Source organism: Erythrolamprus reginae, chromosome 2 (genome assembly GCF_031021105.1).
Source record: "Erythrolamprus reginae isolate rEryReg1 chromosome 2, rEryReg1.hap1, whole genome shotgun sequence".
Classification (NCBI taxonomy): Eukaryota; Metazoa; Chordata; class Lepidosauria; order Squamata; family Dipsadidae; genus Erythrolamprus; species Erythrolamprus reginae.
This window is the reverse complement of record NC_091951.1, coordinates 13,124,517-13,189,978: the sequence shown is the minus strand read 5'-3', so window position 1 is coordinate 13,189,978 and position 65,462 is coordinate 13,124,517. Positions and strand designations below refer to the sequence as shown.

The window sequence follows — 65,462 nt, the reverse complement described above, 5'->3', positions numbered from 1 at the left end:
TAATAAATGCACTTTTATGCCCCTTCATTTTTTTTCTGCTTTTGAAATATTACGTTTAACAATAAAAACGAAAAACTTTAGTAATATAAATTCTCTGTTTTCCTCTGGCTGGGAAGGAGAAGAAAGGAGGGGAAAAGCCATTTCCAATTGCACTTTCAATTTCTAGAGGCTAAGGGAAGAGACCCTGGCTGGGATCTGAGACCTAGTGAGAGAAGGAGGAGAGAAAGGTAGTGGCCCATGTGCTGTTAGGCATGCGAATCATATAACTATGAACCAAAAATAGTGATAATACATTCAGGGGTAGTGCGCTCGAGGCTGAATCTATTTTATTTCAAAATGACTGGCTTGCTTCAATGTAATACTTGTTTTACAGCTGTGTTTTGAAGTACTATTTTCAAATTTGGATACTAGTCTACGTGGACAAATTAACAAATTACTAATCTACATGGATATATTACCTATCTAGAATCTCTAATCTGTGCTGTGCAAGCAGAAATCAGGTGCAAAATTTATTTATTTATTTTGTCCAATACACAATAATACACAATGAAGATTATAGTCTACAGAGAGGGGCGGCATACAAATCTAATACAGTGTTCCCTCGATTTTCGCGGGTTCGAACTTTGCGAAAGTCTATACCACGGTTTTTCAAAAATATTAATTAAAAAATACTTTGCGGTTTTTTCCCCTATACCACGGTTTTTCCCGCCCGATTGCATCATATGTCATCACCAAACTTTTGTCCACCTTTAATAAATATCTGTTTTAATAAACTTTAATAAAGAAACATGGTGAGTAATAATCTAAATAGTTGCTAAGAGAATGGGAAATTGCAATTTAGGGGTTTAAAGTGTTAAGGGATGGCATGTGATACTGTTCATAGCCAAAAATAGTGTATTTACTTCCGCATCTCTACTTCGCGGGAATTCAACTTTCGCAGGCGGTCTCGGAACGCATCCCCCGCAAAAATCGAGGAACACTGTAAATAATAATAATAGAATGGATAGAATAGAATTTTATTGGCCAAGTGTGATTGGACACACAAGGAATTTGTCTTGGTGCATATGCTCTCAGCGTACATAAAATAAAATATACATTTGTCAAGAATCATGTGGTACAACACTTACTGATTGTCATAGGGGTCAAATAAGCAATGATGAAGCAATATTAATAAAAATCTTAGGATATAAACAACAAGTTACAGTCATACAGTCAACATGGGAGGAAATGGGTGATACGAATGATGAGAAAAACTAGTAGAATAGAAGTGCAGATTTAGTAGAAAGTCTGACAGTGTTGAGGGAATTATTTGTTTAGTAGAGTGATGGCGTTCGGAAAAAAACTGTTCTTGTGTCTAATAATAATATAGAGGATATAGGAGAGAAGATATATGAGATATAGGAGAGACTGTAGGACAGGGGACGGAAGACACTCTAGTGCATTTATGTAAATTCAGCCATTCCATTCGAATGAGCCATATTACCAGCCCCCTCTATCACAAAGATCCTGCAGGAGAAGGGGAACATGGACAACTGTGGGATCTGGCAGGGTAAGAGCTGTGAAAAACAAATGCAATGCTTATGCTGTGTCCCAGTGTAACCGGGTGCCGTGGTTGACCTTCATAGGGACACTAAAGCGACAGGTCAAGGTACCTATGATAACGATAACTCAAATAAGCAGGGGATCATGGTCCAAGATGACTCATCAGGGAAAGTGAAAAGTATGAATCATCAGTCACACAAGAGCAACAACGCATCCAAAAAGAGAAGCCATCTTCTAGTTGGTGATTCAATTGTAAGGGATGTAAATTTAGGAAAGGACAAAGAGGTTTTGAAAGAGGTCATTTGTCAGCCAGGTGCTACTGCCAGCTGAGACAAGAGGCATATTTTTAAGATAATCAAAAATGCCAGTAAGGACTGCGATGTTGATGATATTATACATCTTGGCACAAACGATCTGTCCTAAAAAGATGTACTGTCTGTGCAGAATGACTTCCAGAGCTTGGGATATGAACTTAGCAGTGTAGGTTGTGTTCTGCCGGGCTCTCTGCACGAGCCACTAATTAAATGCAAAGGTAGCAAGAGCAGACACACACACGTGAAAAGTTAAGAATACTGTCTTTATCCAAAGAAAAATATAACCAAAACATCCTTTTGGTAGTCGAGGGGCTCACCTTCAAAGCAAACAGACTTAAATGCAGTGAAAAAACAAAACAAAACAAACTCAAAGCAATTAACAAGTAGTTGTGAAGTCGTCACAGCTACTCTCCTTCAATCGTTTTCCAACTCACACGTCTGATTATGATTTAAGTTCAGGGTCCTGATATCAAAGCCCAGAGTCCTTGGAGAATCCGGAGAGTCAAGCCACATCCACTATCACGAACAGATAATCTTCCACACTGAGAGGCCGGCACGCTGACCATTTAACAGCAGCCCTAGTTAGTTGAACCACACCCAACCACAGGTGAACTCTCTTATCTCTTGTAATACCTACGTAGCTGCTCTTTTCTATTCATGGCCCTTCGCCTGCGTATGTCAATAACTGCTTCTTCATCAGAGTCCAGCGAAGATAAGGAGGAGGATAGAAACATAGAAGTCTGACAGCAGAAAAAGATTATAGTCCAAAAGTAAAATCCATATAATGTCCAAATAAAGTTCTAATCAGGGTCAAGAAATTTCTTCAAAAACAATATAAACCACAATCTAAACTGAAAGTACCTTAAAATATTAGTCCTGGTACTTTAATAGAAACATAGAAACATAGAAGTCTGACGGCAGAAAAAGACCTCACGGTCCATCTAGTCTGCCCTTATACTATTTTCTGTATTTTATCTTAGGATGGATATATGTTTATCCCAGGCTTGTTTAAATTCAGTTACTGTGGATTTATCTACCATGTCTGCTGGAAGTTTGTTCCAAGGATCTACTACTCTTTCAGTGAAATAATATTTTCTCATGTTGCTTTTGATCTTTCCCCCAACTAACTTCAGATTGTGTCCTCTTGTTCTTGTGTTCACTTTCCTATTAAAAACACTTCCCTCCTGGACCTTATTTAACCCTTTTAACATATTTAAATGTTTCGATCATGTCCCCCCCTTTTCCTTCTGTCCTCCAGACTATACAGATTGAGTTCATTCAGTCTTTCCTGATACGTTTTATGCTTAAGACCTTCCACCATTCTTGTAGCCCGTCTACAGGATGAATTGCTTCCTAATTGGCTGTCTGCCATGACCCCCTCTGAGGGTCTCATTTCGCAGTCACTCCCTGCTTCCGACAAAGCAGTCAGCAGTAAAACAGGCCTTTGACACTGGGAGGATTCACCCACATCCACCCGCACAGTCCTTGGGACAGGAGCTGGCCCAGAGCCAACCACAACAAGGTTGTATACATCTCTGCCGGATGCTCACAGTGGTGTGGAAGAAGGCTTTAGGGTGCCATTCAAAGCTTTTGCCCCATTGCAAAGGATGCTTCTTCTTGTCCAGCAGCAGGTTCGTCATGCTACCTGATGCTAAACAAGGCTCATGACTACCGTGCACCTGCCGAGTACAAGAACTCAGGCAGCCGCTCCACCCTGCCTGGCTACCTTCTCTTCCAGTCTAGAAGCAATGTGCAACTGGGAAAACACTCCCCAGGGGTAGTGATTTCAGACAGTCTCAAAATGGGTGAGCAGTGCAGTCAGGCGGTAGGGAAAGCAAGTAGGATGCTTGGCTGCATAGCTAGAGGTATAACAAGCAGGAAGAGGGAGATTGTGATCCCCTTGTATAGAGTGCTGGTGAGGCCACATTTGGAGTACTGTGTTCAGTTCTGGAGACCTCACCTACAAAAAGATATTGACAAAATTGAACGGGTCCAAAGACGGGCTACAAGAATGGTGGAAGGTCTTAAGCATAAAACGTATCAGGAAAGACTTAATGAACTCAATCTGTATAGTCTGGAGGACAGAAGGAAAAGGGGGGACATGATCGAAGCATTTAAATATGTTAAAGGGTTAAATAAGGTCCAGGAGGGAAGAGTTTTTAATAGGAAAGTGAACACAAGAACAAGGGGACACAATTTGAAGTTAGTTGGGGAAAAGATCAAAAGCAACGTGAGAAAATATTATTTTACTGAAAGAGTAGTAGATCCTCGGAACAAACTTCCAGCAGACGTGGTAGATAAATCCACAGTAACTGAATTTAAACATGCCTGGGATAAACATAGATCCATCCTAAGATAAAATACAGGAAATAGTATAAGGGCAGACTAGATGGACCATGAGGTCTTTTTCTGCCGTCAGACTTCTATGTTTCTATGTTTCTATCCAGGGAAATCGATTGACAGGGACCACACATGTCCCCCCTGGCATCGCTCCGCCCCGCCCAGGGGGGTGCAACGCTCTATTTGAGAAGGACCTTGGAGAAGGCTGGCATATAAATCTAATAAACTGAATTGAATTGAATTGACTGTATTAAACAGATAAAATACACACAAGAAAAAAAGAAGAAAACCTCCCATCTTTATCCCCAGAAAGCATAATGAAAATTAACAACCTATAAAGATCTTTTAAGTAAAACCAACTCTTCATCCTATTCTTCACCCCATCCTCTATAAACCCATCTCTAAAACCTCACCTTTAACCTTCAATCTCTATTTACCAAGACTAAACAGCAAAATCCCATTAATGGGGTTACGCAATCTACGGTAACTATTTATTTAATTGGACTTGTGTGCTGCCCCTCTCCGTGGACTCGGAGCGGCTCACAACATATACCAAAATACATAACAATAGTTTGTCCAATTAATATGCTAAAACAAAAGGATTCTTAAAATTCTAATTTAAAATATTCATTCACACAATAACCACGCTGTCTTTGAAGCCAATTTGAAATCTTTTGATCCAACAATTAGTAACATTTATTTATTTATTTATTTATTTATTTATTTATTTATTTATTTATTTATTCATTCAATTTTTATGCCGCCCTTCTCCTTAGACTCAGGGCAGCTTACAACATGTTAACAATAGCACTTTTTTTTAACAGAGCTAGACTATTGCCCCCACAATCCGGGTCCTCATTTTACCCACCTCGGAAGGATGGAAGGCTGAGTCAACCTTGAGCCGGTGATGAGATTTGAACCTCTGACCTTCAGATCTACAAGTCAGCTTCAGTGGCATGTAATGTATTCATTTCTCCTCTGCTCCTCAATTATAATAAAAGATCCTCGGTGATGCAGTGGTTAAAAGTGCAAGCTACTTCTGCTGATCACCAGCTGCCATCAATTTGCAGATCGGATCTCAGTAGGCACAAGGTTGATTCAGCCTTCCATCCTTCCCAGATGGGTAAAATGAGGACCCAGATTGTTGGGGTCAATACACTTACTCTCTTTAAAATGGGTAGAGAGGGCTGTAAGGCACTGTGAAGCGGTATATAAGTCTAAATGCTATTGCTATAAAAAGAGATTACTGATTCAATGATGAAAGACCCAAAAAATCTTTCTTGGTCCCAGCATGCAGGAAGGGTCTCCTAAGAGTCCGGTCGAATTCAGGAAAAAGCAGATCCATCTTCATTCCTCACTCTTTATGCTGTTAGTGTCCACTACAAAGAGGAGGGAGAAAGTATCCAAGGGTTAGTTTATTTATTTTTATTTTATGTATTCATTTGTCCAATACACAAATACAGTGGTACCTCATCATACGAAATTAATTGGTTCCAGGAGGAGGTTCGTAAGGTGAAAAGTTCGTAAGATTAAACAATGTTTCCCATAGGAATCAATGTAAAAGCAAATAATGCGTGCAAATCCTTCAGGAAAATCCCAAACTTTAGAAGGGAGGCGAACAGAGGGCAGGGAGAGCAGCTAAAGGGGGCGAGTAGAAGAAGCAAGGCTAGGCTAAAGGGTGAGTGGGAAGGAAGAAAGGCAAGGGGGGCGCCCCTCCCTTTTCTTTCTTCAAAAGACACCAAGCACGTTGTTCTCGGCAAAAATTTTCCTCCCCCAAGCTGCCCCTCCCTCCTCCCTTTTCTTTCTTAAAAAGACACCCTTTCAGTTCCTTTGCAAGCACGTTGTTCTCTGCAAAATGTTTCCTACTCCAAGCAGCCCCTCCCTTTTCTTTCTTCAAAAAAGGGGAAAAAAAGAAACCCCTTCATCCCAGCAGCAGCTGCTTGGGTTCGTAAGGTGAAAATAGTTCGGAAGAAGAGGCAAAAAAATCTTAAACACCGGGTTCGTATCTTGAAAAGTTTGTTAGAAGAAGCATTCGTAAGATGAGGTACCACTGTACATAGGAAGAAAAATAGACATGTAGTAATATATATAAGGGTAAAGTGAACTTAGAGGAGAGGATATATGAAAGGAAGAGAATATATATGATAGATGAAAGAAAGGAAAGACAATTGGACAGGGGACGAAAGGCACACTAGTGCACTTATGCACGCCCCTTACTGACCTCTTAGGAACCTGGAGAGGTCAATCGTGGAGAGTCTAAGGGAGAAGTGTTGGGGGTTAGGGGTGGACACAATTGAGTCCGGCAATGAGTTCCACGCTTCGATAACTCGATTGTTGAAATCATATTTTTTACAGTCAAGTTTGGAGTTGGATCAAGACATTCACAGAGCCTGAGAACTGCCGGAGGATCAGAGTTTGGGGGACAGGAAGACCCCTCCCTGGAACCTTCTCCCCCAAATCCCTTCCCTCCCAGTATTTGAGATGAATAGGAGAGACAAGAGGGACTTCCAAAGTATCTTCACCCTTCACTTGGTCCTTGGACTCCAAAGCCCTCCCCTCCCTTCCTCCCCCTCCCCCCTCACGGCCCCCACGATTCCACTCACCTGCAAGGGGGGGGGCTGCTAAACGGCCTGGTTGCCCCTGGATTGGAGAGAAAGACACAGAATGAATCAATTACTTTTTCCTGTGAGGAGGACAAATCTCTCTCTTCATCACTAAACCTCTTCAGCTTCACAAACTTCGCAGAGGACATCAGGATTTTTATTAATTTATTAATAAATTTATTAATTAAGCTTCCACCCCAAATAGCCCATTAAGGGGACTCTAGGCAGCTCACAGTATAATTCAATAAACTGCCATGTTGAACATTTAAAACAATACTATATGGGAAAAAATTCTAAGGGTTGTTAGACAAGAAATTGAATTAGAAAAAGAGACTGAGTAAGGATTTTAAACAGGGGGGGAGGTTAGAAGTACTGTAATACTATTAACCCAGGTGACGAGAATAACAGGGAGGCAGCACTAATAAGGGATATACATCTAAGATAAATTTGAATGTAAGATTGAAAATAAGGATACAATAATAAAGGCTTTGGCAATAAGCAGGGGGGGGTACCATTCCCGGTCCTACCGGAACACAGCCCTACAGATTTCCATTTCCCCCCCGGAAATAGGCAAAAACAAGGTAAGTGGTCGCTCGCCACTGCCCACTGCCGTTCGCCCCACCCGCGCCTATCATTGCAGATAATAATAATAATAATAATAATAATAATAATAATAATAATAATAATATTGGCATAGTGAACTGGACTCAAGCAGAGCTGGAAAACCTGGACAGGAAAACTAGAAAATTAATGACGATCCATCATGCACTACACCCCGCAGTGACGTTGACAGGCTGCATTTATCAAGGAAAATAGGCGGCAGAGGACTTTTGCAAGTGAAGCAGACAGTGGAAGAAGAGAAGCATGCATTAGCTGACTATGTGAAGGAGAGCAAAGAGTCAGCGTTGATGGAGGTCAATAATAGGAAGCTTCTCAAGGTGAAGCAAACTAAGGACCAGTACAGAAAAACTGTAACTCGATGTCATATGGACAGTTGGCGGAACAAAGCATTGCATGGCCAGTTCTTGGAGAAGATTGAAGGCAAAGTGGATAAAGAAAAGACCTGGTCATGGCTTACAAGTGGAACACTCAAAAAGGAGACAGAAGCACTAATACTGGCGGCACAAGAACAGGCCATTAGAACAAATGCTGTCAAAGCCAGAATTGAAAAATCAACAGACAATCCAAAGTGCAGACTCTGTAAAGAAACAGATGAAACAATCGATCACACTCAGCTGCTGCAAAAAGATCACACAGACTGACTACAAGCATAGACATGATGCTGTGGCACAGATGATCTACTGGAACTTGTGCCAGAACTACCATTTACCAGTGGCAAAGAACTGGTGGGATCATAAGCCTGAAAAAGTGGTCGAAAATGAGCAAGCAAAACTACTGTGGGACTTCCAACTTCAGACTGACCGAATTCTGAAGCATAACACACCAGACATCCTGATTGTGGAGAAAAAGAAAGTATGGATCATCAACATCGCAATCCCAGGGGACAGCAGAATTGAGGAGATAAATTACTGAAATACGAAGATCTAAAAATCGAGCTGCAACGACTCTGGCATAAGCCAGTGAAAGTGGTCCCAGTGGTACTTGGCACGCAGGGCGCAGTGCCAAAGGATCTCAGCGGACATTTGAAAACCATCAGAATTGACAAAATCTCTATCTGTCAATTGGAAAAGGCCACTTTACTGGGATCGGCAAAATTCACATAATTCACCGCTACATCACGCAGTCCTAGGTGCTTGGGAAGTGCCCGACTGGTGATGAAATACGAAATCCAGCATAGTGAACTCGTTTGCTGTTGTATTGATATAATAATAATAATAATAATAATAATAATAATAATAATAATAATAATAATAATAATAATTTTTAGACTTGTATACCGCTCCTCTCCGAAGACTCCCCCACACACTGTCCATTCTGCCATGCCACCGCCCGCTCACCACCATTCAACCCCTGCCCGCTCCCCCCTTCCTGCTCTGCCACGCCGCTACCCGCTCACCGCCGTTTGCCCCCCCAGGCCTCTCACAGCAGCTTCCCCACCACCACCCACTGAGGCGCGCTGCAAGTGGCCTGCCTGACCTTACCTTGATCCGGTGACAGTGAAGGGCTACCAAAATTTTTACTACCACACTGCAGGTGTGGCTTATTTTGTGGATGTGGCTTGATAGGTCATGTGACTGGATAGGAGTGGCTTATAGTGTTGGGCAAACCGAACCTGCACAATTGAGGTCCATACCGAATTTTGTGGTGTTCGGCATGCCAAACCCGAATTTTTTTAAAAAATCATGCTTTGATTCGGCGTTCATGCCGAACACTGCGAAAGCCACCACCCGGCTGTCATCTGCTGAGAAGAGTAGGAGGAGCAGGGCGCCAGTGGCGGCAGAGGAAGGCAAATACTGGGGAACTGTCGGCCGGTCGGGAGGCACAAAAGGAGCTGGGGGATCCCACGAAGAGATTCCGGGAGCGGAGCTTTGACGTCACATATACCGGCAGGTTGCTAAGGACGCCAAGGTAATCACTTCCTGGATTCTATCCTCCCTCCATTATTCTAGTGCCACCCCCAGAATCCAGGAAGTGATCACCTTGGCATCCTTAGCAACCTGCCGGTACACGTGACGTCAAAGCTCCGCCCCCGGAATCTCTTTGTGGGATTCCCCAGCTCCTTCAAAGGGAGGTCTTTTCGTGTAAAAATAAAAATAACTAAAAATAAAAAATCTGTAAAAATAAAAAATCCGTAAAAATAAAAAACGATGGAATTCCAGGGGCGGAGCTTTGGCACCACGGACCGTTCGGGTTCAGATTCGGCCGAACTTTTTGTGACGTTCGTCCGAACTTGCCGAACCCGAACACCATTGGGTTCGTCCATCACTAGTGGCTTGCGTTAGGTTTCAAGCATTACTCATTTTATTTTGTAGAGCAGGGGTCCCCAAACTTGGAAACTTTAAGACTTGTGAATTTCAACTCCCAGAATTCTCCAACCAGCTATGAAGACCTCCATTCTAGAGAATACTATAGCCATTCAGAAAGGAGGGAAAGGCAGTAACCCAGATCACATAGTATTAGTTCCAGATCTTATCTCCTTATGCTTTTCCTAAACACTTTTCTTTGTAGCAGAATCAACGGCTTTGGGGTTTTTAAACACCCAAAGAGGACACCGTGCATTTTCTTTCAACATCTTTTGGTGCAAATGGGGTGCTCTGAGGTGGAACTCCATTTTTGCTACCCCACTGCATTCCACCCCCCACCCACCCCGTCCAGGCAGCAGCCCACCCCTGTTTCTCAGCATATGCAGAGTTCTTTGAGAGAGGGCTTTTTCCTCGGGTTTTATGCTCAGCATTGCAAATTCACATATCATAACATAAAATAACGTGCAACTTCTTTCTTAGTGACCTTTTGCCCTTGAAAGCAGGAATCCCTGTTAGTCTCTCCTGGGAAAAAACTCAGACTTGGGAGCCTCTTTTCTGACTCCTGATGTCCATCAGTCCAGCCACTCTCTGCATTTCCTGAAGTCAGCTGCAGTTCATCAATTTCAATCAGAATTTGCCTTCAGATTCCTCCTGATTCTTCTACTTTAGGAATTATAAACAAAAGCAAATCTATTTCTGGTGCTCAGTGTAACTGCTGCTTTTCTAATGGGAGAAAAAACAGGGGAGGCCTAAGAGAGGATCTAAGGGCATTTCATCAGGATCGGCCAAGTATTGTGATAGGATTCTGTAGTTTCCTTTCTAACCCATGAAGTCAGTTCTAGGGTCTGGTCCCTGCAGCTTCACCAACCTCAAACAACGGAAAAACCAATGGATTAAAGCTCAGGTATGTTCACATCTGGACACACCTGGGGTCAGATTTCTCTCCCACCCCCTCCAGGCTGCCCAAGTGCCCGGCCTTTCCCTCCCTGCAGCCTCTCACCCTTCAGCTCCAAGTCCAGAGGATCCTGCAGGCTGTCGTGCTCCACGTGGCACCGATAGCGGCCCCTCTCTTTGGGGTCGATCGGGATGCTGATCCAATAATAGTAGGTCCCATCCGCGTTAGGGGCAATAGAGCCACGGAAGGTGTCCTGCAGCCAGACCTCCCCGTCCCTCGTCCAGGTGACATCGATCTCCCTTGGGTAGAAGCCGTGGACCCGGCAGATGTGCGTCTCCATCCCATCCTCCACCTCCGTCCTGCTGCTCATCGTCACCACTGGAGGCTCTGCGGAAACACCGGAATTGACTCTGAGCCCCTCCAGAGACTGAAAGGTGGGTGAGAAAATCAGGGGCAGGAAACTCTCCCCCTATTTCCCCCTCCGCACCTGAAGCATCTCAAGGGGTTTTGGGAAATGCTCCCAATCTGGAAAACGCTCAACCACAAGAACTCCTGATTTTGAGTCCTTCCCAGGGACTCAGCCTGAAAAACCTCCGGCAGCAAATTGAGGGTCCAAGGAAATTCCTCTCTGTCTGCTTTGAACTCTGGCTGATCTTGGGCTGCTCCCTTCAGGGGAGGGAGAGTGGAGATGGTCTCTTAAGGTCCCTCTCAAAACAGCCACAACACAGAAGATTCTCTCTACTTTCTGCCTCCTCTTCTGCTCCCCTGAATCTGAGGCTGCTGCAGGCCTCTTTCCAAGGGACACAACCCCAATTTTAAGGGGAAGAGAGATCAAAGGGAATCTCACACTGGTCAATTTGGAAATGAGATTTTGTCTCTGAAAAGGGGGGGGGGCAGAGAGAATGATACCAATGGAAGAGAGAGAGGATTCTCCCCATGTGGGGAGGGATTTTTGGAAATCATCAGTAAGAGGGGGTACTGATAATGTCTTCTTAATGATAGAAGTGGAGCCCTCTAGTGGTGGGGGTGGGAGGTGCACCATCATGTGCAAGGCAGGGAGAGAGCCCCCTATGGGATGTGGGCAGAAGCAGAGTTAATGCGGGGAAATTAAAGGTGCTCACCATTCTTGATTACAGTTTGACTAATGGGGATTTCATTGAATAGCCCCAAATGGTTCCCTCATTGTGGGCAGTGAAGAGGACACCCTCAAGGGCTTTTCCTGCCTGACCCACCCAGACACCTGCCAGACAGAGGCTGCATTTCCTGGTCCATTGAATGGCTGCCTGGTAGGGAGAACCAATCAGGGCTTCCCATGTTCTGGAGAGAGGCTGGAGGCGGGGGGGGGGGGGAGAGGATTCCCACCAGGGAGAAAACAGGCTGTAGACCAGGGGCTGAATGAGTACAAGAGATCCGGCCATAAAGGAGGAAAGTCCAGTCTGCATTCAGATGCTCACGTGTCCTCAGTAGTATCTCATTCCCATAGGACAGGTACTTCTCCAGCCACTCAATGCATTCCTCCTCCAGGTAGAGCTTCCTTCTCCGATTATATCCTGGAATTGCGTCCCATTTCCTCTGGGTGATCTGGGCCTGGGGGTCGGAAGCCACCCAACTGAGGGTCTCCTTGTCGAAAGTGATGAAGGTCCTCCCATTGTAACCAAACTGCTCAAACCCTCCTGTGCTCCCGTCTCTCCGGAGCTCACAGCCATACATCCTCTGCCATGTGTGAAGACCTGAAAGACAAACAGGAGGATGGTTTCCATAGTCCTGAAGATACACAAAGCTGCACCTCTTCTTCTTCTTTTTTTCAAATGTTTTTATTATTTTTCAAAAGATAAATATTACAGACACAACATATAACATAAAAAGGAGCTACAGTCGCTCCACTCAATATAGCAGTCTTCATTATACAGCAGAACATATTATTGTTTAGATCAATGCAGATTATATAAGAATATCTGTTACAACTCGCTATGTAAAAACACATCTAATAATATATTAAAGTATCTAAAGAACTTAATTATGAGTTAAACCAAATCCAAATAGAAAAACAAATATTACATTGTAGTATAAAACATTACAATCTAACTTACTTTTTCTATTAAATTTAACTTTTTTGCTAATATTTCAACAACCTTGTGTACTTTTTATTTTATCCCACCAAATGTATACCATCTGCCAAATATTATAAAATTCCGATTCTTCTTGGTTATTTAACCGTCTCGTCATCATATCGAGCTCAGCACATTCTAAAATTTTCCTAAGTATTTCTTCTTCTTTCGGTGTCTCCGTATCTTTCCATCTTTGGGCAAAAACAATCCTAGTGGCTACTAATATATGGACTATTAAATAATATATATCTTTTTTATATTTATTATTTGAAATGCCTAATAAAAAAATTTCTGGAGTTTTCTTAATTTCTTGCTGTGTTATTTCTCTTAGCCATCTTTCTACCAAGTTCCAGTAATTTTTTGCTTTTGAGCCATTCCACCATATGTGATAATAAGTACCTATTTCTGTTTTACATTTCTAACAATTAGGTGATTTGCTTGGGAACATTTTTGATATTTTTATTTGTTCTTACTTTTATCAATAGAGTTTCTAATGTTAAGATAAATAGCAATGGTGAAATGGGGCAACCCTGTCTAACTCCTCTTTGTATTTCAAACTTTTCTGTTTGGTCATTATTCAAAATAATTTTAGCCATTTGATATGAATATATAGCACCGATTATATTAAAAAATTTAGTACCAAAGTTCATTTTGTTCAATTGCAATTTCATAAAAGATCAATCAACATTATCAAATGCTTTTTTTTGCCTCTAAGAATATTAATGCCATTTGTTTTTCTGGATGCTGTTCATAGTATTCTTATGTGTTTATAATTGTCCTCAAATTATTTTTAATCTGCCTGTCCAGTAAAAATCCGTTTTGGTCTTCATGTATTATTCCATTCATAATATTTTTTAATCTAAAGGCCTATACTGAAACAAAAAAATTATAGTCTACATTTAATAAAGAGATTGGTCTGTAATTTTGGATTTTTTCTTCTCAGTACCATGTTTGTGTATTAAGGTTATTAGAGCTTCTGACCAGGTTTTAGGGATTTTACCATCTGCAATTATATTATTAATGATCTCTAACATATTTGTTGTAAGTATATTATTATTTAACTTATAAAATTTTGCCGGTATAGCATCAGGACCTGTGGCTTTATTTATTTATTTTATTCTTGAGTACTTCTTGTAATTCAACCATTGTAAATGGTGCATTAAGTTTTTGTTGTTGTTCTTCTGTTATTATTGGTAAATCTATTGAACTTAAAAATTAAAAGCCTTATATTCACTTATGTCTTCTTTTTGGTATAATTTTTTATTAAATTCCAACACTATCTCCTTCTTCTCATCTATTCTATATCTAAGTATACCTCTACTGTCTTCTATTTTTTTTATTATTTCAGATTCTCTTTGGTTCATTAATTTATATGCTAACCAATGTCCCGGTTTATTTGCATGTTCAAAGTACAGTAATTCCTCGTCTTACGAACCTAATTGGTTCCCAGGGGAGGTTCGTAAGGCAAAAAGTTCATAAGGTGAAACATTGTTTCCCATAGGAAACAATGATAAATAAATTAATGTATGCAACGAAAAAAACCCACCAAAAAACGCCGGCGCCCGGCTGTTTCAATTGAAACAGCCGGGCGCTTCTCAGCATTCTCCCAATGCCGAACCCGGAAGTTCGGCAAAGGTTCGGGTTCAGGTGGCCGCCGAGAAGCCCCGCCGCCCAGCTGTCTCCTTTTGAAACAGCCAGGGGGCTTCTCTGTGGCCTCCCGAATGCCAAATCCGGAAGTTCGGATTTGGCGTTCGGGTTCAGGAGGATGCTGGGAAGCCCCCCGGCTGTTTCAAAAAGAGACAGCCGGGCGGCGGGGCTTCTCAGCGGCCACCCGAACGTGAACCTTTGCCGAACTTCCGGGTTCGGCGTTTGGGAGGCCACCGAGAAGCCCCCCGGCTGTTTCAAAAGGTGACAGCTGGGCGGCGGGGCTTCTCGGCGGCCACCCAAACCCGAACGTTTGCCAAACTTCCGGGTTCGGCATTCAGAAGGCCGCCGAGAAGCCCCACCGCCCGGCTGTCATCTTGTGAAACAGCCGGGGGGCTTCTCGGCGGCCTCCTGAACACCGAACCCAGAAGTTCGGGTTTGGCGTTGGAGTTCAGGAGGACGCTGGGAAGCCCCCTGGCTGTTTCAAAAAGTGACAGCCGGGCGGCGGGGCTTCTCAGCAGTCTCCTGAACCTGAACTTTTGCCGAACATCCGGGTTCGGCATTCGGGAGGCCGCCGAGAAGCCCCGCTGCCCAGCTGTCGTCTTTTGAAACAGCCGGGGGGCGTCTCGCCGGCCTCCCGAACGCCGAACCCGGAAGTTTGGGTTTGGCGTTTGGGTTCAGGAGGACACTGAGAAGCCCCTCGGCTGTTTCAAAACGTGACAGCCAGGCGGCGGGGGTGGGTTAGTAAGATGGAAAACGTTCATAAGAAGAGGCAAAAAATATCCAAACCCCGGGTTCGTATCTCGGGTTGTTCGTATGGCGAGGGGTTCATATCATGAGGTACCACTGTATTCCTGTTTGGCACATTTTATTTTTTCTGCTAACTGTTCTTGTTCTATTAAATTTATTTTATGTTTTACTAGATCCCTTTTCCTTTTAGCCGTATTATCATCTTGGTTACCTTGTGATACTGCTTCTAAGTCTCTTAATTCTGCCTCTAATTGTTGAAGCTGATTCTTTTTCTCTTTATTCCTTTTTGCCCTGTAGGATATTGTCAGGCCACGTATATACGATTCATTGTATCCCACAGATTTTGTGGTGAAGTACCTGTGTTTTTATTTAAGTTTAAAAAAAATTAAATTCTTTTTCTATCCATTCTATATATTGGGGGTCTCATAAAATATTTATTTGTCAATTACTCTGTTTTTTATTTCCTTTCTATAAAATTACAGTTATGGTCTGCCCAATTATTAATTTCTATTTCAACATTCGAAATATGTTCAGAAATGTAAGTAGAGGTCTATGCAATATCTATTCTAGTCCAAATTTTATGAGGATTTGAATAAAAGGTGTATTGTTTATTTGAAGGATGGCGTTCACGCCAGATGTCTTCCGATAATAATTCTGAACTCATTTTCCAAAATGTTGTTGGTAAAATTGTTTTCTTTTTCTTTTCTTTCTTTTTAACTGAATAGTCCATTTGGCTATTAGACATAGCATTAAAATCTCCAACTATAATCATATTTTCAATAGATAACTCAATTATTTTTTCATGTAATTTTTTGTAAAATAGTTTCTGATTTTTATTTGGCGCATAGATCGATATAATAACGAGAGGTCCTGTTTCCAATTTTACTTGCAAGATTAAATTTTTGCCTTGATCGCTATAGAGTTCTTTGGTCTCAATAATTTCATCAATGTAAACTGCAATACCTGTTTTTTTTTGGTCTGCTAAACTGGTAAAAATATTACCTAGTTTTGGGTTGCATAATAGTGTTCTGTTTGAGTTTTTTGTTCTCAATCATTTCAACAATGCAAACTGTGAAGAGGATCAGGGGCTTGCCAAGTAAGAGGGAGGAGAAAAAAACCTAACAATTCATTTGTGTTTTAAATAGAGTTAGTTAAAAAGATTTCTACCACATTGATTTTAAAAAAAAGAATACTTAAATCCAGTTTTCAATAGTATCCAAAGTAGTCCTGTCTTCTTCTTCTGGTAGATGAAATAAGGCAACTCAATCTTGTTGTTATTTGAAAATAAATCAATGTCCAAAGTCCATATAATGTCTAAAGTCCAATGTCAAAATAGTTAAACAATCCTTGTTGCCCAATTGCAAAACACCATTTAAACCAATTGATTGTAGTCCAAATAATCCAGATTATAGTCCAAAAGTAAAATCCATATAATGTCCAAATGAAATTCTAATCAGGGTCAAGAAATTTCTTCAAAAACAATATAAACCACAATCTAAACTGAAAGTACCTTAAAATATTTTAGTCCTTATACTTTAATAGAAACATAGAAGACTGACGGCAGAAAAAGACCTCATGGTCCATCTAGTCTGCCCTTATACTATTTTCTGTATTTTATCTTAGGATGGATATATGTTTATCCCAGGCATGTTTAAATTCAGTTACTGTGGATTTATCCACCACGTCTGCTGGAAGTTTGTTCCAAGGATCTACTACTCTTTCAGTAAAATAATATTTTCTCATGTTGCTTTTGATCTTTCCCCCAACTAGCTTCAAATTGTGTCCCCTTGTTCTTGTGTTCACTTTCCGAATAAAAACACTTCCCTCCTGGACCTTATTTAACCCTTTAACATATTTAAATGTTTCGATCATGTCCCCCCTTTTCCTTCTGTCCTCCAGACTATACAGATTGAGTTCATTAAGTCTTTCCTGATACGTTTTATGCTTAAGACCTTCCACCATTCTTGTAGCCCGTCTTTGGACCCGTTCAATTTTGTCAATATCTTTTTGTACGTGAGGTTTCCAGAACTGAACACAGTACTCCAAATGTGGTCTCATCATAAATCCAAAAAGAAAGAAAATGAAAAATCTTTAGCAAATCCAAATAAATCCTTAGAAAATCCAAGTGTACTGAAACGTGTCTAGTCCTTTGTCTTCATTAAATCCTTTGTCTTCATAGAATATTAAACCTCCATCTTGTGTAATATTTTCCTGCTGCTGCTGCTAATGCAGTCACCGTGTAGATTCCACACAAGAGGCAAGGGAACCAATAGCTTTAAGTTTGGTTAATTCTCTTTGTTTGCAGAAATAAAGTTCAGTTCAATACAATCCTTATCCCCTCGGTTCTGATATATTTAACAATACCTTCCAGGAATAAAGTCGTGGGATGAATTTGGAATAAATTCGATCTTACACTCTAAAATGGTCTCTGTAATTGTGTGAGCTGAAGCTGTTCTGGCTTATTTTAAAATCCACTCACACTGGCAAATTGCTATAACTTCTTTCTTTCTTCTTCGCCTTAATTAGATATATTTATTTCTGTATTAATTAAACTTGTAGGAATATTAATCGCTTTACTTTCTTTCCTCTCCATTGATCTAAGCACTCTGTAAGACTTCTTTGTTGTTGTTTTTCCTTCCTCTCTTGTGGAGGTGCCACTATGGCCGGGCGAAGGATATTGCCAGGGCCCGGATCTTTGCTCCTGGCACTGCGGGGCAATCCTTTACCTTCGGGGTAGTGGCGGATACCCCTGGCTCTGTTCCCTCTAAGCTGCGCATGTCTGCGTGCGCGCATCCCAAAACACCCACACACAAAACCTTTTCCAAGGGCGCTCAAGGAGCCGCGGCCGCCCCCCCACGCCTCCAGCACCCTCGCGCCCCTTGCTTCTCGCCGCTGCCCTCGACCACCTGCCCAATCTGCTTCTCTTTCACCTCCCTCCTCCGCTTCCCGCCTTGGGGCGCGGCTCCTCCCGGAGCGGGAACACACGCCCCTCTCGCAGTCCCTTCGCCGAGAGCACTTTCGTCCTGGGCTATCACCGAGGGGGCTGCAGGAGAGGTGGGGCAGGCGTTCTCACAGCGGAGGGCGGCAAAGGTGATTTTCAATGTTGGGTGTGCGGGTGCGCACACTCCCCATCCCCTTGCCAGCCCGCTCAGAACATTAAAAATAAGAAAAACCTTCACCGGCGAAGGTTTTTCTTATTTTGAATGTTCCGGGAGGGCTGGCCGGGAGATGGAGAGCATGCGCACCCACCCGCGTGCCTGACATTGAAAATCACCTTCGCCGGCCTCCGCTGTGAGAACGGAGAGAGAACGAGAGTGAGAGCAACAGATAGAGCAAGATAGAGAGAAAGTGAGAAAGAGAGAGAGAGAGAAAGAGGGGAAGAGAAAGAGATAGCAAGAGAGAGAGAGGAAGAGAGAGAAAGAGTGAGAGAAAGAAAACAAGAGAGAAAGAGTGAGAGAGAGAGAAAGCAAGAGAGAGAAAGAAAACAACAGAGAAAGTGAGAAAAAGAGAGAGAGAGAGCAAGAGGGGGAGAGAGAAAGAGAAAGAAAACAAGAGAGAGAGAGGAAGGAAGAGAGTGAGAGAGAGGAAGAAAGCAAGAGAGAGACAGAGAAAGCAAGAGAGAGAGAGAAGAGTGGAAGGAAGAGAGAGAGAGAGAGAGAAATGATAGAAAAAAAGGGGAGAAAAAAAGAGAAATGAGAAAATGATTGAGGCAGAGAATGATAGGAAAGAGAGAGAAACAGAGAGAGAAGTGACTCTTGATTTAAATCATATGGTAAAAGCACTTAAATAATAACAGAGAGAGAAAAACCCCAGCCCTCACCTGTTTTTATTATTAGTTATGTTTTTGGTTTTGCTGGTTGTTTTAGTTTTAATAGTAATGGGTTTTGGTTTTTTTTTAATTATTAATTTCTCTTAATAAAAAAGAAGGGATATTTATTTATTTATTCTATGCCACCCAGTCCCAAGGGGACTGCCACTCAGACACTATACTTTTCCGCCCACACCGAAAAAAAATTAGAGGGAACATTGCCCCCCTTATGTTCGGAGACCCCCTGTTCTAGATCAGACTCTCCGGATCTGATCCGATCGCTGGGGATGCGACCACCAGGGCAAAAACGGAGGTCTGGGGACGGAGCTCAGTCCCCAGCCTCCCAGCGCAGTTGCTACCACTGGAAGTGTTCAACTGCCCCTCTTCTTGCAGTGACTTTGACACAGGTACTGACACTTCCATTTCCTCCCTAGAGTTCAAGGGAAAGACATTGTTTAGTCGACGGGACCCGGAGAAGGCCAACTCTGTGGGACCTTATCAGTCGCTGGGATTCGTGCGGTAGCAGGCGGTTTAGGAGGTACTCTGGCCTAATGCCATGTAGGGCTTTAAAGGTCATAACCAACACTTTGAATTGTGACCGGAAACTGATCAGCAGCCAATTTAGGCCTGTCCAAATAGGGCCGCAACTGGTGCACCAGGCGAACCTGGGCAAATGCCCAGGTAGAAAATGTCAGCTATGGAGGCAAGGACAATCTTAGATGGATTTTACTAAAAGAATAAATATGTAAAAAAGACTTTTTAAAAGGTTTGGAAGCAGCCTTTCCCCTTGAAGGGACCCCCCCCTTTCTCCCCCCTCTGGTTCCTGGGGAGGGGAATATGGGGCTGGAGGAGCCACCCAACCCATCACTCACCTTCGCTCTGATTGTAGCGACTCCTCAGAGACTCCAGGCGATCTCTGGCCAACTCCTCATTGCCACGTAGTCTGTAGGTCTCTCTGTCCCAGTACTGGGGATCCTCCTTCCCCACTTTCTCCATCCAGGAGACTCGAGGCTCCAACCTCCGGCTGTTGCTGTCGTAGTGAACAAAGACCTGACCATCCACAAACCCCACAAGGACAAAGTGGGGCAGCCCCTGACTGGGCTCCGATATGGTGGTGTAGAAATATTTTAGGGAGTGGGAGGAGGCGCCTGGAAGGGAGCCAGAGGGGCAGAGTTAGGGGGCTTCAGTCAAGGACCCTGGTGCTCTATGGGGCATGGAAGACCAGGTCTGGGAAAAAGAAGAGAACTGGAGACGGAGAAGGAAGAAGAGAAAACGAAGGGGGAGATGATGGAAGAGGGAGAAAAAGCAAAGAGTGCAACCCTATAACTCGAGCCATAGAGGCCCAGTGGTTAGAATGCAGCATTGCAGGCTAATTCTGCCCACAGCCAGGAGTTCAATCCTGAACTGCTCAAAGTCAATTCCTTCCGAGGTCGGTAAAATGAGGAGCCAGATTGTTAGGCTGACATTTTCAACTGCTTCGGGTGCGCTTGAAAGCATTGTGAACTAGTATACAGGTATATTCTGCTACCCCGCTCGCCGTTCCCCACCCCCAGGCCTGTCACAGCAGCTTCCCCACCACCGCCCGCCGAGCCACGCTACAAGCGGCCCGCTTGGCTTTACCTTGCTTGGGTGACAGTGAAGGGCTACCAACATTTTTACTACCACAGTGTGGGTGTGGCTTATTTTGTGGATGTGGCTTGATAGGTCATGTGACTGGGTAGGAGTGGCTTGCATTAGGTTTCAAGCATTACTCATTTTATTTTCTAGAGCAGAGGTCCCCAAACTTGGAAACTTTAAGACTTGTGAATTTCAACTGCCAGAATTCTCCAGCCAGCTATGAAGACCTCCGTTCTAGAGAATACTATAGCCATTCAGAAAGGAGGGAAAGGCAGTAACCCAGATCACATAGTATTAATTCCAGATCTTATCTCCCTATGCTTTTCCTAAACACTTTTGTTTGTAGCAGAATCAACGGCTTTGGGGTTTTTAAACACCCAAACAGGACACCGTGCATTTTCTTTCAACATTTTTTGGTGCAAATGGGGTGCTCTGAGGTGGAACTCCATTTTTGATACCCCACTGCATTCCACACCCACCCACCCGTCCGGGCAGCAGCCCACCCCTGTTTCTCAGCATATGCAGAGTTCTTTGAGAGAGGGCTTTTTCCTCGGGTTTTATGCTCAGCATTGCAAATTCACAAATCATAGCATAAAATAACGTGCAACTTCTTTCTTAGTGACCTTTTGCCCTTGAAAGCAGGAATCCCTGTTAGTCTCTGATGGGGAAAAACTCAGACTTGGGAGCCTCTTTTCTGACTCCTGATGCCCCAGTCCAGCCACTCTCTGCATTTCCTGAAGTCAGATGCAATTCATCAATTTTAATCAGAATTTGCCTTCAGATTCCTCCTGATTCTTCTACTTTAGGAATTATAAACAAAAGCAAATCTATTTCTGGTGCTCAGTGTAACTGCTGCTTTTCTGCTGGGAGGAAGAACCAGGGGAGGCCTAAGAGAGGATCTAAGGGCATTTCATCAGGATCAGCCAAGTATTGTGATGGGATTCTATAGTTTCCTTTCTATCCCCTGAAGTCACTTCTAGGGTCTGGTCCCTGCAGCTTCACCAACCTCAAACACTGGAAAAACCAATGGATTAAAGCTCAGGTATGTTCACATCTGGACACACCTGGGGTCATATTTCTCTCCCACCCCCCTCCAGGCTGCCAAAGAGCCCAGCCTTTCCCTCCCTGCAGCCTCTCACCCTTCAGCTCCAAGTCCAGAGGATCCTGCAGGCCGTCATGCTCCACGTGGCACCGATAGCGGCCCCTCTCTTTGGGGTCGATCTGGATGCTGATCCAGTAGTGGTAGGTCCCATCTGCGTTGGGGGTCAGAAACCCATGGAAGGTGTCCTGCAGCCAGACCTCCCCGTCCCTGGTCCAGTAGGCATCGATCTCCCTGGGGTAGAAGCCGTGGACCCGGCAGACGTGCGTCTCCATCCCATCCTCCACCTCCGTCCTGCTGCTCATCGTCACCACTGGAGGCTCTGCGGAAACACCGGAATTGACTCTGAGCCCCTCCAGAGACTGAAAGGTGGGTGAGAAAATGAGGGGCAGGAAACTCTCCCCCTATTTCCCCCTCCACACCTGAAGCATCTCAAGGGGTTTTGGGAAATGCTCCAAATCTGGAAAACGCTCAACCACAAGAACTCCTGATTTTGGGTCCTTCCCAGGGACTCAGCCTGAAAAACCTCCGGCAGCAAATTGAGGGTCCAAGGAAATTCCTCTCTGTCTGCTTTGAACTCTGGCTGATCTTGGGCTGCTCCCTTCAGGGGAGGGAGAGTGGAGATGGTCTCTTAGGTTCCCTCTCAAAACAGCCACAACACAGAAGATTCTCTCTACTTTCTCCATCCTCTTCTGCTCCCCTGAATCTGAGGCTGCTCCAGGCCTCTTTCCAAGGGACACAACCCCAATTTTAAGGGGAAGAGAGATCAAAGGGAATCTCACACTGATCAATTTTGAAAAGAGATTTTGTCTCTGAAAAGGGTGGGAGGGCAGAGAGAGAATGATACCAATGGAAGAGAGAGAGGATGGGTTTTTGGAAATCATCAGAGGGGGGATTCTCCCATTGATCCTAATCTCATGCAGTTGATCCTGGAGGGATCAAGGACCCCAGGGGGGAAAGGGTAGGCTGAGGGGGGAGGGGTGGGAAAGGCTCACTGAGAATTGTGGGAACCTGTTTGAGGTTTAAGAGGAAGATCCACAGAAACTTTGGAAAGAAATGAACCCTTCATCCATGGCCCTTTTGGCCCATGATGGGGTACAGATAATGTCTTCTTAATGATAGAAGTGGAGCCCTCTAGTGGTGGGGGTCGGGGGGGCACCATCAAGTGCAAGGCAGGGAGAGAGCCCCCTATGGGATGTGGGCAGAAGCAGAGTTAATGCGGGGAAATTAAAGGTGCTCACCATTCTTGATTACAGTTTGGCTAATGGGGGTTTCACTGAATGGCCCCAAATGGTTCCCTCCTTATGGGCAGTGAAGAGGACACCCTCAAGGGCTTTTCCTGCCTGACCCACCCAGACACCTGCCAGGCAGAGGCTCATTTCCTGGTCCACTGAATGGCTGCCTGGTAGAGAGAACCAATCAGGGCTTCCCGTGTCCTGGAGAGAGGCTGGAAGGGGGGGGGGGGATTCCCACCAGGGAGAAAACAGGCTGTAGAACAGGGACTCAAAGGGGCTGAATGTGTCCAAGAGATCCAGCCATAAAGGAGGAAAGTCCAGTCTCCATTCAGATGCTCACCTGTCCTCAGCAGCGTCTCATTCCCATAGGACAGGTACTTCTCCAGCCACTCAATGCATTCCTCCTCCAGGTAGAGCTTCCTTCTCCGATTATATCCTGGAATTGCGTCCCATTTCCTCTGGGTGATCTGGGCCTGGGGGTCAGAAGCCACCCAACTGAGGATCTCCTTGTCGAAAGTGATGAAGGTCCTCCCATTGTAACCAAACTGCTCAAACCCTCCTTTGCTCCCGTCTCTCCGGAGCTCACAGCCATACATCCTCTGCCATGTGTGAAGACCTGAAAGACAAACAGGAGGATGGTTTCCGTAGTCCTGAAGATAGACAGAGCTGCCCCTCTTCTTGCAGGGACTTTGACAGAGGCACTGACCCCCCCATTTCCTCCACAGAGTTCAAGGGAAAGGAAGCCCCCACCACTAACCTCCCTTCCCCCCTCCCTCCCCTTCCCTCTCTGCATTCCCCTCCCCCCAGGACGGAGTCCCTGAACCTTCCCAGGAAAAGGGAATCTGGAAAAGGCAGCAGAGGATCCCAAGGGAGACGGAGAGAAGGAGGAGTGGAAAAAGAAACAGAGGGATGGAGATCCTTCCATCTTTCTCTCTGCTGTTCCTCTGGGGGGAAAGGAAGGGATCCCAGAGAGGGAACAGGAGCCTGGATCTGCGGCTGCAAAGAGGGACTGAGAATCTTGCGGTCTCCAAGATGTTCTGACTGATCCACATAAAAGCTTGCAGGGATCCCTATGACCATCAATCTTGCTCTATGTGACTTACTGCTATTTGTTAACATAGTCCACCAATATCAGACCCTCCAACTTTCAAAGGAGGGGGGAGATTTCAGTCTCTTTTTAACTCAGTTTATATCAATATCAACATTCAGAAAGGAAGATGGATTAAATGTAAACATGTTTTCATCCACTGCAATTGGTAGAAAATGTCAGCTATGGAGGCATACAGTGGTACCTCTATCTAAGAACGCCTCTACTTAAAAACTTTTCTAGATAAGAACCGGGTGTTCAAGATTTTTTTGCCTCTTCTCAAGAACCATTTTCTACTTAAAGAACCCGAGCCCAGAAAAATTACCCAGGAAATTTGAGAGCGGCACGAAGGCCCGGCCAGTTTCCTGCCATTCCCCGTGGGTTTTTCTCTGGCACAGTGTATGGGAGGCAGCCTCGTGCCGGGTGTATGGGAGGCGCATGCTCCTCCTCACCGCCTCAGAGTCCCTCTTTTTGTTTTTAAGCCTTAAAGTTTTGGATTTTTTTGGTTCCCCTCCCCTTCTTCCTTCGGCAGCGACTCTCCTCCTCTCCTTCCACCTCCTCCTCCTCCCACTCAAATTCCGAGCTTTTATTTCTTTCCTAATGGGTTTGCACGCATTATTTGCTTTTACATGGATTCCTATGGGAAAAATTGCTTCTACTTACAAATTTTTCTACTTGAGAACCTGGTCACGGATTGAATTAAGTTCTTAAAGAGAGGTACCACTGTATATAAAAAATACTTTTTAAAAGGTGTGGAAGCAGCCTTTCCCCTTGAAGGGAACCCCGCCCCCTTTTTCCCCCCTCTGGTTCCTGGGCAGGGGAATATGGGGCTGGAGGAGCCAACCAACCCATCACTCACCTTCGCTCTGATTGTAGAGATTCCTCAGAGACTCCAGGCGATCTCTTGACAACTGCTCATCGCCACGTAGTCTCTGGGTCTCTCTGTCCCAGTACTGGGGATCCTCCTTCCCCACCTTCTCCATCCAGGAGACTCGAGTTTCCATCCTCCGGCTGTTGCTGTCATAGTAAGCGAAGACCTGATCGTCCACACAACCCAAAGTGACAAAGCTGGGCAGCCCCTGACTGGGCTCCAAGAATGAGGTGTAGAAATACTTCAGAGAGTGGGAGGAGACGCCTGGAAGGGACCCAGAGGGGCAGAGTTAGGGGGCTTCAGTCAAGGACCCTGGTGCTCTATGGGGCATGGAGGACCAGGTCTGGAAAAAAGAAGAGAACTGGAGACGGAGAAGGAAGAAGAGAAAATGAAGGGGGAGATTGATTGATTTTTATTTATTTTGTCCAATACACAATGAGGGTTTAGTGGGCCACCACAGAGAAGGCTCTTCCCCTGGGCCCCGCCATACAACATTGTCTAGCCGACGGGACCCGGAGAAGGCCAACTCTGTGGGACCTAACCGGTTGCTGGGATTCATGTGGCAGAAGGCAGTCTCGTATTGAATAGAATACAATAGAATTCTTTATTGCCCAAGTGTGATTGGACACACAAGGAATTTGTCTCCGGTGCAGAAACTCTCACTGATCCTTTTTAATTTTGCAAACTGTACCATGTTGAGAGCTTCTGAAATGGAAGAAGGAACCTTTTGGGAAGCAAATTTCTGCCTGTCTCCTCATCTCCCCAAAAGCTTTGGGGATATTGGGTTTCATTTTAGGACCAAATGATGGTAAGGATAAGGAGAAAGTGACAATCAGGAAGGAGGAATCTTGAGGAAGGTTATTAAGAAGCCCTTCTCTCCAATATTCACAGGAGAACTTTAGTCTGATCGTTCCACTGCACCAGCATCTGCCAAGACATGGATCCGATTAGAAAAACCAGTCAGGTTCTCCCAGCACCAAAAGCCCCAAAGTCCTTCCCAAGACAGGAAAGAGGACCCGAAGGCAGGAAAGAGGATCCAGGTGAAGGGGTTGGGCAGCTAGGAAGTTTGTGAACTGACCTGTTCACCTGCAAACGCTGCTTTCCGACAACCTCCCATTTGGGGGAAGGAAATAACTGCCTTTGGGGCGCCCAGATAGACTTGACTGACCTCTGGAGGGGCCACCTTGTCCTGTCCTCAGAGGGGCTCTCCTGAGGGCGGGAGGGAGCAGAGGCAACGGAGTCCCCTCCTCCAGGCCTCAACTCTTTGGGACCGAATCTTAAAGTGGCCACAGGTGGGAGGGGGAGCGGATTAGAAAGAGGACCGAAGCAGGGTTCTATTTCTGGGAATCAACTTTTGGACGGAGGGGAGAGAAAGAGTCCCTGGAAGAAAAAGGGGCCGGAATCTCCACAAAAGGACTCACCATCGCAGCTGTCCCGGAGGGCGACCCCCAGCAGCACCAGAAGCAAGAAGGGCGCAGAGCACAAAGCCATGCTGCCCCGATCCTCAACCACCACTCCGCTCTCGGAAAAAGTCGCAGGCAAAAGAGGACTCGCCTCAAGTGACCAGCAACGCAACAATCCAAAGCAAGCCGGCGATTGGCCAAGCTCAACCAATAGGAAAACAGTATCCCCCTGTCGTCTATGTTGCTAGGCGGACGACCAGGAGCAAGCGGTCAGAGAAGAAAGCGAAAGTTCTATCTTGGGGGGGGAGGGCGAAACGGCGGGAAGGGCGAGCGGATTCTTTGGACCTGTGGGGGGTGCAGGCGAGGGGGAGGGGAGACCCCACACAGCCCCTCGCAGTGGGGGATGAGGTGGAGCTGCCAAAAAGCAACGCAGTCTTGGTGTCAACAAAGGAGCAACTTCAAGAGAACCCGAGAAAGGATAATCCTGGTTTATCCTGCACTAGTGAGCTTTCCCCCCCCCCCCCCGGGATGCTGGTCCTATTCTGGTTTCCACGATTCAAAAAAGATGCTGAGACCCTGGAAAGAGTGCAGACAGGAGCAACAAAGATGATTTATTTATTTTATTTATTTATTTTGTCCAATACACAATGAGGGTTTTAGTGGGTATATATCTATATACACATAGTAAAATACATGATGAAGGTTATAGAGGAGATATTCATAGTAAAATATATCTAAGAAAGAATAGAAGAGAAGATATAGGAATAGAACATATCAATGAAAGAATAGAAGAAGAGATATAGGAATAGAAGAAAGGTATAGGAGATATAGGAGAGTCTTCGGAGAGGGGCGGCATACAAATCTAATAAATAAATGAATGAATGAATGAATGAATGAATGAATGAATGAATGAATGAATGAATAAATAAATAAATAGCTAGATAGGACAGGGGACGGAAGGCACTCTAGTGCACTTGTACTCACCCCTTACTGACCTCTTAGGAATCTGGATAGGTCAACCATAGATAATCTAAGGGTAAAGTGTTGGGGGTTTGGGGATGACACTATTGAGTCCGGTAATGAGTTCCACGCTTCGACAACTCAGTTACTGAAGTCATATTTTTTACAGTCAAGTTTGGAGCGGTTAATATTAAATTTAAATCTGTTGTGTGCTCTTGTGTTGTTGTGGTTGAAGCTGAAGTAGTCGCCGACAGGCAGGACGTTGCAGCATATGATCTTGTGGGCAATACTTAGATCTTGTTTAAGGCATCTTAGTTCTAAGCTTTCTAGGCCCAGGATTGAAAGTCTAGTTTCGTAGGGTATTCTATTTCAAGTGGAGGAGTGAAGGGCTCTTCTGGTGAAGTATCTTTGGACATTTTCAAGAGTGTTAATGTCATAGATGCGATATGGGTTCCAAACAGATGAGCTGTATTCAAGGATGATGAAGGAAGATTGAATGGGATGGAGAACTATTGAGAGAACTAGGGAGGCCTAGCCTATCCAACGGAAGAATTGGGGGGTGTTGTACGTGTCATAATAACTGTCTCCCAGCACTGGACGGGCTTCCCCAGAGAAGAAGGGATCGACCTCTTCTCCAAAGCACAAGGCACCAGGACATGAAGCAACCGGTGGAAGCTTGTAAAAGGGAGATCCAACCTAGAAGGAACGACCAGGACGTTCTGGCCAGGCATTGAAGTCCTGTCTCCCGAAGGGCCTCTGGATGAGACTCAGAGACCAGGAGGGTTGGAGGGAAAATCTGCCTTTGTTGCTGCCACCAACCAAGCCAAGACTAAAAGTAGCCATTTTACAGAAGATCAGCTGGTAATGCTAGAGAAACATCACCACACAGGAACAAAATGGCTGCCTCCTCTCCAAAGGAGCACATAGGAGTTTTCCCCTCAGTTCTTGCCTTGGTTCCTCCTCTTCTTACCACTCAGAGTGAAATTGAAGTCTCTGAGCATCGGAGGGGAAAATCCTTGTTATTCCCAACTTCCAATAAGAGGCAGCAACTCAGGTGAGAAGAAATGAAAAAACCATTTATTTTCAGCAAACAAGTTTGGTGTTCTTACATTATGCGTGAAATGGTTAGTGGGGAAGCAGCCAGGCCGAACTGTGGCTCTCCTGCTCCATTTTTCTTAGAATTAACCTTTCTACTTTATTCCAAAGATTAAAATCCCAAATAAAAGGATTAAACAGAGACAGAACAAAACTAAACAAAAACATTGAAAAAAAACAATTTTAAAAAGAGAAAAGTACATACTGTATTGTGCCTTCCAGTTGAACCCTGAGTAATCTATTGCAACTATAATAGCTTTCCCCTTTGCAAAACAGGCCCAGAATTTATAATCTTGTACATCTATTTGCAACCTGACCTGCCATAGATTATACATGTCAAAGAAAAAATAGTTAATAGTTGAAAAACAGCAAAGTTAAAATTCAAAACACTCTGCTAATAGTCTGTTATTATAATTTATTCATAGAAAGTCTACACAATTTCTTATTGGCCACAAATCCCTTTGATCATTATGCCTGAATGCAGGTCAAATAATCTGTGCTTCATTTTAAATGGTAAAACCTTCCCTTAGATTTTAAATTCGGAACTTTATCAACAATTGTATCTCATTTCCAAAGTTCAGAAGTCTCTGTTCTAAATATCTTATTCATGTTGAATAATCTCAGAGTTCTTTTCAATCTTTTCTGAAAAACCAAATACAGTACTACTTGTCCACATCTGAGAGTGACAAATGGAATTCCAATTCCTCAAACTGGAAATCAGGTACAACGTATTTCCTGCTTTTGGATATCACATTGATTTTGCAGAACATTTCTTGACCTATCAATTTTTTTCTTTTTATTGTCACATAAAAATGTAAATTGGAGAGCATTCTTCTTTCTTTCTTTTTTAAAATATTTTTATTAATTTTTAAAAACTGTACAACACATAAAAGACATTAACAAATCATTCAAATAAGTATTCATTTACATTTCTGTAGCATCAGCATATCAGTTTCAATACATTATTATCCAACTATCTTAATAATCTTTTCCCATTAATATTTACCTTTTATATTAGTTATTTATTTTGTATTAGTATTTACAACTACTGATTAATTATTTAATTATTTAAATAATTAAATAATTCATTAATTCATTCTTAATTACTGGTTATTTATATATTTACTTATTATTATTCTTTTCAAGCCATATATACAATTTTTCCCACATGATATAGATTCTACAATAGGCTCTACAATTCTATAGTAAGCCTGCTCATTTCTGCACAATCCAACATTTTCTTTATTACCATTATCTCTGTAAGGGGGGAGGGTTTCATCCTTCCATATTTGTGCTAATCTGGCAGCCGTTAATATATCTATTATAAAATAATAATTCATTTTTCTATGTTTCCCTCTCATGATCCCCAGAAGGTAGGTTTCTGGCTTTAATTCTAATTCATATTCTGTCATTTCCTTTATCAAATTACTGATCATATTCCAAAATTTCCTAATTACTGGACACGTCCACCATAAGTAGTAAAATGTTCCGTGATCGGTTTTACACTTCCAGCATTTTGATCTACGTTCGGATAGATTTTGGCTAATCTTGCCGGGGCATAATGCCACTGGTAGAACATTTTACATATTTTTTCTTTAAACGCCGCTGAGAAGTCAATTTATAATGTTCCTTCCATATTTTTTCCCAATCTTCTAATTGGATCAGGTAGCCAAAATTTTTCACCCAGGCTAACATATTTTCTTTTACTGTTTCCTCAATGGTATCATAATATAAAAGATCATTATACATTTTTGTTATGAATTTAATATTTGGTCCAATCAATAGTTTATCTATTAAATTATATTTCTTAGCTATACCAAGGTAGGTATGATTTATATCTACTTTGTATTTGATAATATGTAAGCCATATCATACTTTACCCTTCATCTTCTAATTTTTGATTGATCTTCAAGTGTCCATTAGAGTCTAATAAATCATCATAAGTTATATTTTTTATTATATCTACTGTGTTGGGATGTCTCAATACCTCAATTGTTGAAAGACACCTAGGTATCTCTACATAATGATTACTCATTATTTTTTCCATATGTATAATATTGTTGTTCCTATAGCATGTGATAGAACTTGTGTGTGTTTTGTATCCTTTTTTCCTCATAAGTGGGCATTCTTCTTTCAATTATCTCCCAAAATAATTTATCCCCTTTCAAAGACATGCAGAGCATTTTTAGTTTTCTCTTCAAAGGCAAGAGAAGCAGATAAGCAACAGCTTCCACAGATAAATTGTCTTTTTACTCCTGGGGCAGAAAAAAATAAGGGGTGGGTGGGTGTTCCCATTTTATAATTATGGGAGAAATATTGAGGGTCTTTTTCAAAAAAAAAGTTAGAAAGTGCCAGATTTATAATACAATACTGTGTAAATGTAACATCCACGGCAAATTCCTTACAGCTAAAAAGAATACTTTTGAATTTCATGTAAACAACAGGGAGGGAAAAAATGCTGTAAAAGTCAACTAGTCACGAATCAGATGATTGTAAAGTTCAGTTAAAACCCAAGTGTACTTATGAAAGTCAAGCAGCTGAAGGGAAAGGATGGCAAGAGGTTAGACCTTCTGATCACTTCTTATTAAAAATTGCAGGCATCCAGCCCCCTCTCTTCTCTGTCTGTGCTTGATTGTCCGAAGACCATCTTGGGTCGTTCCTAGCCTCCCCTTTAAAAAACAGGAAGCAAAACCACCAAATAACCAGCTTCGGTGGCAAAATCAGCTGTTTGTAGGCAGCAGAAAAAATGACGTCTGTTCAGCACTTGATGATGAGGGAAGGTTCGTGTTCCATTTTTCTAAACTCTGAAAATACATAAATGGCACATGCAAAGAAAAATAAGGGACAGGAAAAAACCTTCCCCTTTGAATCCAAGCAACTTGGATGAAGATTAACACCTTATCACTCTCCCATAAAGTAAAACCAGCAACTTTCATCCCATTCCTCACTCCAATTCACTATGAACCTTTCTCTAAAACCTGTCAATCAGCAGAAGCCCATTAGTAATTAGAAAGAACAACAGAAGGCACAGACAACCCACACTCAGTAAAAGACCTTGGAATACTAATATCAAATGACCTAAGTGCTAAAGCCCACTGCAACAATATCGCCAAAAAGGCTTCTATTTTTTTTTTTTTTTTTTATTTATTTATTGATTTTTAACAATTTAAAATCACACAACATAAAACAGTGCATAGTGAAATGTGAATTGTGCCCATCACCCCGACATACACACATTCCCCACCACCAAATTGGGGGTATTTCTTTTTTAATCCACTTAACCCAAGAGCAATATATCTGTCTACATATTATAGAGTGATTCTAGTTTATTTCTTGTAGCTTGGTCACGGATTCTGCTCGTCATATATCGTCTTACCTTGTCCCACCGTCCAATCAGCTGTCCCAAATCAGTTTCATTATCCAAATTTATCCTTTTTTCCATAATTTCAAATTGAATATGATCCACCATGTACCTATACCAATTTTGCATTGTCCATTTTGTCGCATCCTTCCAACCCAAAACTATTACTGCCTGAGCACTTTCTATTGCTGCTTTTTTTATTTCTCTAAATTCTCCCATCGCATTGCTTTTTACTAATACTGCCATTTCCTTAGTGATTGTCCATTGTATATTTAACATTCCATTGATATCCTCTTTCACTTTTTGCCAAAATTCCTGCACTATCGGGCATTCCCAAAACATATGCATAAACACTCCTTTATCTTGACAACCATGCCAACAATTCCCCCTAACATTCTGCTGAAAATGTGCAAATTGAACGGGAGTAAAATACCACTTATGTAATATTTTCCTTCTCATTTCCCTAATTCTTGTAAGGCTTCTAGAGTTGTTAACCTGATCCTACGTAGCTTCTGCTCCGGCAATCTCACACTACTCACAAGAGCCTACAAAACTTTTGCCAGACCCATCCTAGAATACAGCTCATCTGTCTGGAACCCACACCACATCTCGGACACCAACACCCTTGAAAACGTCCAAATATATTTCACCAGAAGAGCCCTTCAGTCCTCCACTCGAAACAGAATACCCTATGAAAATAGACTGACAATCCTGGGTCTAGAAAGCTTAGAACTACGACACCTAAAACACGATTTAAGTATTGCCCACAAAATCATATGCTGCAACGTCCTACCTGTCAATGACTACTTCAGCTTCAATCGCAACAACGCAAGAGCACGCAACAGATTCAAACTTAATATTAACCGCTTCAACCTTGACTGTAAAAAATATGACTTTAACAATCGAGTTGTTGAAGCGTGGAACTCATTACCAGACTCAATAATGTCAACCCCTAACTTCCAACATTTCTCCCTTTGACTATCTACAATTGACCTCTCCAGGTTCCTAAGAGGTCAGTAAGGGGCGTACATAAGTGCACTAGTGTGCCTTTCGTCCCCTGTCCAATTGCCTTTCCTTTATCTCATATATCATATATATTTTCTTCCTTTCATATATCTTCTCCTCTATTTAAATAGATAGATAAATAAATAAAGTCAAGAAGCTACATTACGAAGCTTTTAGGAACCATACAAAGTAGTTTTGGTTACTATAGGTCAGGCCAGAGCACGGGACCTTCTGTGGGCGTGGCTTGGTGGGTGTGGCAGGGGAAGGATACTGCAAAATCTCCATTCCTACCTGACTTTGAGGCCAGCCAGGATCTCCAAACTACTCAAAATTTCTGCTACCGGTTCTCCAGAACCTGTCAAAAGCTGCTGAATTTCACCCCTGGCCCATAACTCTGGAAACAAGCAGAGGTCCTCCCAGAGTCTGAAAACTTCCAGGCGGGAGTAAAGCCGGTGGAAGGAGGTGCCCTTACTCACTGAGGGGAGCAGTGGAGTCCCCCCAAACCCTTTCTGGTCCGAAAACAGCCAGGTGGGGCGGGAGTCTTGCTAGGAGACTCGTTTTACGCCAGGACCCAGCAGAGCCGGATTGAATTTCTGCATGGGAAATGGGGAAACCTGGGATGCTGTAGCTGGAGGGTCAGGATGGGCTGCTCTGTGGAAGACTTGCTGGATGCCTGGGACGGAAGGAGACTGACTGTCCAGGTGGGCATGAAGATTGTATGAAGAGTGGACTGTGCTGAAGAACGAAGCTGGAAAACCAACTAGGCTAAATAAAGGTACTTAAAAGAAAAGGGAAATATATATAAATAGGAACGCTGGGGGTTTTGTTTGTTTGTTTGTCTCTCTTCCTCTCTGTCACTTGTGAACCGAACCAGATGGATATTTCTCCCAACACCCTGAGGACACTCAAATCTCCTCTTTGCAGGTCTCTGAGACTCCTGATCCCAGACAGTCTGAGCCTGAGAGGGGCCCCAGTCTGGCCTTGCAGAATAAGAATTTGGGGGCAGGCAGGCCTCTCCCCAGAGCCCATCTGACTCTCCCTCAAATTCCTCACTTTGTAACCTCTGAGTAGATTAGGAGAGAACAAGGATTTCCCAAAGTATCTTCACCATTAGTTGTTCCTTGGACCTCAAAGCCCTCAATCTCCATCCCCCCTCCATACAGCCCCCATTGGGGTCACTCACCTGCGAGGGGGCTGCTAAATGGCCTGGTTCCTCCCTGCATTGGAGAGAGAGACACAAAGTGAGAGGATAGAAAGGGAATGGACACAGGAACAGGAATGCTTTGTCCTGATCCTCTTCTCTCTCTTCACCATTAAACCTCTGCAGCCTCATGAACCTCTCAGAGGAGACCAGCCTGTTCATTTATTTCATGATTTAACTTCTATGAGATCCATCTCTCCAAGGTGACTCCAGGAAGCTTGCAATAAAATTCAACAAATGCCATATAAAATATTTTAAACATTTCATTATGACCTAGATTCCCCCACCAGATCACATTGCCATTGCTCCGAAAACAAGATCATATCTGGTGTGTGACCACTGTCTTGAGTTGGGCCCAAGATGATGTGGAAAAGACCCATGACAACCATGGTGAACATGAACTTCTGAGCCGCTTCCGAGACCAAACCCAGGGATGGCAGATTGAAGAATCCCAGGCCCAGAATCCTGGGGCAACTTCATGCCAACCCTGCGATGGTCTCCAGCACTCAGGCAGGGAGGTGGCCATGCATCAAGGAGGCTGGTACAGTGGCAACAAGCCCAATTAATCTCTTGAGCCCAGATTCAGAAACAGGGAATCACAACCAGAAACCTGGGGATCAAGGCCCTTAAAGGCCAAAAGAGACTCTCAGAGGACCACTGCCATCCCACCTGCCCTTGGCCCTGGAGACCGGCTGGTGCCAAACCCTCAACCCAGCTGGACGCATCTCTGAGAGGAGAATCTCCCCACTTCCAGAATCAGCCAGGTCTCAGCTATGCCACCTGAAGAGTCTCTAACCATTGGGGATCACGGCATTGCCAGTGGTTTTCCTATTTCCCACCAAGGAATGAAGGGCTCTTTCCCTCAAAGGAGCCCAGGCTCCACCATGCAGACTGTGGGCTGCCTTCCCTGCCTGGATGAAAGTGCCTGGAAATCCAACAGGGAGAGTTCCCCTTCTCCTCCGCAGGAACAAACCAGTGCAAGGAAAGTGGATTCTGCAAGTTCCTCCTACTTGGAAACCAGAGCAGCTTCTCACTCAGAGCAAACCTTTCACCCAGGTGGATCTTCTCATCCTCTGGGGGGTTTCTTGTCCTAGATCTTCACTCCCAATATCAGCCTGGCTCTTATGGAAAGGGGGCCTCCTTCCCCAGCTTAGTTCTTAGGAGTAAATAGCACAACTATGCAGCTTCATGAGTTGCTTTTGTCCTTAAACACAGACACACAAACACACAATCCTCAAGTGAAGGGGCCTCTGAAGTTGGAGATTACATGGAAGGAGGAATATTTACTCACTTGGGACTGCATTGTAGTCTTCTTGACCTCTGTCTGCAAGGAGAAAAATCAATTAAAGGTCAAAAAAATCCACCAGAGATCATCCAAACTCTCTCCCTGTAGGTGGAAGAACCCCAGGAGATATTTCAGTCACTTTGTCCCATTTATATAGACAGAAATATCTTCAAAATACAAATGTATCTCCTGATTTGCCCCAAGAGAGACCTGCTGCCTCTGAGATGGGTGGAGGGGAATTGGGGGAAGCAGCTGGGAGGGGGGGGGAGGTTTCCATGGAAATCCTTCTCTGCTGCTCTTTGATCAAAGACTTTGAGGGGGACAAAGGAACTGGGATGCCTCTTCCCCACTCAGAAGAACCTCAGACTGCCTGAATCTCAGACTCAGCTGAACTGAGACTGGAGTCCCAGCAAGAGGCTGAGATCTCAGATGCTCCCCAAGAGGGATGGGACAACAGGACAGAAGGAAGCTCCCCAAAGGGAAAGACTTGGGGGGAATCTCCCCTTCTTCCTTCCATCACCCCACCACCACCAAAAAATACTTACTGATGAATACCACAATCCCAGCAATCACACCCACCACAACCAGAGCAGCCACAACAAAGCCGATGATGAGCCCAAGGTTGGATTTTGAATCGGTGGGTTCTGAATTGGGAGAAAGAGCAATTAAATTTGAATATTTCTTGTATGATGGTGACAATCATCAATAAAAAAATTAGATTTCAATTTGAATTTTGAAACTTTGGAAATCTGGTGTATGTTTACGACACTTCTGAGCATATGCAGAGTTCTTTGAGAGGGGGCTTTTTTCCTTGGGTTTTATGCTGAGCCTCAGGAATTCACATATCGTATCATAAAATAATGTGCAACTTCTTTCTTAGAGAAGCAACACAGTGACCTTTTGACTTTCAAAGCAGGAAACTCTGTTAGTCTCTGATGGGAAAAAGCTCAGACTTGGGGGCCCATTTTCTGACTCCTGATGTCCATCGGTCCAGCCAAAATCTGCCTTCAGAAAAGGGGCTACCAGACTCCTCCTGATTCTTCCACTTTAGGAATTGTAAACAAAACCAAATCTATTTCTGGTGCTCAGTGTAATTGCTGCTTTTCTGCTGGGAGGAAGAACCAGGGGAGGCCTAAGAGATGATCTAAGGGCATTTCATCAGGATCGGCCAAGTATTGTGATGGGATTCTGTAGTTTCCTTTTTATTCCCTGAAGTCAGTTCTAGGGTCTGGTCCCTGCAGCTTCACCAACCTCAAACAACGGAAAAACCAATGGATTAAAGCTCAGGTATATTCACATCTGGACACACCTGGGGTCAGATTTCTCTCCCACCCCCTCCAGGCTGCCCAAGTGCCCGGCCTTTCCCTCCCTGCAGCCTCTCACCCTTCAGCTCCAAGTCCAGAGGATCCTGCAGGCCGTCATGCTCCACGTGGCACCGATAGCGGCCCCTCTCTTTGGGGTCAATCTGGATGCTGATCCAGTAGTGGTAGGTCCCATCCGCATTGGGGGCAAGAAACCCATGGAAGGTGTCCTGCAGCCAGACCTCCCCATCCCTCATCCAGGAGGCATCGATCTCCCTGGGGTAGAAGCCATGGACCCGGCAGACGTGCGTCTCCATCCCATCCTCCACCTCCGTCCTGCTGCTCATCGTCACCACTGGAGGCTCTGCGGAAACACCGGAATTGACTCTGAGCCCCTCCAGAGACTGAAAGGTGGGTGAGAAAATCAGGGGCAGGAAACTCTCCCCCTATTTCCCCCTCCACACCTGGAGCATCTCAAGGGGTTTTGGGAAATGCTCCGAATCTGGAAAACGCTCAACCACAAGAACTCCTGATTTTGAGTCCTTCCCAGGGACTCAGCCTGAAAAACCTCCGGCAGCAAATTGAGGGTCCAAGGAAAGTCCTCTCTGTCTGCTTTGAACTCTGGCTGATCTTGGGCTGCTCCCTTCAGGGGAGGGAGAGTGGAGATGGTCTCTTAGGTTCCCTCTCAAAACAGCCACAACACAGAAGGTTCTCTCTACTTTCTGCATTCTCTTCTGCTCCCCTGAATCTGAGGCTGCTCCAGGCCTCTTTCCAAGGGACACAACCCCAATTTTAAGGGGAAGAGATCAAAGGGAATCTCACACTGATCAATTTGGAAAAGAGATTTTGTCTCTGAAAAGGGGGGGGGCAGAGAGAGAATGATGTCAATGGGAAGAGAGAGGGGGTCCTCTTCCCCAAGCACAGAGGGACTGGGTGATAATCAATGAGGGGGATTCCCCCATTGATTCTAATCTCATGCAGCTAATTCTGGAGGGATCAAGGACCCCAGGGGGAAAGGGAGAGACCGAGGGGGGAGGGGTGTTCTAGATGGTAAATTAATAAAAAGTCCTAGGGAAAGATTATAATGTGAGTCCCCCTCTGGGGAGAGGGGGGGTTCCTGAAGGTGGGGAGGGGGCTGTTTTGAGAAAGGCTGACTGAGAATTGTGGGAACCTGTTTGAGGCTTAAAAGAAAGATTGACAGAAACCTTGCTCCCCCTTGAACTCCCCCCCCCCAGAAAGAAAATAAATAACCCTTCATCCATGGCCCTTTTACCCCAGTTGGGACACGGATAATGCCTTCTTAAATGGTAGAAGTGGAGCCCTCTAGTGGTGGGAGTGGGAGGTGCACCATCAGGTGCAAGGCAGGGAGGGAGCCCCCTATGGCAGCGTTTCCCAACCGGTGTGCCGCGGCACACTAGTGTGCCGCGAGACAACGTCAGGTGTGCCGCGGCGAGAGGCGGCGGAGGAGAGTGGGCGGATCGGGCGGGCAATGGGGCAGGGCGGAGAAGCCAGGGGCGCGTTTGGCCGGAGGCACCTACTGCCGCACCTTCCTGCCCCTGCCTCCCCACGGTGCCTCCGGCCAAACGCGCCCCTGGCTTCTCCGCCCTGCCCCATTGCCCGCCCGATCCGCCCACTCTCCTCCACCGCCGCCTCCTGCCTTGGGGCGAGCAATCCGGGAGTCCGGGACTGTGTGGCTTTGCGCCATGAAGAGAAAACGGCCGACTTTTCCCTGCTGCCGTTTTCTCTTCATGGCGCAAAGCCACACAGTCCCGGACTCCCGGATCGCTCGCTTCTCCGGTCAGCAAAGCCATCTGCCCAGGAAAGCGCCGCGCTGGCCGGAGAAGCGAGCGATCCGGGAGTCCGGGACTGTGTGGCTTTCGGCCGGGCTAACGGGAGGCGGCGCGAGGCCGGGCGCTGGGGACCTCTGGGAGGGCGAGGAGGCTGATGGCTGCTGCGCACTCCACTCTCTCTCTGGCTCTCTCTCGCTCTCTCTTTTTCTCTCTGTTGCTGGCGTGGTGAACGAGAGAGAAAGAGAGAGAGAGAAAAAGGAGGGGAGAGAGAATGAGAGAAAGAAAGCAAGAGAAAGAGAGGGAAAGAAAGCAAGAGAGAGAGAGAAAGAAAGGGGGGAAGGAGGGAGAGGGAAAGACATGGAGGGAGGGAAGGAGGGAGAGAGAAAGAGAGCAAAAAAGAGAGGAAGAAAGAAAGAAAGAGGGATGGAGAGAAAGAAGGGAAGGAAAGAAGAGAGAGAAAGAGGGAGGGAGAAATAGAGTGAAATGGAGGAAGAGATATTTTTTTTGTCCAAACTTTTCTTTAGCCCCCCCGCCCCCCCCCCCCTTCAGTGTTCCCCAGAATTTTGAAAACAAAACATGAATAATGTGCCGCGGCTCAAAAAAGGTTGGGAAACACTGCCCTATGGGATGTGGGCAGAAGCAGAGTTAATGGGGGGAAATGAAGACTGCCCACCACTCTCGACTACAGTTTGGTTAATGGGGGTTTCACTGAATGGCCCCAAATGGTTCCTTCATTGTGGGCAGTGAACTGGACACCCTCAAGGGCTTTTCCTGCCTGACCCACCCAGACACCTGCCAGGCAGAGGCTGCATTTCCTGTGTCCAAGAAATACGGCCATAAAGGAGGAAAGTCCAGTCTCCATTCAGATGCTCACCTGTCCTCTGCAACGTCTCATTCCCATAGGACAGGAACGTCTTTATCCAGTCAAAACATTCCTTCTCCAGGTAGGCCTTCCAATGCTGATTCCATCCTAGATCACCATCCCATTTCCTCTGGGTGATCTGGGCCTGGGGGTCGGGAGCCACCCAAGTGAGGGTCTCCTTGTCGAAGATGAGGAAGGTCCTCCCTTCATAGCCATACTGATAAAACCCTCCTTTGCTCCCGTCTCTCCGGAGCTCACAGCCATACATCAGCTGCCATGTGTGAAGGCCTGAAAGACAGACAGGAGGATGGTTTCGGGAGTCCTGAAGATAGACAGAGCTGCCCCTCTTCTTGCAGGGACTTTGACAGAGGCACCGACACCCCCATTTCCTCCCCAGAGTTCAAGGGAAAGGAAGCCCCCATCACTAACCTCCCTTGGGATCTGGTCACCCCAGGTGGATCTGCACTTGATCCCTTATTTCTCTGGGGTGGAAACAGGGAAGGATGATGACCTGCTTGCCCCAGACTTTAATTAGGATCCACTGCCTTTTTTGGGGGGGGGGGGAACCTGTGATTCCCTTCCTCCCCCACAGCAGGAGACCCACCAAGGTCAGACCCTCCAACTTTCATGTGGGGGGAGGGGAGATTTTGGTCTCTTTTTATCTCAGTTTATATCAATATCAACATTCAGAAAGACAGATGGATAAATTTAAACTAGTTTTCATTTACTGCAATTGGCAGAACATGGCAGCTATGGAGGCAAGAACAATCTTATATGGATTTTAGAAAAAGAATAAATATATTAAAAAATACTTTTTAAAAGGTGTGGAAGCAGCCTGTCCTTTTGAAGGGACCCCCCAATTTTCCCCCCCTCTGGTTCCTGGGGTGGGGAATATGGGGCCGGAGGAGCCACACGACCCATCACTCACCTTCGCTCTGATTGTAGCGACTCCTCAGAGTCTCCAGGTCTAGTCTGGACACCTCCTCATCCCCACGAACTCTCTGGGTGTATCTGTCCCAGAATTGGGGATCCTCCTTCCCCAGCTTCTCCATCCAGGAGACTCGAGGCTTCATCCTCCGGCTGTTGCTGTCATAGTGATCAATGGCCTGACCATCCGCAAACCCCACAAGGACAAAGTGGGGCTGCCCCTGACTGGGCTCCGAGATGCCAGTGAAGCAATACTTCAGGGAATGGGAGGAGATGCCTTGAAGGGACCCAGAGGGGCAGAGTTAGGGGGCTCAGGCAAGGACCCTGATGCTCTATGGGGCACAGAAGGCCCCATTCCCAGGTCTGGAAAGAAGGAGGAGGAAGAAGAAGAAGAGAAAATGAAGGGGGAGATGACGGGAGAGAAAGAAAAGTGGTGGAAAGAGGGAGCAACTGAGAGACAAAGGAGCATCTTCTGGAAGGTCTGGAGGGTTGGGGGGCAGAGGGATTGGGGGGGAGGAAAGGAAAGGAAAGCAGAGCCAAAGAGAGAGCAGAACCCCCACCCTTTTTGTGCTCCCCTCCAATTATCCCCCCTCCCAGCAAGGCTTCCCTCCACACACCCTTCTGCATTGCTCAGTCTCTGGCCCAAGGAGGCTGCAGGGGCCCCACAGGAAGAAGGGGGGCTCCCTTCTCAGAAGCTCAAAAGCAGAAGGAAACCTCATCTGGTCCCCCCAATAGGGGAAAAAAACCCATCCTGACTTCAATGAAGCCCAACATGGATTCTTAATAGCTGCAGATTAAGGAGGGGGTTTATAAAATGGGGAGGGGGAGGGAGGAATTCAGGTGAGACCAAAGGCCATGGGATCCTTACAGGAAACCCAAACTGCTTCCCTGGGAGTTATGGGGAGGGAAAGGGGGGAACGTATGGGGTGCAGCAATGATGCCATGTAGACCCCCTGGAAATTCCCCCTCCCGTCCCAGAGTTCAGGCATCGGAACAGGAATTGGCTTTGAACCCAGGACTCAGTGGGGCTCAACCCCACACCTTCAGCCATATAGGCCCAGTGGTTAGAATGCAGCATTGCAGGCTAATTCTGCCCACAGCCAGGAGTTCAATCACAACCTGATCAAGGTCAATTCCTTCCGAGGTCGTAAAATGAGGACCCAGATTGTTAGGCTGCCATTTCCAACTGCTTCCATTGGACTTGAAAACATTGTGAAGTGGTATACAGGTAGTCCTCCACTTCCAACAGTTCATTTAGTGACTGTTTGAAGTTACATCATCACTGAAAAAAGTAACTGATGGCCATTTTTCACACATGACCATTGTAGCATCCCCATGTTCTTCACATGATCAAAATTCAGATCCTTGACAACTGGTTCATATTTACCACAGTCACACTGTCCAGGGGATCATGTGATCTTATTTTGCAACTTCTGACAATCAAACTCAATGAGGAAGCAGATTCACTTAAAAATCATGTTGCTAGTTTAACAACTACAGTGATTTCCTTAACAAATGTCACAAATTGAGGCAAAACGCACAAATTTCTCACTTAGAAACCTAAATTCTGGGGTCAGTTACGGTTGCAAGTTGGGGACTAGATATATAAGTCTAAGCGCTGGTGCTCTTGCTGTGCCACAGAAAACCTGTGATTATCCCAAGAGAGAATAAATGAAGAATTCCAGCCACCCAATTAGGGTCAGAAGCCATAATTCCCAGGTTTAAGAAAGGCACCAGATTTATTCTGAATCTCAGTTTCTCTGACACTTTTCCTCTTTTGAAGCTGATCCTGCACTTTGTGAGCACAAGGAAAGGCAGAAATGCCCCTCAGCCAACTTGGGAGGACGATGAGAATAGGAATAAGAATAAAATAGGATATAGAATGGAACAGAATAGAATTCTTTATTGGCCAAGTGTGATAGGACACACAAGGAATTTGTTTCTGGTGCAGAAGTTCTCTGTGATCTCAATTATCCACCAGTGACTCTCAAGGCTTAACTCAGAGTTTCTCCAACTCAGCCACTTGGACTTCAGTGTGGACTTCAACTCCCAGAATTCCCCTCACCCTCGAAACACCTGGGAAATCTCCAAGGCCCCTTTGTTGGTGTCTATTCTGAAAGCTCTTCAGAGCAAAAATTCTTCCAGAGCACCAAATATTTTAAAGATCACTTTCAGGAGCATTCATGGGACTTATTTGGGCAGAACCTGCGTCTATACAGGAAAAGGAAAGACTTGAGCCACCCAGAGAAATAAACAGTCCCTCTGCCCATTCCCTCCAGCATGGTCTCCCAGTCCTTCCCAGTTCAAGGCAAAGGCCTGGGCCTCCTTCTTCCTGCTCCTCCCCACAATCCCAGGGGCTACTCCAAGCTTTTGGGGATCCCCAGATCCACTTCCAGCTCTGGGGAGATTTCAGAATCCAAATGGATCAGATTGGACCCTCCGTGATCCAGAACCCGATTCTTCCCCTTGTGGGGCTGAGCAATGAGCAAGGCTGAAGTCTGCCTGAGAGGAGAAACGTGTGGATGTAACTCACAATCCTGAATCCTCAAGTCAGAAATGACACGTGTGACTGTAACACAGGTTTGCATAGGTTTGGCATCCTGACAATTGTGAATGTGCCTCCAGTCAGGAACAGCTGGTGAGTTTGGTCCTGTCTGTGTCCAAGCAAGAGGCTCATTTCATGGTCCCCACCCAGAGGTCCTTCTCTCCTTTTACCTCCAAGCAGCTTATTTAATAGTTAAATTTCTGCCAATCTTTTTTGTCTTTTGAAAAGTTGCTATACTGATAATTTCTCAGAGCAAACAGCCAGGAACACCCCAAGTTCCCCATTACTAAAGAATAAATAATACATTGTAAATATTTTTTAATTTTGCAAACTGTCCCATGTTGGGAGCTTCTGCAATGGGAGAAGGAAACTCTTGGGAGAAAAATCTCTGCCTGCCCCCCCCCCAAGGCTCTGGGGATATTGGGGTTCATTTCAGGACCAAGTCCTTTAATAGGAAAGTGAACACAAGAACAAGGGGACACAATCTGAAGTTAGTTGGGGGAAAGATCAAAAGCAACATGAGAAAATATTATTTTACTGAAAGAGTAGTAGATCCTTGGAACAAACTTCCAGCAGACGTGGTAGATAAATCCACAGTAACTGAATTTAAACATGCCTGGGATAAACATATATCCATCCTAAGATAAAATACAAAAATAGTATAAGGGCAGACTAGATGGACCATGAGGTCTTTTTCTGCCGTCAGTCTTCTATGTTTCTATGTTTCTAAGTGATGGTGGGGATCAGGAGAAAGTGACAATCAGGAAGGAGGAAGATTATTAAGAAGAGGTTTTCTCCAGACTCTTATCCTGCTGTATTCACAGGACAACTTTAGCCCGGACTGATCCACTACACCAGCATCTGCCAAGACACGGATCCGATTAGAGGAACCATCCGGGTCCTTCCAGCACCAGAACCCCCAAAGCCCCTCCCAAGGCAGGAAAGGGGATCCAGGCGGTGGGGTTGGGCGAAGGCAGCCAGGAAGTTCTTTATCTGACCTGATCACCTGCAAACGCCGCTTTCCGACAACCTCCACTTTGGGGGCGCCCAGATAGACTTGACTGACATCCGGGGGGTTGACCCTCGTCCTGTCCCCAGAGGGACTCTCCTGGGGGAGGGGCAGCAGCGCTTTGGGACCTAATCAAACGGTGGCCAGAGGGGGAGGGGGAGCGGACTAGAAAAAAGACCGAATCGGGATTCTATTTCTGGGATTAAACTTTCTGGGGACGAGCGAGAGAGGAAGATTCCCTGGAAGAAAAAGGGACCGGAGCCCCCAAAGGACTCACCAAGGCAGCTCCCCCGTAACAGAGACATCGCCACCATCACCGGGAGCCAGAGGGGCGCAGGGCGCAGAGCCATCCTGGCCGCCACCCTCAAGCGCCGCTCCGCTCTCGTGAAGTCGCAGGCGGATGAAGAGGCGCCCCGCGTGACCAATGGCGCAACAATAATGGGCAAGCTCAACCAATAGGAAAAAGGTATCCCCGTGTCGTCACTGTTGCTAGGCAGACGTGGAGGCGCAACCGGCCAGAGGGGAGGGAAAAGGAAAGCGAAAGTTCTGTCAGGAAATCCCCTTCCAGGACTTTCGCCTCTTGGGGGGAGGGGCGGAACTGCGAGGTTGGAAAAAGCGGGATGGGATTCGTCTGGGCCTGGGGCTGCCTTACATAGGACAATTAGAAAAAAAAGCAGCAGCGGTTGGAAGGGAAAAAGCCGCAGAAAACACTCAGAGCGGGTGCAAGACTCTTGGTCTCGAGAGCGGGGATTCGGCAACTCCTCCCACAGAGAGCACGTGATGCCCTGATGGGAGCCAGTGGGATCCGCCGACCAACAGTTGCCTTTTCTGAGAAATCAAGTCGTAAAAAAGAAGCGCCGTTCTCACAGTGGCCACGGGAGGCGCTGCCGCACTAGTAAAGCATCCCAGAGACAGGGCGGGGGTGGAGCGAAGGTTGAGTGACGGTTTGGCTGTTGAAAGGGTCGTTTGAGGTAGATTTCTTTCCCTTGTTTAGAGGCCAACGGTTAAGTCTCGGAATTCCTCAGCCGGGAGTTGTGCTGGCAGGTTGGGCTGAGAGAGAGACGAACGGGATCAAAGTCTCCCGATATTTTCCATGCCTAAAGGAGCCCGCTGAAGGCCCGGGGACAAATGGCGGCTTCTCTCTCCCTCTGACGCCGCCCGCCTCCCTCCCTTCCCAGGCACTGGGCGCTTCCTTCGCAACAAGGGAGGAAGCGACGTCTTGGCGGCCTTCATGTCTTCGCTCTCGGGTGGGACCAGACAGGAGTAACGGCTGACAAGACGCAAGGGGGGGGGGAGTACAGATGGGCCGGAGAACGGGCAGGGGAGGGGGAGGGAGAGGGCGGAGGGGAAGGAAGGAGAGGAGAACTAGAGAGGAGAAGGAGGGGAGAGCAAAGGAGGAGAGGGGAGGAAGAGGAGGAGGGAATTGGGGAGAGAAAGGATGAAGGGAGGGGAAGGAAGAAGTGGAGAGGAGAACTAGGGAGGAGGAGAGGAAGAGTGGAGACAAAAGGAGGAGAGAGGAGAAGTGGAGAGGAGGAGGGGATGGAGGGGAGATTATTTACGGGACCATCTTCTGCCTCACACATCCCAGCGACTGATTAGATTGCACTGAGTCGGCCTTCTCCAAGTCCCTTCAGCTGGTGGGACTTCAGGGAAGGACCTTTTTCGGTGGCCGTCCTGGTCCTCTGGAATCCACTCTCCCCAGAGATTTGCACTGCCCCCATCCTCCTGACCTTTCAAAAGGCTTAAAAAACTTGGCTTTGCCAGTTGAGCTGCAACACCGTGTTTCCCCGATAGTAAGGCAGTGTCTTACTATCTTTTTACCCCCAAAAGCCCCACTGTGTCTTACTTTGGGGGTATGTCTTACATTGTCCCGGGCACCGGGGCCGGCTCGTCTTCGGGCGCGGGGAGCTGCCGGAAAGGAGGCGGGCGCCGACCTCGACGTTCGGCGGGTTGCAGGGAGCATCCCCTCGCCGCTCCCGGCAATGTTTCTCGGCAGGGGAGGCCAACTCCGCGGCGACACGGACGCTCGGCTGGCTGGCTAAAGGCAGGTCAAGGGGTGGATGGGCAGTCAAAAAGGGTGAGCGGCCGCCGCTGTGCCCTCCTTCGCCCGCCTCCTTTCCGGCAGCTCCCTGCGCGCCCCTCGCCTTCGCTCGCCGCGGCGCCACCGCCTCTTCCCCTGCCGAGGCTCAGCTGCAAGCGGCCAGCGAGGCCGCTCGGCTCCGAGGCGAGCGGAAAGGAGGCGGGCAAAGGAGGGCGCAGCTTCGGCCGCTCGCCTCGGAGCCGAGCGGCCTCGCTGGCCGCTTGCAGCTGAGCCTCGGCAGGGGAAGAGGCGGTGGCGCCGCGGCGAGCGAAGGCGAGGGGCGCGCAGGGAGCTGCCGGAAAGGAGGCTGGTGAAGGAGGGCGCAGCTCCGGCCGCTCGCCTCGGAGCCACTCGGCCTCGCTGGCCGCTTGCAGCTGAGCCTCGGCAGGGGAAGCGGCCAGCGAGGCCGATCGGCTCTGAGGTGAGCGGCCGGAGCTGCGCCCTCCTTCACCAGCCTCCTTTCCGGCAGCTCCCTGCGCGCCCCTCGCCTTCGCTCGCCGCGGCGCCACCGCCTCTTCCCCTGCCGAGGCTCAGCTGCAAGCGGCCAGCGAGGCCGCTCGGCTCCGAGGCGAGCGGAAAGGAGGCGGGCAAAGGAGGGCGCAGCTTCGGCCGCTCGCCTCGGAGCCGATCGGCCTCGCTGGCCGCTTGCAGCTGAGCCTCGGCAGGGGAAGAGGCGGTGGCGCCGCGGCGAGCGAAGGCGAGGGGCGCGCGGGGAGCTTGGAAGCAATGTCATCGCCCCCCCCCCCCGCAATACCGTTTATCTACCGTGTTTCCCCGAAAGTAAGACATATGTCTTACTTTCGGGGTATGGCTTATATAAGCCGACCCCCCTGAAACCCCCCATATGTCTTACAATCGGGGGGGTCTTACTATCGGGGAAACACGGTATGAATGATAAATGGATGAATGTTTTTTTAATATTAGAATTTTAAACTTTGTACTTGGTTTTATTTTTGTATGCTGCCTTGAGTCCTTCAAAAGTGGGTGGCTTATAAATCGAAATAAACAAATAAATGGAGGAGGGGATAGGGAGAGGAGATGAGAAGCGGAGAGGAGAAGGAAGACTAGAGAGGAGGAGGAGAGGAGCAGAGAGGGGGATGGGGGAGAGAAGAGGGGGAGGAAAGGGGGAGGGGGAGGGGAGGAGGAGTGAAGGGAGCAAAGGGGAGGAGGGGAGGACCAAGAGGGGAGAGGTAAAGAGGAGGAGGGAGAGGAAGAGGGGGAAGGAGTGGAGAGGAGGGGAGTGAAGGGGAAATGAGTGGGAGAAGAAGGGAAGGAGAGAGGGGAGGAAGAGGAGGAGTGGAGGAGCAGAGAGAAGAGGAGAGAAGGGAAGTGGCGAGGAGGAGGAAAAGACAAGAGGGGAGAGGAGGACCTGGAGGAGGGGAGAGCCGGGGTGGCGCAGCAGGTAGAGTGCTGTACTGCAGGCCACTGAAGCTGACTGTAGATCTGAAGTTCAGCAGTTCAAATCTCATCACCTGCTCAAGATTGACTCAGCCTTCCATCCTTCCAAGGTGGGTAAAATGAGGACCCGGATTGTGGGGCCAATAGGGTGGCTCTGTTAAAAAGTGCTATTGCTAACATGTTGTAAGCCGCCCTGAGTCTAAGGAGAAGGGCGGCATAAAAATTGAATGAATGAATAAATAAATAAATATTGTAGCAGAAAATAAAAATAATAGAATGGGTTTTTAGGTCTCAATTTGGAAAAGGGAGTTCATCTAGTAGGGCAGAGTGGCCAAAAGTGTGGACCCCACACAACCTATGGACTCGTCCCTTATGGGCCCTAGAGAGACGGGGTGAGTTTTAGGAGGGGGGAGAGTTACAGGCCTTTGTAGAAGGAGAAGAGGGCTTGTCCAACTGCTTCCTGTTTTGGGAGATTGTAAATAACAAGATATTTTACCTTCCTTGTTGCTCAGACACTTCAATTTCTCTGAGAATCTCCATGGACATTTAAGAGGTGTAGACTTCAGCTCCCAGAATTCCCCACTAACCATCCAGTCTCCAGCAACTCAAACTCTCCATTAAATGGAGAGATTGGAGGCAATATTGACTGCTGCGAAGAGAAATTGTTTCTCTCTTTTGCATTACTTTTATCTATAGATGCTGGGGATGCCACAATGGTCATAGTGTGAAAAAATGAACACAAGTCACTTTTTTCAGTGCCGTTGTAACTTTGAACGGTCCCTAAGTGAACTGTTGTAAGTCAAGGACTTCCTGTGCAAGAAGAAACCGCTTCAAAACAAGAATGTGTGGCTGCCTTCGAGACTTGTGCCTGCCAGTGCCTTCCTCTTGAATACAGGGAGTCCTGGACTTACGGCCACCATTGAGCCCAAAATTTCCACTGCTAAGCGAGACATTTGTTAAGAGAATTTTGCCCCATTTTATGACCTTTCTGGGTACTGCAGTTAACTGAATCACTCCAACCATTAAATTAGTAGCATGGTCGTTAAGCGAATTTGGCTTCCCAATTGACTGCGTGCCAGGTCGCAAGAGGTGATCACGTGATCCCAGGATTCTACAACCGTCATAAATATGAACCAGTTGCCAAGAAAGTCTGAATTTTGCTTGTGCGTCCATGTGGATGCTGCAAGGGTCATAAGTGTGAAAAATGGTCATAAGTCATTTTTTCAGTGCGGTTGTAATATTAGTCACTAAAAAACGTTTGCAAATCAAGAACTACCAGTAAATGTCACCTTTGCTTCAAGCACAGGCACTCCTCTACTTACAACAGTTCACTTAATGACCATTCAAAGTTACAACGGCCCTGAAAAAAATGACATGAGCATTTTTCACCATTATGACTGTTGCTTTAATGACCATTGTTGCCACATCCCCATGATCACAGTATCAAAATTCAGATGACTCATATTTATGATGACTGCAGTGTCCTGGAGTCACGTGATCTGCTCTTGTGACCACCTGACAAGCAAAGTCCAGGGGAGCCGTGGTGGCGCAGTGGTTAGAGTGCCGCACTACAGGCTACTTCAACTAACTGTTTCTGCTAACTGCTAGCTGTAGTTCAGCGGTTCAAATCTCACCACCGGCTCAAGGTTGACTCAGCCTTCCATCCTTTTCAGGTGGGTAAAGTGAGGACCCAGATTGTTGGGGGCAAGAGGCTGATTCTGGAAACCGCTTAGAGTGGGCTGTAAAAGCACTGTGAAGCCGGTATACAAGTCTAAATGCTATTGCTATTCGCCTTACAACTGGGTTACTATCTTAACAACTGCAATGATTCATTTAACAACTCTGACAAAAACAGTTGTAAAATGGCACAACCTCATTTAACAAGTATCAACAAAATCAATATTGGGCTCAATTATGTTCATAATTTGAGGACTACCTGGTAATGAAGCGTCTGCAGGAAAGCCACCAGGCTCAGAGAGCGACCAAGGACCCCACAGCTGTGACCCTGCTTAGCATCCAGAGGGCCCCAATAAAGGAGAATACGGGTCGTCCTGGAGAGTGGATGTTTTTCAGAATTCACATTCCTCACTCTCACGTCCATTACACCCACACCCGGGTCCTATCTCCACATATGTGCCTTCCTCTGACACACACACACACACACCAGCCTCATCCATACACACGGTCCATCCATCAACAAATGCACGGAGATCCTTGTGAGGAAATTAAATTGGTCATTCAAACAGGACTTTTAAGTCTTGCCCTAGAGCTTGATGGTCAAAACCGAGTAGCCAGCTGTATTCCTCCCTTTGCAGATGCTCTCGTGTCTTAAAGTTGCTGCTCCTTCCTTTTCCTCCCACAGGAGGGGATGAGGCGGGACTTGAACTCACTCCTGGTTTCTAGCCTGGTACAGATAATCCTCGATTTACGATCCGAATTAAGCTCAACATTTCTGTTAAGTGAAATTTTTGTTCAGTGAGTTTTGCCCCGTTTTACGACTTTTCTTGCCATCGTTGTTAAGTGAATCACTGAGATTGTTAAGTTAGTAACACAGTTGTTAAGTGAAGCTGGCTTCCCCATTGTCTGTACTCGTCCAAAGGACACAGCAGGGGGTCACGTGATTCCGGGACATTGCAACCGTCATAAATCTAAACCAGTTGCTAAGCGTCCAAATGTTGATCAGGTGACCACAGGAATGCTGCAATGGACATAAGTGTGAAAAATAGTCACGCTCATAAGCAGCGCTGGGCTACTAGCCGGAAGGCTAAATTGGGATTGCGCAACCAGCGCGATATTGCTCCTGTACATGAAGAGGTAGCAAAATCGTGCACAGAGTCGCAGGTGCGCCCGTGTTTTGGCCTGCGCAGAAGCAAAAAAAACCCTCACCGAAACAAGGGCGCACCTGCAACTCCGTGTGCGATTTTGCTACCTCCATAGATGCAGAAGCAAAATCGCGCTGGCCCCGCAAGCACCTACGAGCCGCAGCAGCGAGCCCAATTTAGCGTTCCGGCTACTAACGGTCACTAAATGAACTGTTGTAAGTCAAGGACTCCCTGTAGACTAAATTGAATGCATTTGTGGCTGACTGGTTTATCCTTGGTGCTCATGTTTCTTTTGTGCATTATATTTATCGTTCTTTTGTTTTTGTATTGATATTTGTATTGTTGGCTGACCAGAGCCTCTTATTTTATTTTTATTTATTTTATTAATTCGATTTCTAGGCTGCCCTCCTCTTGAGAGCTATCTGAGCTCATATATTCGAATTAAGAAATACATTTCTAAAACTTTTGAATCAGTAGAAAAGGCAAAAATAGACATTGAATTCCTTTAAAATTTTATTCATTTTATTATTATGTGGACATATGCTTTCAGGTTTACTTTTTAAGCTTTCAAAGATGGCTAGTCCAGAGGGAGGGGGAGGACAGACCTCCCCCTTTTCTCTCCTTCCCCCCAAAGCCTCCCCTGTAATATGGGGGACAGCTTTCCCATCAATTGGGGGTCCTCCCACTCTTGGGAATCAGATCACCGCATCCTATTCCTTTCTTCTATTCCTATATCTCTTCTTCTATTCTTTCATTGATGTATTTTACTATGTGTATATAGATAGATAGATATATACCCACTAAAACTCTCATTGTATATTGGACAAAATAAATAAATAAAAATAAGTCATATGGGGCAGCTGAAGAGCCCAGACCGGATCTCTCAGAAGCAGGAGAAGCTGCTCTGGTTGGTCACTGAACTCCTGTCTCCCAAGGGCCCCTGGATGAGGCTCAGAGACCAGTCACTCGGCCAACAGCCTCAGGGAAAGTGGATCTGAGGGGAAAGCAGCCTCTGTTGCTGCCACTACCAGGCCGAGACCAAGCAGCCATTTTACACAAAATCGCCTTCCTAATGGTAGAGAAGCATCTGGACCCTGGAACAAAATGGCTGCCCCCTCCCCAAAGGAGCCCACAGGAAGTGCATCAGTTCCTGCTCCTCCCAGGTTTTGCCTTGGTTCCTCCCCTTCCTCCCACTCAAAGTGAAATTGGAGTCGGGGTTTCTGATCAACAAGAAGAGCAAAATCCCTCCTAATTTCAACCTCCTCAGACATCCAACTCAGGTAAGAGGAAAAATCATTTATTTTTGGCAAACAATTTCGGATAAATTACAATATATGTGGAGGTAGTAGCCTGACAGTGCAATTGATCTCATGTTCCATTATTCTAAACCATGAAAATCCATAAATGGCAATCTATAAAAATATCAGTGTCAAATGCTAGACTCGGTATATTGATATTTGATCATTATTATCAAAATTTAATTTGATAATAATTAATAATGGACTATTAAGTGTGCAACAATCAGTTAAAAATACATCAACTATTTTATTAATAAAAATTTCTAAAATGCACACTTCAAGCAATAGTTTCATTGAAGATTACATTAAATAAATAAAACCAACAAGGAAAAAAGAAAAGTAACCTCCACCTTTATCTCCCAAAAGCATCATGAAAATTAACAACTTAAAAATTTCTCTTAAAGTAAAACCAAGAAACTCTTCATCCTATTCCTCATCCCATTCTCTATAAATGCATCTCTAAAACCTGATCTTCAACCTCCAATCTCTGTCCACTAATCAGCAAAAGCCCATTAAGGGGGTTACGCAATTTACGGTACCTACTATAAACTATTACGTACAAAATCCAATTTGAAATCTTTTCATCCAACAATTAGTAACACATAATACTGTATATTCTTTTCTCCTCTGCTCCTCAATCATGATTTTAAAAGGTCACTGATTCAATGATAAAAGCAATGATGAAAGACCCCAAAATCTGTCCTGGTTCCAGCATGCAGGAAGGGTCACCTAAGAGTCCGGCCCAATGCAGGAGAAGGCAGATCCATCTTCCTTCCTCTCTCTTTATGCTGGGAGTGTCCACTACGAAGAGGAGGGAGAAAGTGTCCAAGGGTTAGTTGGATCCAGACAGTCACAGAGCCTGAGAGCTGCCAGAGGATCAGAGTTTGGGGGCAGGAACGCCCCTCCCCCGAGCCCTTTCCCCTAAATCCCTCCCCTTCCAGTGTTTGCGAATAGGAGAGAGAAGAGGGACTTCCATAGTATCTTCACCCCCACTTGGTCCTTGGACTCCAAATCTCTCCCCTCCCTTCCTCCCTCTCCCCCCCCCACGCCCCCCACCACTCCACTCACCTGCAAGGGGGGGGGCTGCTAAATGGCCTGGTTGCTCCCTGGATTGGAGATAAAGACACAGAATGAATCAATGTCTTGTCCTGTGAGGAGGACAAATCTCTCTCTTCACCATTAAACCTCTTCAGCTTCACAAACGTCTCAGAGGATGTAAAACTTTTTATTAATTAATTAAGCTTCCACCCCAAATATCCCATTAAGGTGACTCTAGGCAGCTCACAGTAAAATTCAATAAACCGCCATGTAGAACATTTAAATCAATAAATAAAAACCAGATTCCCCCATCAGATCATGTTGCCTTTGGTCTGACAACAAGATCATGTCCTGTGTGTGATTGTGGTCTTGAATCAGACCCAGGACGATATGGGGGAGACCCACAGACACCAGGGAGGCCATGAACTCCTGGGCTGCTTCCGAGGCCAAACCCAGGGATGGCCGGTTGAAGTCTCCCAGGAGACTCATAATCCTGGGCAACTCCATGCCAACCCTGAGATGGTCCCCAGCAGCTGAGGCAGGGAGGTGGCCATGCATCAGAGAGGCTGGTACAGTAGCAACAGGCCCAACTGGTCCTGTGAGCCCAAAGTCAGAAACAAGGAGTCACAACCAGAAACCTGGGAAGCAAAAGTATAGTCTGGAGGACAGAAGGGAATGGGGGGACATGATCGAAACATTAAAATATCTGAAAGGGTTAAATAAGGTTCAGGGGGGAAGTGTTTTTAATAGGAAAGTGAACACAAGAACAAGGGGGCACAATCTGAAGTTAGTTGGGGGAAAGATCAAAGGCAACATGAGAAAATATTATTTTACTGAAAGAGTAGTAGATGCTTGGAACAATCTTCCACCAGACATGGTAAATCCACAGTGACTGAATTTAAACCTGCCTGGGATAAACATATATCCATCCTAAGATAAAATACAGAAAATAGTATAAGGGCAGACTAGATGGACCATGAAATCTTTTTCTGCTGTCAATCTTCTATGTTTCAAAAGCCCAAGTGCGAGAAGAGATTCTCAGATGACCACTGAACCCCACTTCCTCTGCCCTGGACTCTCAGTTGGGGCCAAACATTAAACCCAGATGAGGACATCTCTGAGAGAAGGACAGCCCCCCTTCCAGAGTCAGCCAGGTCTCAGCTATGCCACCAGAAGAGTCTCTAACCACTAGGGATCATGGCATTGCCAGTGGTTTCTCTATTTCCCCTCAAAGACTTGAGGGCTTTTTCCTCCAATGGGGGCCAAGGCTCCACCATGCAGACTCCGGGCTGCCTCCCCTGCCTGAATCCAACAGGGAGAGTTTCCCTTCTCTTCTGCAGAATGAACCAATGAGAGGAGAGAGGATTTTGTGACACCCAGCCAGCTCTCAGGCCTATGGCAGGACTCGAACTCATGCCCTGATCTGGTGCCCTCACCACTAAGCCAAAGGGGCTCCAATTATTATTCCACCAGAAGGAGACTCAGAGGGCCCCCAGGAAGGATGAATTGGGGGAGAGGCTTAAAAAAGTGGTGGCCTTTCCCTCTTTCCATCCCCCCAAAGTCTTGCAAAGAGACCGAATGGCTGAGGCAGCAGCAGGAGTCGCTCCCTCCCACTTACCCTGGTCTGAACTGCTGGATCCTTTGTCACTTGCTGGAAAAAAAGGAAAGAAAAAGAGGGTGAGAAAGTCTCTCTCTTGGCTTAGAGGTGGAGAAGCTCAGCTCTTTCTGACCCCAGCTCCCTCCCTCCTTTTCCCTCTCCCTCCCTTTCTTTCTCCCTCCCTCCTTTTCCCTCCCCCTCCCTTTCTCCCTCCCTCCCTTTCTCCCTCCCTCCTTTTCCCTCTCCCTCCTTTTCCCTCTCCCTTTCTCCCTCCCTTTCTCCCTCCCTCCCTTTCTCCCTCCCTCCTTTTCCCTCTCCCTCCTTTTCCCTCTCCCTCCTTTTTCCTCCCCCTCCCTTTCTCCCTCCCTCCTTTCCCCTCCCCCTCCCTTTCTCTCTCCCTCCTTTTCCCTCTCCCTCCCTTTCTCTCTCCCTCCCTCCTTTTCCCTCCCCCTCCCTTTCTCTCTCTCACACACAATCAAAGACTCACAAATACATGGAGAGAGTTTGGACCAAACTGCTTTGACTAAAAGACATCGGAAATAATTCTTAAAATTTGTATGTATTTCACACAAAGCCAGAAGGCAGAGCTGACCTAAAAAGATACAGATGGATCCAAAGTTTCTTTTTGTAACTAGTTCTTACTTAGAGAGCCTTTGGGATGGAAGACCAAGAGGAGATCCAGCTGGCATCCCCCAAAGCTCCTTTTCCCTCAATATGACCCCTATTGACATCTAATTTTATGGAGCTTCTGACTCTCATTTGGCCAAGCCTTTCCCTTCTGCCTACTTGGGAAACAGAGCATGTTCTCAGTCAGAGGGACCTTCCACCAGCTGGATCTTCTGACCTTCTTGAAGGTTCCTTCTCCCAGATGTTTCTCCTTGAGGACTCCACTCCCTAGAACAGCCTGGCTGTACGGAAAAGGGGGCCCATCTTCCCCAGACAGGTTATTAGGAGGAAGAGGAAGATAGCACATACAAGGATACACACACACACATACACACACAGACCCCCTCAAGTGATGGAGCCTTTGGTCCCTGCTCTAAGTTGGAGATTACATCGAAAGAGGAAAAAAATCACTCACTTGATGCTGCTCTGTAGCCATCCTGATGTCTCTCTGCAAGGACAAAAACCAGTGAGAGCTCAAAAGAATAAACCAGAGATATATATAATAAATGTTTGTTTATAATTCCCTTCTAACAAAAGGCATAATAACACTATAGCAAGAGCACTTTTTGACAGAGCCGCCCTATTGCCCCCACAATCTAGGTCCTCATTTTCCCCACCTGGGAAGGATGGAAGCAGTGAAGGGCTACCAACGTTTTTACTACCACACTGTGGGCGTGGCTTATGCAGGACACCCAGCATTTTCTTTCAGCATCTTTGATTGCAAATTGGGTGCTCTGGGGTGGAGCTCCGGTTTTGCTACCCCACTGCATTCCCCCACAACTGCATGGAAGGCTGAGTTAACTTTCAGCCAGTGATGAGATTTGAACCGCTGACCTACAGATCTAGCAATCAGCTTTAGTGGCCTGCAGTACTGCACTCTACCCACTGCGACACCTTGGATCTTCTACGGAGAGATCATCCAAACTCTGTCTCCATAGAAGATATTTCACAGTCACTTTGTCCCATCAATAAAGACAGAAATATGTTCAATATACAAATGTGTCTCCTGATTTGCCCCAAGAGAGACCTGCTGCCTCCGAGATGGATGGAGGGGAATTGGGGGAAGCAGCTGGGAGGGGAGGGAGGTTCCCATGGAAATCCTTCTCTGCTGCTCTTTGGTCAAAGCCTTTGAGGGGGACAGAGGAACTGGGAGGCCTCTTCCCAACTCAGAAGAACCTCAGACTGCCTGAATCTCAGACTCAGCTGAACCGAGACTGGAGTCCCAGAAAGGCTGAGATCTCAGATGCTCCCCAAGAGGGCTGGGACAACAGCACAGAAGGAGGCCCAGAAGGAGCTCCCCAAAGGGAAAGACTTGGTGGGGGGATCTCCCCTTCTTCCTTCCACCCCCACCAAAAATACTTACTGATGAATATCACGATCCCAGCAATACCAGCAAACACACCCACCACAACCAGAGCAGCGACAACACAGCCGATAATGATGAACCAAAGGTTGGATTTTGAATCGGTGGGTTCTGAATTGGGAGAAAGAGCAATTAAATTTGATTATTTTCTGCATCATGGTGACAATCATCAATTTAAAAAATGGAATTTCAATTTGAATTTTGAAACTTTGGAAATCTGGTGTACATTTGGGACACTTCTGAGCATATACAGAGTTCTTTGAGAGGGGGCTTTTTTCCTTGGGCTTTATGCTGAGCTCAGACTTGGGAGCCACTTTTCTGACTCCTGATGTCCATCAGTCCAGCCAAAATCTGCCTTCAGAAAAGGGGCTACCAGACTCCTCCTGATTCTTACACTTTACGAATTGTAAACAAAAGCAAATCTATTTCTGGTGCTCAGTGTAACTGCTGCTTTTCTGCTGGGAGGAAGAACCAGGGGAGGCCTAAGAGAGGATCTAAGGGCCTTTCATCAGGATCAGCCAAGTATTGTGATGGGATTCTGTAGTTTCCTTTCTATCACCTGAAGTCAGTTCTAGGGTCTGGTCCCTGCAACTTCACCAACCTCAAACACTGGAAAAACCAATGGATGAAAGCTCAGGTATGTTCACATCTGGACACACCTGGGGTCAGATTTCTCTCCCATCCCCCTCCAGGCTGCCAAAGAGCCCGGCCTTTCCCTCCCTGCAGCCTCTCACCCTTCAGTTCCAAGTCCAAAGGATCCTGCAGGCCGTCATGCTCCACATGGCACCGATAGCGGCCCCTCTCTTTGGGGTCGATCTGGACACTGATCCAGTAGTGGTAGGTCCCATCCGCGTTGGGGGCCAGAAACCCATGGAAGGTGTCCTGCAGCCAGACCTCTCCGTCCCTCGTCCAGGAGGCATCGATCTCCCTGGGGTAGAAGCCGTGGACCCGGCAGACGTGGGTCTCCATCCCACCCTCCACCTCCGTCCTGCTGCTCACTGTCACCACTGGAGTCTCTGCGGAAACACCGGAATTGACTCTGAGCCCCTCCAGAGACTGAAAGGTGGGTGAGAAAATCAGGGGCAGGAAACTCTCCCCCTATTTCCCCCTCCACACCTGAAGCATCTCAAGGGGTTTTGGGAAATGCTCCGAATCTGGAAAACGCTCAACCACAAGAACTCCTGATTTTGAGTCCTTCCCAGGGACTCAGCCTGAAAAACCTCCGGCAGCAAATTGAGGGTCCAAGGAAAATCCTCTCTGTCTGCTTTGACCTCTGGCTGATCTTGGGCTGCTCCCTTCAGGGGAGGGAGAGTGGAGATGGTCTCTTAGGTTCCCTCTCAAAACAGCCACAACACAGAAGATTCTCTCTACTTTCTGCATCCTCTTCTGCTCTCCTGAATCTGAGGCTGCTCCAGGCCTCTTTCCAAGGGACACAACCCCAATTTTGAGGGGAAGAGAGATCAAAGGGAATCTCACACGGATCAATTTGGAAAAGAGATTTTGTCTCTGAAAAGGGGGAGGGGGCAGAGAGAGAATGATGTCAATAGGAAGAGAGAGAGGGTCCTCTTCCCCAAGAACGGAGGGGCTGTTGGTGATAATCAGTGGGGGGGATTCCCCCATTGATCTTAATCTCATGCAGGTAATTCTGGAGGGATCAAGGACTCCAGGGGGGAAGGGAGAAACCAAGGGGGGAGGGGTGTTCTAGATGGTAAATTAATAAAAAGTCCTAGGGAGAGATTATAATGTGAGTCCCCCTGTGGGGTGAGGGGTGTTCCTGAAGGTGGGGAGGGGGTTGTTTTGAGAAACACTGACTGAGAATTGAGGGAACCTGTTTGAGGCTTAAGAGAAAGATTGACAGAAACTTTGCTTCCCCCTGAGCCCCCCCCCCCCCGGAAAGAAATGTACCCGCCCCCATCCATGGCCCTTTTGCCGAAGTGGGGACACTGATAATGTCTTCTTAATGGTAGAAGTGGAGCCCCCTAGTGGTGGGGGTGGCAGGTGCATCATCAGGTGCAAGGCAGGGAAGGAGCCCCCTATGGGATGTGGGGAGAAGTAGAGTTAATGGGGGGAAACTAAGGCTGCCCACCACTCTCAACTACAGTTTGGCTAATGGGGGTTTCACTGAATGGCCCCAAATGGTTCCCTCATTGTGGGCAGTGAACTGGACACCCTCAAAGGCTTTTCCTGCCTGACCCACCCAGACACCTGCCAGGCAGAGGCTGCATTTCCTGGTCCACTGAATGGCTGCCTGGTAGTGAGAACCAATCAGGGCTTCCCGTGTCCTGGAGAGAGGCTGGAGGGGGGGGCAGGATTCCCACCAGGGAGAAAACAGGCTGTAGAACAGGGACTCAAAGGGGCTGAATGTGTCCAAGAGATCCGGCCATAAAGGAGGAAAGTCCAGTCTCCATTCAGATGCTCACCTGTCCTCAGCAGCGTCTCATTCCCATAGGACAGGAACTTCTCCAGCCACTCAATGCAGGTTTCCTCCAGGTAGCCCTTCCAATACTGATTATATCCTGGTAAACCATCCCATTTCCTCTGGCTGATCTGGGCCTGGGGGTCGGGAGCCACCCAAGCGAGGGTCTCCTTGTCGAAGGTGATGAAGGTCCTCCCATCATAGCCATGCTGTTCAAACCCTCCTTTCCTCCCGTCTCTCCGGAGCTCACAGCCATACATCCTCTGCAATGTGTGCAGGCCTGAAAGTCAAGACAGGAGGATGGTTTCTGGAGTCCTGAAGAGAGACAGAGCTGCCCCTCTTCCTGCCAGGACTTTGACAGAGGCACTGACAACCCCATTTCCTCCCCAGAGTCTAAGGGAAATGAAGCCCCCATCACTAACCTCACTTCCCCCCTCCCTCCCCCTCCCTCCCCCTCCCTCCCTGCATTCCCCTCCCCCCAGGACGGAGCCCCTGAACCTTCCCAGGAAAAGGGAATCTGGAAAAGGCAGCAGAGGATCCCAAGGGAGACGGAGAGAAGGAGGAGGGGGAAAAGAAACAGAGGGACGGAGATCCTTCCATCTTTCTCTCTGCTGTTCCTCTGGGGGGAAAGGAAGGGATCCCAGAGAGGGAACAGGAGCCTGGATCTGCGGCTGCAAAGAGGGACTGAGAATCTGGTGGTCTCAAAGAGGATCTGATTGATCTACATAAAAGCTTGGAGGGATCCCTGTGACCATAAATGTTGGTCCATGTTCACAAATAGCATCAAGTCACAAGGGCCGGTTCCCACTTTGGGCTAACCAGAAACAAACCATGGTTTAGTGCAATGTGGGGATGAAGCCTTGAAGGGCCACAAAGGAATATTTTCCTCAGCAACAGCAGCAAGTGGCCCAGTCTGATCTGGACACCCGAAGGGTTATTGGCCTTTGAAATGAGCTTGAAGTCCACAGTCTTTGCAAGGCCCTGGAGAAGATATTTAGACTTCAAGTGACCAGATTCTTGGATTTAAAAGAAAACTGAATGTTTGAAAAAACCACAAGGAAATCCTGAAATGTTTCCACTCCTGTTTGGGCTTGAGAGGGAGGAAGGACGCCAGGAACTCTCAAATCTAAGGGAAAAACCACCTGGAAGGACAGTTGAACTAAACTGACCAGTGTTTTCCCTCCCTTTCCCCACCCAGGAATGTCGGGTGAGGGGATCCTTTCTCTGCATCTTCTGCTCAGCCAGAGATCTTCCCTTTGGAGAAAGAGGAGGATCCTCCTGAGCTCCAGCCTGATCCTTCCTTGGAGAGGAGATTCCCTGATCCCCCCCTGGGGAAAATGGACTTTTATTTATTTTTCTTTGATTAGATTCCTTTTGCTCCTTTACTTTATGTTACCTTCTATTAGTTTTTATCTTTTGTTCAAAAGGTTTAATGCAAATTATTTTTAAAAGTTTGAAATGCAAATTGTATTGAGAACGCAAGAGAGGCTGATGTCCCAAAGCCTTTACATGAATCAAGGCAGAGCAACCACATCTGGAATACTGGGAGCAGTTGTGGCCCAAAGACCCCCAAAAGGAGAGGAGGGAGCTGGAGAAGGTCCAGAGGAGGCGACTCAGGCGAGGGGAGGGGGGAAGCAGCCCCCCTTTGAGGAAAGGTTGGGACATTTGGGGCTCTTTAGCCTGGAAAGGAGGCTCCCACTAGACACACAGGTCCTTTCAGCCCCTGCCCCCAAACAAGGTTCCTTGGAGGTGAATCTTGTCCCCCAAAGATGGCAGAAGGGGGGGCTGCTGAAGAAGGCCTCCCCCCTCCAGGGCAGCCCCACCAAGAGGGCAGGGCAGGAGTTCATCCTGAGGGACCAAGGATGGGAAGCCACAAAGGCTCTGAGAGACTCTGGAAGGGCCCCAAATGGAGGATCCTTTCTTCTCTGTCTTTCCCTCTCAAGATTGGGAGGGTCCTGGCCCTGTGCCCCCTCAAGAGCCCCCACCCCATTTGGGTCTTCCTGGCCCCTCCTTCCAACTGGAGGGTGAGCAGAAGCTCCTGGCACTTGGGGCCCCTCGTCCCTCCAAAAAGGGGGTGAAGGAAAGAGGGATCTGGTCATCCCAGGTGGATCTGCACTTGATCCCTAATTTCTCTGGGGTGGAAACAGAGAGAAGGAGGGGGACCTGCTTGCCCCAGAATTTAATTAGGATCCACTGCCTTTTTTTGGAGGGGGGAGACCTGTGATTCCCTTCCTCCCCCACAGCAGGAGATCCACCAAGGTCAGACCCTCCAACTTTCATGGGGGGGGAGGGGAGATTTCAGTCTCTTTACCTCATTTTATATCAATATCAACATTCAGAAAGACAGATGGATAAATTTAAACAAGTTTTCATTAACTGCAATTGGGAGAAAAGGACAAGGACAATTTATATGGATTTTTTAAAAAGAATAAATATATTAAAAAAGACTGTTTTAAAGGTGTGGAAGCAGCCTCTCCCTTTGAAGGACCCCCCCCCCTTTCTCCCCCCCTCTGGTTCCTGCGGAGGGGAATATGGGGCCGGAGGAGCCACCCGACCCATCACTCACCTTCGCTCTGATTGTAGCGATTCCTCAGAGTCTCCAGGCCTGCTCTGAATATCTGCTCAATGCCACGAGCCATCTGGGTGTTTCTGTCCCAGTACTGGGGATCCTCCTTCCCCACCTTCTCCATCCAGGAGACTCGAGGCTGCTCCCTCTGACTGTTGCTGTCGTAGTAGCTGAAGAGTTGATCATCCACATAACCCACAGTGACAAAGTGGGGCTGCCCCTGACTGGGCTCCGAGATGCCAGTGAAGAAATACTTCAGGGAGTGGGAGGAGGCGCCTGGAAGGGACCCAGAGGGGCAGAGTTAGGGGGCTTCAGTCAAGGACCCTGATGCTCTATGGGGCACAGAAGGCCCCATTCCCAGGTCTGGAAAGAAGGAAGAAGAAGAAGAGAAAATGAAGGGGGAAATGATAGAAGAGAGAAATAAAACAGAGGGTGGAAAGAGGGTGGGACCGAGAGGGAAAGGAGAATCTTCTGGAGGGTTGGAGGGGAGAGAGATTGGGGGGGGGAGGAAGGAAAAGCAGAGACAAAGAGAGCAGGACCCCCAAACTTTCTGTGCTCCCCTCCAATTGTCCCCCCCTTCCAGCAAGGCCTCCCTCCACCCCCTTCTGCATTGCTCAGTCTCTGCCCCAAGGAGGCTGCAGGGGCCCCACAGGAAGAAGGGGGGCTCCTTCCATAGAAACTCAAATTGAAGCATGAAACCCCATCTGGTCCCCCCAAGAGAAAGAAAAAAAACATTCTGACTTCACTGAGGCCCAACGTGGATTGTGAATAGGTGCAGATTTGAGGGGGGGGGTGTTATAAAATGGGGAGGGGGAGGGGGAATTGGGGTGAGACCAGAGGCCGTGGGATCCTTACAGGAAACCCAAACTGCTTCCCTGGGATTTATGGGGAGGCAAAGGGGGGAGCGAAGGGGGTCAGCAATGATGCAATGTAGCCCCCCTGGATCTTCCCCCTCGCCCCCCCCTGGGAAATTCCCCCTCTCATCCCAGAGTTCAGGCATCCGAACAGGGATTGGCTTTGAACCCGGGACTCAGTAGGGCTCAACCCCATACCTTGACCTATGGAGGCCCAGTGGATAGAATGCAGCATTGCAGGCTAATTCTGCCCACAGCCAGGAGTTCAATCCTGACCTGCTCAAGGTCAATTCCTTCCTAGTTCGATAAAATGAGGACCCAGATTGTTAGGCTGACATTTCCAACTGCTTTCATTGGATTTGAAGGCACTGTGAAGTGGAATACAGGTAGTCCTTCACTTCCAACAGTTCATTTAGTGACAGTTCGAAGTTACATCATCACTGAAAAAAGTAACTGATGGCCATTTTTCACACTTATGACCATTGTATCATCCCCACGTTCTTCACATGACCAAAATTCAAACACATGATGACTGCAGGGTTCTGGGTCATGTGACCCCCTTTTGCAACCTTCTGACAAGGAAACTCAATGGGGAAGGAGATTCACTTAAAAACCATGTTACTAGTTTAACCTGCAAGTGATTTGCTTAAAAAATGTGACAGGGAAAGTCATAAACTGAGGCAAAACGCACAAATTTCTCACTTAGCAACATCAATTCTGGGGTCAGTTATGGTTGCAAGTCAGGGACTAGGTATATAGGTCTAAGTGCTGGTGCTATTGCTGTGCCACAGAAAACCTGTGATTATCCCAAGAGAGAATAAATAATTATGGTCTGAAGCCATAATTCCCAGGTGCAAGAAAGGCACCAGATTTATTACGAATCTCACGTTCTCTGACACTTTTCCTCTTCAAGCAGATCCTGCACTTTGTGACCATAAAGAAGGGCAGAAATGCCCCTCAGCCAATTTGGGAGGACGGTGAGAATAGGAATAAGAATAAAATAGGATATAAAATGGAACAGAATAGAATTATTTATTGGCCAAGTGTGATTGGACACAGAAGGAATTTGTCTCCGGTGCAGAAGCTGTCGGTGATCTCAACTATCCACCAGCGACTCTCCAGGCTTAACTCAGAGTTTCTCTAACTCAGCCCCTTGGACTTCAGTGTGGACTTCAACTCCCAGAATTCCCCTCACCCCAGAAACTCCTGGGAAATCTCCAAGGCCCCTTTGTTGGTGTCTATTCTGAAAGCTCTCCAGAGGAAAAATTCTTCCAGAGCACCAAATATTTTAAAGATCACTTTCAGGATCATTCATGGGACTTATTTGGGCAGAACCTGCATCTACACAGGAAAAGGAAAGACTTCCACAATCCAGAGAAATAAACAGTCCCTCTGCCCATTCCCTCCAGTATGGTCTTCCAGTCCTTCCCAGTTCAAGGCAAAGGCCTGGGCCTCCTCCTTTCTGGGGATCCCCAGATCCACTTCCTTCTCTAGGGAGATTTCAGAATCCAAATGGATCAGATTGGACCCTCCGTGATCCAGAACCCGCTTCTTCCCCTTGTGGGGCTGAGCAATGAGCAAGGCTGAAGTCTGCCTGAGAGGAGAAACGTGTGAATGTAACTCACAACCCTGAATCCTCCTCAATTCAGAAATGACACGTGTGACTGTAACACAGGTTTGCATAGGTTTGGCATCCTCACAATCGTGAATGTGCCTCCAGTCAAGAACGGCTGGTGAGTTTGGGCCTGTCTGTGTCCAAGCAAGTGGCTCATTTCATGGTCCCCACCCAGAGGTCTTCTCTCCTTTTACCTCCAAGCAGCTTATTTCATCCTTAAATTCCTGCCAACCTTTTTTAATGTCTTTTGAAAAGTTCCGATATTGATAATTTCTCAGAGTAAACAGCCAGGAACACCCCAAGTTCCCAATGACTAAAGAATAAATAATACAATGTAATTTTTTTTTTAATTTTGCAAACTACCCCATGTTGGGAGGTTCTGAAATGGGAGAAGGAAGCTCTTGGGAGGCAAATCTCTGCCTGCCCCATCCCAAAAAAGCTCTGGGGATATTGGGGTTCATTTCAGGACCAAGTGGTGGTGGGGATCAGGAGAAAGTGACAATCAGGAAGGAGGAAGATTATTAAGAAGCCCTTCTCTCCAGACTCTTATCCTGCTGTATTTACAGGACAACTTTAACCCGTATTGATCCACTACACCAGCATCTGCCAAGACACGGATCCGATTAGAGAAACCAGCCGGGTCTTCCCAGCACCAGAAGCCCCAAAGAGCCCCAAAGCCCCTCCCAAGGCAGGAAAGAGGATCCAGGCGGAGGGGTTGGGCGAAGACAGAGAAGAAATTCGTGAACTGTTCTGATCACCAGCAAACGCCACTTTCCGACAACCTCCACTTGGGAGAGGGAAAGAACTGCTCTCGGGGAGCCCAAATAGACTTGACTGACCTCTGCAGGGCTAACCCTCGTCCTGTTCCCAGAGGGCTCTCCTGGGGGCGAGTGGGGGCGGAGGCAACTGAATGCACTCGAGGCCTCAACTCTTTGGGATCGAATCTCAAAGTGGCCAGAGGGGGGGAGGGGGATCGGACCAGAAAGAGGACCGAATCAGGATTCTATTTCTGGGAATCAACTTTTTTTGGGAAGAGGAGAGAAAAAGAGGCCGGAACCCCCGAAGGCCCCAGAGGGACTCACCATCGCAGCTGTCCCGGAGGGCGACCGCCAGCAGCACCAGAAGCCAGAAGGGCGCATTGCGCAGAGCCATCCTGCCCCGATCCTCAACCCCCACTCCGCTCTCCGGAAGAGTCGCAGGCAAACAAAGACTCGCCCCGTGTGACCAGCAACGCAACAATCCAGGAAAACGCGGCGATTGGGCAAGCTCAGCCAGTAGGGAAATAGTATCCCCATGTCATCGTTGTTGCTAGGCAGACGTCCAGACGCAACCGGCCGGAGAGGAAAGCGAAAGTTCTACCAGGAAATTCCCTTTCAGGGGTTCCGCCTCTTGGGGGGAGGGGCAGAACTGGGGGGAGGGGCTGGGAAAAGCGAGCGGATTCTCTGGGCCTGGGGGGGAGGGGCTCAGGAAAGGGGGAGTGGAGACCCTCGCAGTGGGTGATCAGGTGGAGCTGACAAAAAGCAATGCAGTCAACAGAGGAACAACAACATCAAGAGAAACCGAGAAAGGATCATCCTGGTTTATCCTGCACTAGTGAGGCCCCACACTTGGGATGCTGGTCCAGTTCTTGTCTCCACGATCCAAAAAAGATGCTGAGACCCTGGAGAGAGTGCAGAGAAGAGCAACAAAGATGATGAAGGAAGGTGAATGGGATGGAGAACCATTGGGAGAACTAGGGAGGCACAGAAGAATTTGGGGTTGGTGGGTGTATGTGTCCTAATAACTGTCTCCCAGCCCTTGAGGGGCTTCCCCAGAGAAGAAGGGATGGACCTCTTCTCCAAAGCACAAGGCAGCAGGACACGAAGCAACGGGTGGAAGCTTGTAAAAGAGAGATCCAACCCAGAAGGAAGGAGGAAATTTCCAACAGTGAGAACCATTAATCAGTGAAGTAACTGACATCCAGGAATTGTGAGAGCTCTATCAAAAACAGGCTGGAGATCTGTTAGACTGGGATGGTATTAGGTCTCCTGCCTGGATCGGAGGGTTGGACTAGCTGACCTCTGAGGTCCTTTCCAGTCCCTGTGTCTGTGTTTTACTTCAAACAGCCCCACAGTCACACGATCAATATTCAGAAATCCCTTGTGTTTATGACAATTGTGGTGTCCTGG

The 65,462-nt window shown here is 46.7% G+C and overlaps 3 protein-coding genes across 4 annotated transcripts; all 3 read right to left on the bottom strand.

Moving 5' to 3' along the window:
* Positions 1 to 4,859: 4,859 nt before the first annotated feature.
* LOC139159760 (patr class I histocompatibility antigen, B-1 alpha chain-like) lies at positions 4,860 to 26,375 on the bottom strand. The gene is made up of 9 exons (XM_070737133.1): positions 26,259 to 26,375; positions 24,826 to 25,101; positions 23,220 to 23,495; positions 21,685 to 21,966; positions 19,801 to 20,076; positions 12,073 to 12,348; positions 10,724 to 11,005; positions 6,800 to 6,836; positions 4,860 to 5,575 (listed from the first exon to the last, which is right to left on the bottom strand). Exons 1-9 carry the CDS (start codon positions 26,326 to 26,328, stop codon positions 5,566 to 5,568), a joined length of 1,785 nt encoding a protein of 594 aa, XP_070593234.1. The 5' UTR covers positions 26,329 to 26,375; the 3' UTR covers positions 4,860 to 5,565.
* A 2,755-nt stretch (positions 26,376 to 29,130) lies between these two features.
* LOC139159739 (major histocompatibility complex class I-related gene protein-like) lies at positions 29,131 to 44,000 on the bottom strand. 2 transcript variants are annotated; one of them, XR_011557833.1, is made up of 9 exons: positions 43,859 to 44,000; positions 40,029 to 40,304; positions 39,113 to 39,388; positions 36,531 to 36,812; positions 35,693 to 35,791; positions 35,154 to 35,186; positions 33,845 to 33,878; positions 33,138 to 33,426; positions 29,131 to 31,099 (listed from the first exon to the last, which is right to left on the bottom strand). XR_011557833.1 is itself a non-coding variant. In XM_070737103.1 (8 exons), exons 1-7 carry the CDS (start codon positions 43,929 to 43,931, stop codon positions 33,859 to 33,861), a joined length of 1,059 nt encoding a protein of 352 aa, XP_070593204.1. In that variant the 5' UTR covers positions 43,932 to 44,000; the 3' UTR covers positions 29,131 to 31,099; positions 33,845 to 33,858. The 2 variants fall into 2 exon arrangements, 1 of the variants encoding a protein (XP_070593204.1); XM_070737103.1 differs by lacking the exon at positions 33,138 to 33,426.
* A 7,162-nt stretch (positions 44,001 to 51,162) lies between these two features.
* Positions 51,163 to 64,543, bottom strand: LOC139159731 (major histocompatibility complex class I-related gene protein-like). Its single transcript, XM_070737089.1, has 9 exons — positions 64,377 to 64,543; positions 60,826 to 61,101; positions 58,264 to 58,539; positions 56,578 to 56,859; positions 55,844 to 55,954; positions 54,896 to 54,928; positions 53,836 to 53,868; positions 52,248 to 52,285; positions 51,163 to 51,980 (listed from the first exon to the last, which is right to left on the bottom strand). Exons 1-8 carry the CDS (start codon positions 64,444 to 64,446, stop codon positions 52,266 to 52,268), a joined length of 1,101 nt encoding a protein of 366 aa, XP_070593190.1. The 5' UTR covers positions 64,447 to 64,543; the 3' UTR covers positions 51,163 to 51,980; positions 52,248 to 52,265.
* Positions 64,544 to 65,462: the final 919 nt, after the last annotated feature.

What these genes read in the sequence shown, in the direction of transcription:
- LOC139159760 (XM_070737133.1), bottom strand. Translation starts at nt 26,328, where the DNA reads ATGGCTTTGTGCTCTGCGCCCTTCTTGCTTCTGGTGCTGCTGGGGGTC. An exon ending in TGAGACGCTGCTGAGGACAG is followed by an intron (nt 21,967 to 23,219) that starts GTGAGCATCTGA and finishes GTGTTTCCGCAG; the next exon opens with AGCCTCCAGTGGTGACGATG. An exon ending in TCTGGACTTGGAGCTGAAGG is followed by an intron (nt 6,837 to 10,723) that starts GTGAGAGGCTGC and finishes TCTCCAATCCAG; the next exon opens with GGGCAACCAGGCCGTTTAGC.
- LOC139159731 (XM_070737089.1), bottom strand. Translation starts at nt 64,446, where the DNA reads ATGGCTCTGCGCAATGCGCCCTTCTGGCTTCTGGTGCTGCTGGCGGTC. An exon ending in TGGGATCGTGATATTCATCA is followed by an intron (nt 54,929 to 55,843) that starts GTAAGTATTTTT and finishes TTGTCCTTGCAG; the next exon opens with AGAGACATCAGGATGGCTAC. An exon ending in TGGCTACAGAGCAGCATCAA is followed by an intron (nt 53,869 to 54,895) that starts GTGAGTGATTTT and finishes CTTTTTTTCCAG; the next exon opens with CAAGTGACAAAGGATCCAGC.
- LOC139159739 (XM_070737103.1), bottom strand. Translation starts at nt 43,931, where the DNA reads ATGGCTCTGCGCCCTGCGCCCCTCTGGCTCCCGGTGATGGTGGCGATG. An exon ending in TGGGATTGTGGTATTCATCA is followed by an intron (nt 35,187 to 35,692) that starts GTAAGTATTTTT and finishes TTCTCCTTGCAG; the next exon opens with ACAGAGGTCAAGAAGACTAC. An exon ending in AGACTACAATGCAGTCCCAA is followed by an intron (nt 33,879 to 35,153) that starts GTGAGTAAATAT and finishes TCTCCAATGCAG; the next exon opens with GGAGGAACCAGGCCATTTAG.